Source organism: Leuresthes tenuis, unplaced genomic scaffold (genome assembly GCF_036924035.1).
Source record: "Leuresthes tenuis unplaced genomic scaffold, fLeuTen1.0.hap1 SCAF_12, whole genome shotgun sequence".
Classification (NCBI taxonomy): Eukaryota; Metazoa; Chordata; class Actinopteri; order Atheriniformes; family Atherinopsidae; genus Leuresthes; species Leuresthes tenuis.
Window position 1 is genome coordinate 32,906,815 of NW_027325366.1, and position 69,228 is coordinate 32,976,042.

General features: G+C 44.1%; 8 protein-coding genes across 8 annotated transcripts; all 8 read left to right on the top strand.

The window, feature by feature from the left end:
• The first annotated feature begins 2,709 nt into the window (after positions 1 to 2,709).
• On the top strand, positions 2,710 to 3,802 carry LOC140320005 (trace amine-associated receptor 13c-like). The gene is made up of 2 exons (XM_072397766.1): positions 2,710 to 2,873; positions 2,995 to 3,802. The coding sequence occupies exons 1-2, from the start codon at positions 2,710 to 2,712 to the stop codon at positions 3,800 to 3,802; spliced, it is 972 nt and encodes a 323-aa protein (XP_072253867.1).
• Positions 3,803 to 9,076: 5,274 nt separating this feature from the next.
• On the top strand, positions 9,077 to 10,165 carry LOC140319271 (trace amine-associated receptor 13c-like). The gene is made up of 2 exons (XM_072396860.1): positions 9,077 to 9,237; positions 9,358 to 10,165. Exons 1-2 carry the CDS (start codon positions 9,077 to 9,079, stop codon positions 10,163 to 10,165), a joined length of 969 nt encoding a protein of 322 aa, XP_072252961.1.
• A 5,113-nt stretch (positions 10,166 to 15,278) lies between these two features.
• LOC140319272 (trace amine-associated receptor 13c-like) lies at positions 15,279 to 16,367 on the top strand. The gene is made up of 2 exons (XM_072396861.1): positions 15,279 to 15,439; positions 15,560 to 16,367. Exons 1-2 carry the CDS (start codon positions 15,279 to 15,281, stop codon positions 16,365 to 16,367), a joined length of 969 nt encoding a protein of 322 aa, XP_072252962.1.
• A 1,762-nt stretch (positions 16,368 to 18,129) lies between these two features.
• On the top strand, positions 18,130 to 37,473 carry LOC140319273 (trace amine-associated receptor 13c-like). Its single transcript, XM_072396862.1, has 7 exons — positions 18,130 to 18,307; positions 25,880 to 25,958; positions 26,601 to 26,714; positions 26,835 to 26,947; positions 27,278 to 27,363; positions 36,343 to 36,542; positions 36,663 to 37,473. Exons 1-7 carry the CDS (start codon positions 18,130 to 18,132, stop codon positions 37,471 to 37,473), a joined length of 1,581 nt encoding a protein of 526 aa, XP_072252963.1.
• A 1,172-nt stretch (positions 37,474 to 38,645) lies between these two features.
• On the top strand, positions 38,646 to 44,980 carry LOC140319274 (trace amine-associated receptor 13c-like). Its single transcript, XM_072396863.1, has 8 exons — positions 38,646 to 38,778; positions 41,375 to 41,416; positions 41,469 to 41,596; positions 42,245 to 42,351; positions 43,526 to 43,535; positions 43,634 to 43,684; positions 43,863 to 44,062; positions 44,170 to 44,980. Exons 1-8 carry the CDS (start codon positions 38,646 to 38,648, stop codon positions 44,978 to 44,980), a joined length of 1,482 nt encoding a protein of 493 aa, XP_072252964.1.
• Positions 44,981 to 50,499: 5,519 nt separating this feature from the next.
• On the top strand, positions 50,500 to 51,588 carry LOC140319275 (trace amine-associated receptor 13c-like). Its single transcript, XM_072396864.1, has 2 exons — positions 50,500 to 50,660; positions 50,781 to 51,588. Exons 1-2 carry the CDS (start codon positions 50,500 to 50,502, stop codon positions 51,586 to 51,588), a joined length of 969 nt encoding a protein of 322 aa, XP_072252965.1.
• Positions 51,589 to 58,888: 7,300 nt separating this feature from the next.
• On the top strand, positions 58,889 to 59,978 carry LOC140320007 (trace amine-associated receptor 13c-like). Its single transcript, XM_072397767.1, has 2 exons — positions 58,889 to 59,049; positions 59,171 to 59,978. Exons 1-2 carry the CDS (start codon positions 58,889 to 58,891, stop codon positions 59,976 to 59,978), a joined length of 969 nt encoding a protein of 322 aa, XP_072253868.1.
• Positions 59,979 to 63,675: 3,697 nt separating this feature from the next.
• Positions 63,676 to 64,884, top strand: LOC140319277 (trace amine-associated receptor 13c-like). The gene is made up of 3 exons (XM_072396865.1): positions 63,676 to 63,717; positions 63,767 to 63,966; positions 64,074 to 64,884. The coding sequence occupies exons 1-3, from the start codon at positions 63,676 to 63,678 to the stop codon at positions 64,882 to 64,884; spliced, it is 1,053 nt and encodes a 350-aa protein (XP_072252966.1).
• The last annotated feature ends 4,344 nt before the right edge of the window (positions 64,885 to 69,228 follow it).

Sequence of the window (69,228 nt, forward strand, 5' to 3'; positions counted from 1 at the left end):
ATGCCCCAATGAGTCTGGGAGCTATGTTGCCCAGGGCTTCAAGCCCCTGGTAGGGTCACCCAAGGCTAACAGATCCTAGATGATGGACCAGACAAAGAACAGCTCAAAAGACTCCTTATGATGAAAAATAAATTTGGACAACGTCATCCCTTGCCAGGATGTGGGACACCGGGGCCATCCCCCGGAGCCAGGCCCGGGGGTGGGACCGGCAGCCGGGCCTGTGCCCATGGGGCTCGGTCAGGCATAGCCCGAACACATGACGTGAGTCCCCCTTCAGACGGGCTCACCACCCGTGGGAGGGGCCAAGGGGGTCGGGTGCCATGTGAGATGGGTAGCAGCCGAAGGCGGAGGCCTTGGCGGTCTGATCCTCGGCTACTGAAGCTAGCTCTTGGGACGTGGAATGTCACCTCTTTGTTGGGGAAGGAGCCAGAGCTGGTGTGCGAGGCTGAGCGGTTCCGGCAAGATATAGTCGGACTCAGCTCAACGCACGGCTTGGGCTCTGGAACCAGTCCTCTTGAGAGGGGTTGGACTCTCTTCCACTCTGGAGTTGCCCGTGGTGAGAGGCACAGAGCAGGTGTGGGTATACTTATTGCCCCCCGGCTGTGTGCCTGTACATTCGGGTTTACCCCAGTGGACGAGAGGGTAGCCTCCCTCCGCCTTCGGGTAGGGGGATGGGTCCTGACTGTTGTTTGTACTTATGCGCCAAACAACAGTTCAGAGTACCCACCGTTTTTGGAGTCCACGGGGCAGGCACTAGAGAATGCTTCTACCGGAGACTCCCTCGTTCTGCTTGGGGACTTCAATGCTCACGTGGGCAATGACAGTGACACCTGGAGGGGTGTGATTGGGAGGAACGGCCCCCCCAGATCTGAATCAGAGTGGTGTTATGTTGTTGGACTTCTGTGCCAGTCATGGATTTTCCATAACGAACACCATGTTCAGGCATAAGGGTGTCCATATGTGCACTTGGCACCAGGATACCCTTGGCCACAGTTCGATGATCGACTTTGTGGTTGTATCGTTGGACTTGCGGCCGTATATCCTGGACACTCGGGTGAAGAGAGGGGCGGAGCTGTCAACTGATCACCACCTGGTGGTGAGTTGGCTCCGCTGGTGGGGGAGGATGCCGATCAGACCTGGCAGGCCAAAATGTATTGTGAGGGTCTGCTGGGAACGTTTGTCGGGGTCCCCCGTCAGGAGGAGCTTTAACTCTCACCTCCAGCAAAGTTTCAACCATATCCCGGGGGAGGTGGGGGACATTGAGTCCGAATGGGCACTGGTCGGAGCTGTGGCCGTAAGGTGGTCGGTGTCTGTCGTGGCGGCAACCCCCGAACCCGCTGGTGGACACCAGTGGTGAGGGAAGCTGTCAAGCTGAAGAAGGAGTCCTATCAGGCCTTTTTGGCCAGTGAGACTCTGGAAGCAGCTGATGGGTACCGACAGGCCAAACGGGCTGCGGCTTCTGCGGTTGCTGAGGCAAAAACTCGGGCCTGGGAGGAGTTCGGTTAGACCACGGAGAACGATTTCCGGACGGCCTCGAAGAGATTCTGGTCCACCATCCGGCGTCTCGGGGGGGGAGCGGCTCACAGTCAACACTGTGTATGGTGGGGACGGGGCTTTGCTGACCTCAACAAGGGACATTGTGAGTCGGTGGGGGAATACTTCGAGGACCTCCTCAATCCTACCAACATGTGCTCGGAGGAGGCAGAGTCGGAGAGCTTGGAGACAAGGCCTCCCATTTCTGGGGCTGAGGTTGCTGAGTTGGTCAAAAAGCTCCTCGGCGGCAAGGCCCCGGGGGTGGATGAGGTCCGTCCTGAGTTTCTCAGGGCTCTGGATGTTGTAGGGCTGTCTTGGCTGACACGCCTCTGCAGCATCACGTGGACATCGGGGACAGTGCTTCTGGACTGGCAGATTTGGGGTGGTGGTCCCCCTCTTTAACAAGGGGGATCGGAGGGTGTGTTCCAACTGTAGGGGTGTCACACTCCTCAGCCTCCCTGTTAAGGTCTATTCGGGGGTACTGGAGAGGAGGATCCATCGGATAATCGAGCCTCGGATTCAGGAGGTGCAGTGTGGTTTTCGTCCTGGCCGTGGAACAGTCGGAGCCAGGGCGTTGAGGGTGTCTGATTTGGTGACCTCAGAATCGGGTCTCTTCTTTTTGCGGATGATGTGGTTCTGTTAGCCTCGTCAGGCCGTGACCTTCAGCTCTCACTGGAGCGATTCGCAGCTGAGTGTGAAGTGGCTGGGATGAGAATAAGCACCTGCAAATCCAAGACCATGGTCCTCAGCCGGAAAAGGGTGGAATGCTTCATCCCAGTCCAGAACCTTGTGGAACACCATAAATGTGCAACCACTCTCATGACCACTAGAGGTCACATGTTTTGAGTGTAATTTTATGTCAACAAATACCATAAAGAAATGTTTAAGTGAGGTAGACAGTCTCATAAAGTTTTTTTAGTTTGGATATATTTATGCAAACAACTGCAACCAAAAAGTAGTGTGTTAAGGTGAGGAAAAAGTCAAAGTTTGGGCAACATGAAAAATAACAATCGACAACCTTTAATCACACTTGACAACAATCATAGAAGTTACAGAACATCAGTTTCTATAGGGACCAAAGCCATAGTGAAAAGGTGAGAAAGAAGGAGGAAAGGAAGCATATAAAAGTGTTTCAGTCAGAGAGCAGTCAGAGTTCAGCAGCTTCTCTATCCTGTGATGATGGAGGAAACTGAACTCTGCTTTCCACAGCTCAACACCTCCTGCAGGAGGATACAGCGTCCTCACTTTGAGACCATGTTGATTTACGTTCTGCTGTCCTGTATTGCTGTGCCGACTGTGATTCTCAACATGCTCGTCATCATCTCCATCTCACACTTCAGGTAGAAACACACTATTGTTTAATGTTTTCATGTTTAACTCTGTGCTGTATCTGCTTTCTCATGAGTGATAACTGATATAAGGGACAAGAAGAGTTGAAATGTTTCTGTTGTTCCTCCACAGGAAGCTCCACACTCCCACCAACCTCCTCCTCCTCTCTCTGGCTGTGTCAGATTTATTTGTCGGCATATTTTTGCTCTTTCTTATTGTACTCATAGACGGCTGCTGGTACCTCGGTGACCTCATGTGTATTTTATATCAGTATTCAACATATATCATTGCCTCTGCATCCACAGGAAACATGGTGATCATATCTATTGATCGCTATGTGGCTATTTGTTACCCTATGCATTATTCCTCTAAAATCACACAGAAACGAATGAAGATCTGTGTCTGTGTGTGTTGGATCTGTTCATTAATATTTCATAGTCTGATTCTGATGGATAACCTGAAACAACCAGGCAGGTATAACTCCTGCATTGGAGAATGTGTCTTTGTTGTTAACTACATTGCAGGATATGCAGATCTGACTTTTTCCTTCATTGTTCCCATTGGTGTAATTATAGTTCTGTATCTCAGAGTATTTGTGGTGGCTGTGTCTCAGGCTCGGGCCATGCGCTCTCATATCACCGCCACCAATCTCAAACATTCAGTAACTGCTAAGAAATCTGAGCTGAAAGCAGCTAGGACTCTCGGTGTTGTTGTGGTTGTGTTTCTACTGTGTTTGTGCCCATATTATTGTGTTGCTCTTTCAGGCCAAGATAGCTCACTCAATTCATCTCTTGCTTTTGTAACATGTTTGTATGCCTTTAACTCCTGTCTCAACCCCATAATCTATGCCTTTTTTTACCCCTGGTTCAGGAAATCCATTCAGCTCATTGTTACACTTCAGATACTGAAGCCTGACTCCTGTGACATCAACATGATGTAAAGACACTTCATGATACTTGAGCTCAGCACAGATAATAGTATTTAGATGTGAAGATACTTTGAGTTCCTCTGTTTCCACAAACACATCATCAGTTACATCAAGTTCAAGTGTGTGGGTTTACTTTTGTTCAACCTGTGAAAAACATAATTGGCATTAAAGGAGGACGCCTATTCTGAGGGCTGTTGTGTTGAATTTAAAATGTTTCTTGAACTATGCTGATGATATTTAAATGTAGGTAAGAGGATGTTTTCTCACTTTCAGAGGAGCATATCGACACTGCAGTATTATTACTGTGACACCAGATTAATGCCTGTAATCACTGAGCTGTAACAATTCTTAAACCAGGACTAAAATTACATACAAACATCTATAAATCTTTTTAAAGTCAAACCTTTCTGTGTCAGTCTAGTTTTTATCTTCCCTGGTAATCTTTTCGAAGGCCTTTCATGAAATGTATGACTAGAGCACTTGTATAATAATCTTCCAAATGTAATGGTTGATTGAGAACAGAACAGCTATGCAGGGCTTTTTCTCTGTCACACAGATGGAGGCATTGGACACTTTGACATGTGGTCCATGAAGCTGAAAAGCAGATTTATATGCAAGTCAGATGGATTAATATACACATTCCTGTTTTTACTAAAGATTGAACTTTGGAGCATGAACAGAGTACCTAATAACATTTGTGTCTGATTGAATTTTTACATCCAGAAGGGATTCGAACCCCAAGAGGATTATCTGCAAGTGTGGGTCAGGTTTTGAGAGTCTCGATTTCATTCAGACTGACATGTGCACATTTATCTTAAAAGTCCAGTTTCGGTCAGCATTAATGACAATGATTAGTTTCTCTCCAGTGTAATGTTACTGTGCTTATTCTAACATTATGAGATATATTTTAAAAGTCCAGCTTTAGTTGTACCAACACAATAATTCTATCTTTCCTAACTCCATGTAAACATGTTATAATCACTGCTTTCAATGAACAGTTTCTCCTTTGTTTTTCTTTTGTATCACATTTATTCACAAGCATCCCAATAAACATGAGCTGTAAACAAAATGTCCTATCAGGGCTTACCTCAGGGCCATTTTTAGATCTATGAAGTTTTGCTGAAAATGATTTAAAGCTCTCCAATGAGCTGTCACCTTATCGTGGTGGGGGAGTTTGCACGCCCCAATGAGTCTGGGAGCTATGTTGCCCAGGGCTTCAAGCCCCTGGTAGGGTCACCCAAGGCTAACAGATCCTAGATGAGGGACCAGACAAAGAACAGCTCAAAAGACTCCTTATGATGAAAAATAAATTTGGACAACGTCATCCCTTGCCAGGATGTGGGACACCGGGGCCATCCCCCGGAGCCAGGCCCGGGGGTGGGACCGGCAGCCGGGCCTGTGCCCATGGGGCTCGGTCAGGCATAGCCCGAACACATGACGTGAGTCCCCCTTCAGACGGGCTCACCACCCGTGGGAGGGGCCAAGGGGGTCGGATGCCATGTGAGATGGGTAGCAGCCGAAGGCGGAGGCCTTGGCGGTCTGATCCTCGGCTACTGAAGCTAGCTCTTGGGACGTGGAATGTCACCTCTTTGTTGGGGAAGGAGCCAGAGCTGGTGCGCGAGGCTGAGCGGTTCCGGCAAGATATAGTCGGACTCAGCTCAACGCACGGCTTGGGCTCTGGAACCAGTCCTCTTGAGAGGGGTTGGACTCTCTTCCACTCTGGAGTTGCCCGTGGTGAGAGGCACAGAGCAGGTGTGGGTATACTTATTGCCCCCCGGCTGTGTGCCTGTACATTCGGGTTTACCCCAGTGGACGAGAGGGTAGCCTCCCTCCGCCTTCGGGTAGGGGGATGGGTCCTGACTGTTGTTTGTACTTATGCGCCAAAAAACAGTTCAGAGTACCCACCGTTTTTGGAGTCCATGGGGCAGGCACTAGAGAATGCTTCTACCGGAGACTCCCTCGTTCTGCTTGGGGACTTCAATGCTCACATGGGCAATGACAGTGACACCTGGAGGGGTGTGATTGGGAGGAACGGCCCCCCCAGATCTGAATCAGAGTGGTGTTATGTTGTTGGACTTCTGTGCCAGTCATGGACTTTCCATAACGAACACCATGTTCAGGCATAAGGGTGTCCATATGTGCACTTGGCACCAGGATACCCTTGGCCACAGTTCGATGATCGACTTTGTGGTTGTATCGTTGGACTTGCGGCCGTATATCCTGGACACTCGGGTGAAGAGAGGGGCGGAGCTGTCAACTGATCACCACCTGGTGGTGAGTTGGCTCCGCTGGTGGGGGAGGATGCCGATCAGACCTGGCAGGCCAAAATGTATTGTGAGGGTCTGCTGGGAATGTTTGTCGGGGTCCCCTGTCAGGAGGAGCTTTAACTCTGACCTCCAGCAGAGCTTCAACCATATCCCGGGGGAGGTGGGGGACATTGAGTCCGAATGGGCCATGTTCCGTGACTCCGTTGTTGAGGCGGCTGATCGGAGCTGTGGCCGTAAGGTGGTCGGCGTCTGTCGTTTCGGCAACCCCCGAACCCACTGGTGGACACCAGTGGTGAGGGAAGCTGTCAAGCTGAAGAAGGAGTCCATTGTGCAACTGGTATGGGAGCTGTCAGACCAGTTAGGGTAACCCTAACCCTAATGCCACAACTTCTTCCTCTGTCAACACAAACCTTCCGTTGTCCGCCATGTTTGTTGTCTTGTAAGTGACCCGCAAACACAGGAAGCAGTTGGGCTGAAAGTGTGCTACATCAGACTTGATGTGAACACAGCTGTTTCCATCCCTTTTGAATCAACCAAAACCCGGCGCTAGCGAGCGTATTTTCATTTGTGCAAATCAGGGGATTTTTATTCGACTTATGGTGTTTCCATCATAATTTTCCGATGCGATACTTCTCGATGTGCATCGAAACAGGCTGATGAAAATGCACCTAGTGTTTGGAACATAACTCAATTCTTTGTCAGCATGCATGTAGCAGCTGAAAAACTGATAAACCGTAATGAGAAATGAGCCTGATGAAGGTTCTGCCCAGCACCACTCATCCGGTTTAGCTTCAAGCAGAATGATGAAGTGACTGGAAGGACACCATCATAACGCCATTATAACAACTCATCTTTATTTTCTTTATGGAACGAAAGTAACTTTGTTAGGTTTTCCTCTGTGAGAGGGAGCTCAGCAGAGCCAATGAAATGTCAGTCATCGAATGACACACATAGTATACTCTATTCCTTTTTCCCCTTCCTCTCTTTAAAGCAAAATAACTAAGAGTACACAACATGTGTTATGCACATACTGGAGAAACCAACATAATTAGTCCTTGTCCAGTTTAAACTAGGGGAATCGTATCTCAGTTATCTAGTTCAGATGAGCAAGCAATTGTGTTACAGTGGTGTAAATGAGACTGTATGGTGCATATGTTTGAGATGTCAATGGACTAGTTATCAATCAAACAATGCACCTCATACTGACAAGTTCAATACTTGGTTATCAGCTCATGCGACATGAACAGGCCTCTGAGTAAACAACAACAATTACACAACAAAACTTCAATGCCTGAGCAGGGCAGCAATCCAACAACAACCCGATTCAGTTTCAGGTTTATTCTTCGTGCCACAAAGTAATAGTGGTTAAACCAGCCACTAAACCTGTGGTCTGTGTACCCTTTGTGGTCTCTGAAGAGATGCAGGGTACAGATGAGCAGAACCAGCAGGTTCCTCCACAGGCTGCTGAATGTCAGCTCCTCCCAGCTGAGGCTTGATAGATTCGGGGTGAAGCTGGTTGTTGATTGGCGATGAACACCCAGCTGCTGTTGCCTCTGCTTCTGAGGAGTTTTTCCACAGGTCAAGAGGACTTATGGCTGCATCCAATGTTTCGTTGTCAAGAGCTGGATGTGGCACCTTCACTGGTACAAACTGGTGAGAGTCTTTGAAAACCCAGCCGTTATCCAGTGGGGTCCTGGAGTGATAAGACTTCATCTTATCATGATAAGCAACTTTGATGCTGAACTTTGGGCCCTTCTTAATATGGTAAAAATAAGTCGTCCAGTATTCCAACGATGAAGAAGGGGCCCTCTCAGGTGGGGAGGAACTTTTGTACCTTGTTTCTCATTCCACTTGTACCTTTAAACAAGTGCCACACTGCAGCACCAACTTGATACTACACTTGGTGGATGTTCTTGTTTTATAGTCTCTTTACACGCTGAACTGATTTCCCTATAACCTCTCATGCCCACTGGTGGGAAAACTGTAGTCTCTGGCAAAGCTGCAGGATGTACAGTGGAGGGTCGTTAGTTCAGTCATTGTTTGGTGGGGGGACCTGCAACCAAGTCATCTGGTTCAGTTATTTCCCGCCCAAATGGCCTCATATTAGGCGTGATGCCAGTGGAGCCATGTTTTATTGTACAATCCACCTTGACTGCAAATGGGATCATTAGATCTCAGTCCTACTGGCAGCGCTCTGCCATAGTGACCAGAATCTTTTGGCAAAGTGGTGTTAAAAGCAGTTCACGTGTCTATCTAATTGTGGGTGGAAAGATGTGCTTTTTATCTTTTCAATCCCCAAAAGCTCACAGCAGACTTGAAATTGGTGCCCTGGTCACTGTGTGCAATGTGTGGTGCCCCGTACCAGCACAGCCACCCTGAGACAGTCTTATCTGCTACTGTTGAGGCCCTTTTGTTGGGCAGTGGGTAAGCTTCCAACCACTTGCTAAGATAATCCCGTACCACAAGAATGTATTGGTCATGTCTTTCAGTTTCATTCAGTGGTTTCATCAGCTTGACTGCTATTCTTTCCATGGGAGCACCAACCCTCACTGTGCCCAGTTGCTCATGATGTTCCCTAAAGGTAATATGTACTCAGAGATCAAAATTCATCCCAGTCCAGAACCTTGTGGAACACCATAAAAATGCAACCTCTATTGGTCACCACTCTCATGACCACTAGAGGTCACATATGTTTTGAGTGTAAAGAAGTATAAAGAAATGTTTAAGTGAGGTAGACAGTCTCATAAAGTTTTTTTTAGTTTGGATATATTTATGCAAACAACTGCAACCAAAAAGTAGTGTGTTAAGGTGAGGAAAAAGTCAAAGTTTGGGACACATGAAAAACAACAATCGACAACCTTTAATCACACTTGACAACAATCATAAAAGTTACAGAACACCAGTTTCAATAGGGACCAAAGCCGTAGTGAAAAGGTGAGAAAGAAGGAGGAAAGGAAGCATATAAAAGTGTTTCAGTCAGAGAGCTGTCAGAGTTCAGCAGCTTCTCCATCCTGTGATGATGGAGGAAACTGAACTCTGCTTTCCACAGCTCAACACCTCCTGCAGGAGGATACAGCTTCCTCACTTTGAGACCATGTCGATTTACGTTGTGCTGTCCTGTATTTCTGTGCCGACTGTGATTCTCAACATGCTCGTCATCATCTCCATCTCACACTTCAGGTAGAAACACACTATTTTTAATGTTTTCATGTTTAACTCTGTGCTGTATCTGCTTTCTTATGAATTATAACTGATATAAGGGACAAGAAGAGTTGAAATGTTTCTGTTGTTCCTCCACAGGAAGCTCCACACTCCCACCAACCTCCTCCTCCTCTCTCTGGCTGTGTCAGACTTCTTTGTCGGCATCTTTTTGCTCTTTCTTATTGTGCTCATAGACGGCTGCTGGTACCTCGGTGACCTCATGTGTATTTTATATCAGTATTCAACATATATCATTGCCTCTGCATCCACAGGAAACATGGTGATCATATCTATTGATCGCTATGTGGCTATTTGTTACCCTATGCATTACTCCTCTAAAATCACACAGAAACGAATGAAGATCTGTATCTGTGTGTGTTGGATCTGTTCATTAATATTTCAGAGTCTGATTCTGATGGATAACCTGAAACAACCAGGCAGGTATAACTCCTGCTTTGGAGAATGTGTCTTTGTTGTTAACTACATTGCAGGATATGCAGATCTGACTTTTTCCTTCATTGTTCCCATTGCTGTAATTATAGTTCTGTATCTCAGAGTATTTGTGGTGGCTGTGTCTCAGGCTCGGGCCATGCGCTCTCATATCACCGCCACCAATCTCAAACATTCAGTAACTGCTAAGAAATCTGAGCTGAAAGCAGCCAGGACTCTCGGTGTTGTTGTGGTTGTGTTTCTACTGTGTTTGTGCCCATATTATTGTGTTATTCTTTCAGGCCAAGATAGCGCTCTCAATGCATCTTCTGCTTTTGTAACATGTTTGTATGCCTTTAACTCCTGTCTAAATCCCATAATCTATGCCTTTTTTTACCCCTGGTTCAGGAAATCCATTCAGCTCATTGTTACACTTCAGATACTGAAGCCTGACTCCTGTGACATCAACATGATGTAAAGACACTTCATGATACTTGAGCTCAGCACAGATAATAGTATTTAGATGTGAAGATACTTTGAGTTCCTCTGTTTCCACAAACACATCATCAGTTACATCAAGTTCAAGTGTGTGGGTTTACTTTTGTTCAACCTGTGAAAAACATAATTGGCATTAAAGGAGGACGCCTGTTCTGAGGGCTGTTGTGTTCAATTTAACATGTTTCTTGAACTATGCCGATGATATTAAAATGTAGGTAAGAGGATGTTTTCTCACTTTCAGAGGAGCATATCGACACTGCAGTATTATTACTGTGACACCAGATTAATGCCTGTAATCACTGAGCTGTAACAATTCTTAAATCAGGACTAAAATTACATGCAAACATCTATAAATCTTTTTAAAGTCAAACCTTTCTGTGTCAGTCTAGTTTTTATCTTCCCTGGTAATCTTTTCGAAGGCCTTTCATGAAATGTATGACTAGAGCACTTGTATAATAATCTTCCAAATGTAATGGTTGATTGAGAACAGAACAGCTATGCAGGGCTTTTTCTCTGTCACACAGATGGAGGCATTGGACACTTTGACATATGGTCCTTGAAGCTGAAAAGCAGATTTATAGGCAAGTCAGATGGATTAATATACACTTTCCTGTTTTTACTAAAGATTGAACTTTGGAGCATCAACAGAGAACCTAATAACATTTGTGTCTGATTGAACGTTTACATCCAGAAGGGATTCGAACACCAAGAGGATTATCTGCAAGTGTGGGTCAGGTTTTGAGAGTCTCAATTTCATTCAGACTGACATGTGTACATTTATCTTAAAAGTCCAGTTTCGGTCAACATTTATGATAATGATTAGTTTCTCTCCAGTGTAATGTTACTGTGCTTATTCTAACATTATGAGATACATTTTAAAAGTCCAGCATTAGTTATACCAACACAATAATTCTATCTTTCCTAACTCCATGTAAACATGTTATAATCACTGCTTTCAATGAACAGTTTCTCCTTTGTTTTCCTTTTGTATCACATTTATTCACAAGCATCCCAATAAACATGAGCTGTAAACAAAATTTCCTATCAGGGCTGACCTCAGGGCCATTTTTAGATCTATGAAGTTTTGCTGAAAATGATTTAAAGCTCTCCAATGAGCTGTCACCTTATCGTGGTGGGGGAGTTTGCATGCCCCAATGAGTCTGGGAGCTATGTTGCCCAGGGCTTCAAGCCCCTGGTAGGGTCACCCAAGGCTAACAGATCCTAGATGAGGGACCAGACAAAGAACAGCTCAAAAGACTCCTTATGATGAAAAATAAATTTGGACAACGTCATCCCTTGCCAGGATGTGGGACACCGAGGCCATCCCCCGGAGCCAGGCCCGGGTGTACCCACCGTTTTTGGAGTCCATGGGGCAGGCACTAGAGAATGCTTCTACCGGAGACTCCCTCGTTCTGCTTGGGGACTTCAATGCTCACGTGGGCAATGACAGTGACACCTGGAGGGGTGTGATTGGGAGGAACGGCCCCCCCAGATCTGAATCAGAGTGGTGTTATGTTGTTGGACTTCTGTGCCAGTCATGGACTTTCCATAACGAACACCATGTTCAGGCATAAGGGTGTCCATATGTGCACTTTGCACCAGGATACCCTTGGCCACAGTTCGATGATCAACTTTGTGGTTGTATCGTTGGACTTGCGGCCGTATATCCTGGACACTTGGGTGAAGAGAGGGGCGGAGCTGTCAACTGATCACCACCTGGTGGTGAGTTGGCTCCGCTGGTGGGGGAGGATGCCGATCAGACCTGGCAGGCCAAAATGTATTGTGAGGGTCTGCTGGGAACGTTTGTCGGGGTCCCCCGTCAGGAGGAGCTTTAACTTTCACCTCCAGCAGAGCTTCAACCATATCCCGGGGGAGGTGGGGGACATTGAGTCCGAATGGGCCATATTCCGTGACTCCATTGTTGAGGCGGCTGATCGGAGCTGTGGCCGTAAAGTGGTCGGTGTCTGTCGTGGCGGCAACCCCCGAACCCACTGGTGGACACCAGTGGTGAGGGAAGCCGTCAAGTTGAAGAAGGAGTTCTATCGGGCCTTTTTGGCCAATGAGACTCCGGAAGCAGCTGATGGGTACCGACAGGCCAAACGGGCTGCGGCTTCTGCGGTTGCTGAGGCAAAAACTCGGGCCTGGGAGGAGTTCGGTGAGACCACGGAGAACGACTTCCGGACGGCCTCGAAGAGATTCTGGTCCACCATCGGAACTCGGGGGGGGAGTTGCTCACAGTCAACACTGTGTATGGTGGGGACGGGGCTTTGCTGACCTCAACAAGGGACGTTGTGAGTCGGTGGGGGCAATACTTCGAGGACCTCCTCAATCCTACTAACATGTGCACAGAGGAGGCAGAGTCAGAGCTTGGAGACAAGGCCTCCCATTTCTGGGGCTGAGGTTGCCGAGGTGGTCAAAAAGCTCCTCTGCAGCAAGGCCCCGGGAGTGGATGAGGTCCATCCTGAGTTTCTCAGGGCTGTAGATGTTGTAGGGCTGTCTTGGCTGACACGCCTCTGCAGCATCGCTTTGACATCGGGGACAGTGCTTCTGGACTGGCAGATTTGGGGTTGTGGTCCCCCTCTTTAAAAAGGGGGACCGGAGGGTGTGTTCCAACTATAGGGGGATCACACTCCTCAGCCTCCCTGGTAAGGTCTATTGGGGGGTACTGGAGAGGAGGATCCGTCGGACAGTCAAGCCACATTCCCCAAGTGGAGGAGTTCAAGTATCTCGGGGTCTTGTTCACGAGTGAGATACGAATGGAACGTGAAATTGACGGGCGGATCGGTGCAGCGTCTGCAGTGTTGCGGGCGCTGTACCGACCCGTCGTTGTGAAGAAGGAGCTGAGCCAGAAGGCGAAGCTCTCTATTTACTGGTCAATTCACATTCCCATCCTCACCTATGGTCACGAGTTGTGGGTAGAGACCGAAAGAAGGAGATCGCAAAAACAAGCGGCCGAAATGGGTTTCCTCCGCAGGGTGTCTGGGCTCTCCCTTAGAGATAGGGTGAGAAGCTCGGTCATCCGGGAGGGGCTCGGAGTAGAACCGCTGCTCCTCTGCATCGAGAGGAGCCAGGTGAAGTGGCTCGGGCATCTGGTTAGGATGCCTCCTGGACGCCTCCCTGGTGAGGTGTTCCGGGCCCGTCCCACTGGGAGGAGACCCCGGGGAAGACCCAGGACACATTGGAGAGACTATGTCTCTCGGCTGGACTGGGAACGCCTCGGGGTCCCCCCGGAAGAGCTGGAGGAAGTGGCCGGGGACAGGGACGTCTGGGTTTCTCTGTTAAAGCTGCTGCCCCCGCGACCCGACCCCCGGATAAGCGGTAGATGATGGATGGATGGATGGATGATTTAAAGATGACTGCAATTACAATGGAATGAAAATTAGCCGCCAGTCATGTTTCCATCCAAAAGTGATTTGAATCATTAGGAAATGTGCCTGTAAAGAAATTCGACTCCTGTGTGTTTCCATCAAAAGTACGGACTTTGGTGAAAACTACTGATTCGCGTGAGTTTTCTGAAGGTTGGCAAGACAACCAGCCTCTAAACATTTTACCGGCTTCCCGACCCGGAGTGTATCACCACGGAGAAAGGACTTGAACCTTTATTGAGAATCGTGCAAGTGGTATTGGAGCTGTCAGACCAGTTAGGGTAACCCTAACCCTAATGCCACAACTTCTTCCTCTGTCAACACAAACCTTCCGTTGTCCGCCATGTTTGTTGTCTTGTAAGTGACCCGCAAACACAGGAAGCAGTTGGGCTGAAAGTGTGCTACATCAGACTTGATGCAAACACAGCTGTTTCCATCCCTTTTGAATCAACCAAAACCCGGCGCTAGCGAGCGTATTTTCATTTGTGCAAATCAGGGGATTTTTATTCGACTTATGGTGTTTCCATCATAATTTTCCGATGCGATACTTCTCGATGTGCATCGAAACAGGCTGATGAAAATGCACCTAGTGTTTGGAACATAACTCAATTCTTTGTCAGCATGCATGTAGCAGCTGAAAAACTGATAAACCGTAATGAGAAATGAGCCTGATGAAGGTTCTGCCCAGCACCACTCATCCGGTTTAGCTTCAAGCAGAATGATGAAGTGACTGGAAGGACACCATCATAACGCCATTATAACAACTCTTCTTTATTTTCTTTATGGAACGAAAGTAACTTTGTTAGGTTTTCCTCTGTGAGAGGGAGCTCAGCAGAGCCAATGAAATGTCAGTCATCGAATGACACACATAGTATACTCTATTCCTTTTTCCCCTTCCTCTCTTTAAAGCAAAATAACTAAGAGTACACAACATGTGTTATGCACATACTGGAGAAACCAACATAATTAGTCCTTGTCCAGTTTAAACTAGGGGAATCGTATCTCAGTTATCTAGTTCAGATGAGCAAGCAATTGTGTTACAGTGGTGTAAATGAGACTGTATGGTGCATATGTTTGAGATGTCAATGGACCAGTTATCAATCAAACAATGCACCTCATACTGACAAGTTCAATACTTGGTTATCAGCTCATGCGACATGAACAGGCCTCTGAGTAAACAACAACAATTACACAACAAAACTTCAATGCCTGAGCAGGGCAGCAATCCAACAACAACCTGGTTCAGTTTCAGGTTTATTCTTCGTGCCACAAAGCAATAGTGGCTAAACCAGCCACTAAACCTGTGGTGTGTGTCAAAATTCATCCCAGTCCAGAACCTTGTGGAACACCATAAATATGCAACCTCTATTGGTCACCACTCTCATGACCACTAGAGGTCACATATGTTTTGAGTGTAATTTTATGTCAACAAATACCACAAAGAAATGTTTAAGTGAGGTAGACAGTCTCACTGAGTTTTTTTAGTTTGGATATATTTATGCAAACAACTGCAACCAAAAGGTAGTGTGTTAAGGTGAGAAAAATAAAGTTTGGGCAACATGAAAAACAACAGTCAACAACCTTTAATCACACTTGACAACAATCATAGAAGTTTCTATAGGGACCAAAGCCGTAGTGAAAAGGTGAGAAAGAAGGAGGAGAGGAAGCATATAAAAGTGTTTCAGTCAGAGAGCTGTCAGAGTTCAGCAGCTTCTCCATCCTGTGATGATGGAGGAAACTGAACTCTGCTTTCCACAGCTCAACACCTCCTGCAGGAGGATACAGCTTCCTCACTTTGAGACCATGTTGATTTACGTTGTGCTGTCCTGTATTTCTGTGCCGACTGTGATTCTCAACCTGCTCGTCATCATCTCCATCTCACACTTCAGGTAGAAACACACTATTTTTAATGTTTTCATGTTTAACTCTGTGCTGTATCCGCTTTCTTATGAATGATAACTGATATAAGGGACAAGAAGAGTTGAAATGTTTCTGTTGTTCCTCCACAGGAAGCTCCACACTCCCACCAACCTCCTCCTCCTCTCTCTGGCTGTGTCAGATTTATTTGTCGGCATATTTTTGCTCTTTCTTATTGTGCTCATAGATGGCTGCTGGTACCTCGGTGACATCATGTGTATTTTATATCAGTATTCAATATATATCATTGCCTCTGCATCCACAGGAAACATGGTGATCATATCTATTGATCGCTATGTGGCTATTTGTTACCCTATGCATTACTCCTCCAAAATCACACAGAAACGAATGAACATCTGTGTCTGTGTGTGTTGGATCGGTTCATTAATATTTCATAGTCTGATTCTGATGGATAACCTGAAACAACCAGGCAGGTATAACTCCTGCATTGGAGAATGTGCCTTTGTTGTTAACTACATTGCAGGATATGCAGATCTGACTTTTTCCTTCATCGTTCCCATTGGTGTAATTATAGTTCTGTATCTCAGAGTATTTGTGGTGGCTGTGTCTCAGGCTCGGGCCATGCGCTCTCATATCACCGCCACCAATCTCAAGCATTCAGTAACTGCTAAGAAATCTGAGCTGAAAGCAGCCAGGACTCTCGGTGTTGTTGTGGTTGTGTTTCTACTGTGTTTGTGCCCATATTATTGTGTTATTCTTTCAGGCCAAGTTAGCGCTCTCAATGTATCTGCTGCTTTTGTAGCATGTTTGTACGCCTTTAACTCCTGTCTAAATCCCATAATCTATGCCTTTTTTTACCCCTGGTTCAGGAAATCCATTCAGCTCATTGTTACACTTCAGATACTGAAGCCTGACTCCTGTGACATCAGCATGATGTAAAGACACTTCATGACTCTTGAGCTCAGCACAGATAATAGTATTTAGATGTAAAGATACTTTTAGTTCCTCTGTTTCCACAAACACATCATCAGTTACATCAAGTTCAAGTGTATGGGTTTACTTTTGTTCAACCTGTGAAAAATATAATTGGCATTAAAGGAGGACGCCTGTTCTGAGGGCTGTTGTGTTCAATTTAAGATGTTTCTTGAACTATGCCGATGATATTAAAATGTAGGTAAGAGGATGTTTTCTCACTTTCAGAGGAGCATATAAACACTGAAGTATTATTACTGTGACACCAGATTAATGCCTGTAATCACTGAGGTGTAACAATTCTGAAATCAGGACTAAAATTACATGCAAAAATCTATAAATCTTTTTCAAGTTCCACCTTTCTGTGTCAGTCTAGTTTGTATCTTTGCTGGTAATCTTTTCAAAGGCCTCACATGAAATTTATGACTTGAGCACTTCTATAATTGATACAATTACATATAATACATATAAGTAATACAACTGTGTAATTGTGATAAAATGATTGCCAACTTTCACCTGGGAGACATGGGTTCAAATTCCCTACATGAAAGGTACTACCTTTAAGTTGCTTTGGATAAAAGGGTAAATAATGCAAATGCATGAATAGAAACATAAACATAATAACCTTCCAAATGTAATGGTTGATTGAGTACAGAACAGCTATGCAGGGTTTTTTCTCTTTCATACACAGATGGAGGCATTGGAGACTTTGACATGTGGTTCATGAAGCTGGAAAGTAGCTTCAATAATAATAATAATATCATTAATTAATAATTATTAATAATTGGAATAATATACAATTTCCTGTTTTTACTAAAAGATGGAACTTTGAAACATAAACAGAGCACAGAGTGTTTACATCCAGGAGGAATTCAAACCCCAAGAGGATTATTTGCAAGTGTTGGTCCGGTTTTGAGAAGCTCGATTTCATCCAATTTCATTCAGACTGACATGTGTACATGTATTTTCAAAGTCTAGTTTCAGTCAGTATTAATGATAATGATTAGTTTCTCTGCAGTGTAATGTTACTTTGCTTATTCTAACATTATGAGATATATTTTAGGCAAGGCAAGTTCATTTGTAGAGCACAATTTGTAGACAAGGCAATTGAAAGTGCTTTACAGCTACTTAAAATCACAAGTAGGCAAAATGTTCCATTAATGTCCATTAATGAATTAAATTAAAAGCGAAGAGTGCAAATAAAATACTTTCAGTTCTTTAAAAGTCCAGTTTTTGTTGGACAAACACAATAATAACTAAACACCAAGAAGGTTAATGGTCAACAGCTGGAGAGACTATCCAATAGAACGGGCCTCACTGTTCAATGTTTACATGGAGGCTTATATGGCCCATGTAAGGTCTTACAGTGTGGCTCTTTCCCAGAACAGGTCTGAGTACCACTCCACCCTAAGCAAAGACCAACAGCACCAAAACAAAGAAACTGTTCTCCACCATCAATTGGCTACTCCGCCCGCTCAACTCCCCTCATCATCCAGGAGCCAAGAATAGCTCCAAGTTTGTGAAATTCTTTCAGGCCAAAGTGGATTCTATTCACCAGTAGCTTCTAGCACCTCCTTCATCTGCATGACACAAAGCCCAGGCCCCATGTGTTGCTGCTCCTGCCATACCCCCCATTGCACCCCACCTTGCCGCCTTCCCCCCTATGGACACTATCCAGATCGCTAAACTACTTGCCAAGGAAAAGATGTCCACCTGATCATTGGACCTCATGCCCACAGCATTGGTCAAAGCAGCTCTACCCACCGTTTCCTCCATCATGGTAGACATGCTGAACTCCTCCCCAATCAGCTTCAAAACTGCCTCAGTCACTCCAATTCTCAAAAAACCTGGTTTGGACCCAGAGGAACTAAATAACTACCAGCCAATCTCCAACCTTCCCTTCCTCAGTAAAATCCTTGACAGGGCTATTGCCAACCAACCTCACCAACACATGCCCATCCATGAACTCTATGATCCCTTTCGCTGAACAATTTCTCCTCTGTTTTCCCAGTGTATCACATTTAATCACAAGCATCCCAATAAACATGAGCTGTAAACAAAATTTCCTATCAGAGCTGAATATCTTAGGAAAAAGAGAACGAAGAAAGAATATGTTAGGATTGCGTTTTACAGGGATCCATTCAAGTTTGTTAAAGGGTTGTTTAACCAGGAAAAGGGAGGGCAGCTTAAAGCAACAAAGTCAGAGGTGGAAGAGTATCTAAGAAATATATATTCAGATCTTGAGCAGTGTGGAGTTGTAGGCCTTACACCGGACATGCCACCATTAGGAGCGATAGCCCATAAGATGGATGTTAGACCACCTAGGTGTAAAGAGATTGAGGAGGTAGTCAGGTGTGAAAAGGCTTCGTCGGCCCAAGGCCAAATGGAGTCACCTACCGGGTTTATAAAAGTGCACCTGATAGCCTAAAGTTTATGTGGAGGCAATTAAGAATAGTTTAGGAGAAACAGTTTATTTCTAGAGCATGGTGTAGAGCAGGTGTTCCTATCCCAAAGGAGAAAGAGTCCTCGGACCTGAGTCAGTTCTGGGTGGTCTCTCTCCTAAATGTAGAGGGGAAGATTTTCTTCAGCGTAGTTGCACTGATATTAGCTATTTATTTAGAAAGGAATAGCTTAATAGATACTACTGTGCATAAGGCAGGAAAAACAGGTTTCGCAGGGTGTTTAGAGCACACTAGCATGATTTGGCATCAGATTCAGACAACCAAGATTCAGAAAAAAGACTTGCATGTTATATTTCTGGATTTAGCAAATGCATTTGGCTCAGTGCCACATAGCCTTATTTGGAAACCATTTGATTATTTTAGAGTGTTTTAATAGTTGTTAAGTTAGTAAGAGCATATTTTCAGGATATTAGACTGTGCCTAAGTACAGCAGGTTTCACAATAGGTTGGCAGAGGCTAGAAATAGGCATTATGGCAGGGTGTATGATTTCACCATGAGCATTTACAATGGGTCTACATGGATGATATGATGTTGGTGACTACAACAGTGCTATTTATGAAGAGAATACTTGACAGACTTAATAAAAATGTGAAGTGAACTGGTATGAAAATCAAACCAACGAAGTCTAGAAGTATCTCAATAAGTAGAGGGAAATTAAGTTATAGAACGTTTGTAATAGATTAAGAAAAAATTCCAATAATTAGAGAAAACACAGTAAAGAGTTTAGTTATGTGGTACCAGGCCGACTTAAATGATGGAGAGCAGGCAGTGCAGTTTCGGAAAGATGTTGCTGAGTGACTGGATAGAATAGATAAATCAGGGCTTCTAGGAAAGTTGAAGCTGTGGTGTCTGCAGTGTATTGTTTCCTTGGTTGATGTGGCCACTGTCAGTGTATGAGATTCCATTATTTGTTGCAGAAAAAATGGAAAGATTAGTTAGCTTTTGCATTAGGAAGTTGCTAGGTGTTCCTAGATACTTAAGTACTGTGGCACTGTATGGGAAAGGCATACTCCAGCTTCCAGTATCCAGTCTAGTAAAGGAGTTTAAATGTGCTAAAGTTAGGACAGAGCTCCTGTTAGCTGGGAGTAAATATGTGGTAGTTAGTAAGGTGGTTCAAAACCCAACCAAGGGAAGGAAATAGAATCCAAGAATAGCAGCTCAGGAGGCACAAGCAATCCTAGACATACAGAGATTGTGGTAATGTTCAAATAGGCCAGAGAGGCCTGAGGTTTGGCTCAGGCAAACTGGTGTGGAGTAGAGCAGGTCCCAGGGAAAAGAGAAAGCTAGTTGTTCGTTGTAGGTTCGTAGAGAGGAGGAAATGTTAAGGGGTACAAAGGCAGTGGCTCAGGCTAAGCAGGGACAGTGTTTGGATTTGGAAGGTGTAGAGAATAAAAAGCATAGTTGGAAAGAGCTATGGAATATGGAGGAAAGGAGTATTAGATTTTCGATAGGAGCAACATGTGATGTATTTCCAACTCCCCAGAACCTAAAACTCTGGGTGAATGGAGACCCGTTATGATCGTTATGCTCAAGTACTGCAACTCTAAAGAATATTTTGTCAGGTTGTAAGGTTAGTCTGTGACAAGGCCGATATACGTGGCAACATAAACAAGTATTAAGAATCTTAGCTGCATATATTGAAGATAAACGAAGGCATGTGAATTTAGGAGAGTTTAAGGTGAAGAGAGTGACAATTCAGTTTGTTCAAGAGGGGGAGAAAGTTGATAAGATAATAAGGAGGCAATGCAGGTAGCTTTAGGAGGAAAGCTTGTTGTTCCCCAGGAAATAGCCTCTACGAATCTAAGGCCTGATATAGTCTTGTGGTCAAAGAGTAGAATGAGAGTCTATTTCATAGAGCTGACTGTTCCTTGGGAGGAATTAATAGCAGAAGCATATGAAAGGAAAAAGCTTAGGTATGTGGAGTTGGGAGCGCAAGAAGAGCAGCGAGGATGGAAAGTTAGGATATGACAGTGGGAGTAGGATGTAGAGGATTTTTTGCAAAGTCTGTTGTCTCATTGTTGTGGGAGTTGGGTGTAAATGGACAGAGTGTGAGGAAAATAATGAAGGAACTGTCAGATGACACAGTAAAGTCCAGTCAGTGGATTTGGAATATAAGAAGCAATAGTAGCTGGGGGCCCAGCAGGGGGAGCACTTAGGGCAAACAGACTCGTGGAAAAAGCAAGGAAGAAATCGAGGATATATTTAAGTGGAAGGTGTGGCCCATGTGAGCCTTTTGAAACCAGGAGTCCATTTTAGGTAAGTTGGCCTGTAAGGTCTGGTTTTTGCTGATTTCCCCGTTTAGGTGAGTTTGTCTGCTGAATCTACCTCCACCTCTGGCACCCTCTATATAACCCTCCACCCGACAACCCCCCCATTCATTTTGGGCCACTTCTCGGTCATTTTGGGGCACTTTGACAGAAAATCACAGCGGCCACTCTCCTTCCACTTTTGGGTACTTTTCAGTCATCTTGGGGCACATTGGGAGCCTGGCTCTGGGTCCGGCTGGGGGGGCCTGGAGCCTGGTTCTTTTATAAAGTACCAGGGGGCTTGGACGGAAGTGTGTGCCTGAGGCGGAATGCCTAAGTATGGATGAGTTTTCCAGGCCTGGGACCCTAGCCCCCAAAGTGAAGCAAATAAGAATGGGGCACTTTTAACTGATAAAAGTTCCCCAAAGTGAAGCAAGTAAATATGGCACACTTTTCATCATTAAGAAGTGTTCCAAAATGAAGTAACTATGGGGCTCCCTTAATCGATAAGAGCCCCAAAGTGAAGAAAGTAAATATGCCAGACTTTTTATCAGTTAAAAAGGGTTAGAAAATTCAGCATGTAAATAAATGGTCTACTTTGGCACACTTTTGTCATTGAAAAAGTGTGCCGAATTGGAGTCATTATAGCTGATGGTCCAATTATAGACCAGATGGGAACCAGAGCTCCAGCGGCTGGTGACGGTATTGTGTGCCCAAGGAGGAGTGCTCAATTGCGGGTGAGGTTGCCAGGTCAGGGGGCCTTGAGCCTGGTTGTTTTACAAAGTACCAGGGGGCTTGGACAGAAGTGTGTGCCTGAGGCGGAATGCCTAAGTATGGCTGAGTTTTCCAGGCCTGGCACCCTAGCCCCCAAAGTGAAGCAAATAAGAATGGGGCACTTTTAACTGATAAAAGTTCCCCAAAGTGAAGCAAGTAAATATGGCACACTTTTCATCATTAAAAAGTGTTCCAAAATTAAGTAACTATGGGGCTCCCTTAACCGATAAGAGCCCCAAAGTGAAGAAAGTAAATATGCCACACTTTTTATCAGTTAAAAAGGGTTCGAAAATGCAGCATGTAAACAAATGGTCTACTCTAAAGTGTGCCAAATCGGACTCATTTTGGCTGATGGTCCAATTATAGACCAGATGGGAACCAGAGCTACAGCGGCTGGTGATGGTAGTGTGTGCCCGAGGAGGAGTGCTTATCTGCTTGTAGAGGTTGCCAGGTCAGGGGACCTGGAGCCTGGTTGTTTTACAAAGTACCAGGACGGAAGTGTGTGCCTGAGGATGAGGGCTTAAGTGTGGCTGAGTGTTCCAGGCCTCGGACCCTAGCCCCAAAAGTAAAGCAAGTAAAAGTGGGGCACTTTTAACTGATAAAATGCATTTTAAAAGGCGAGAGCTTAAAAATACCTAATTAGGGTTTAAAAATATCCATGGTTATTGGCAACACATTTTGCTATTCATGGTTAGGGGCTCCCAACATGTCATATAGATGCTGCCCCTTAACAACAGTCCAGTCAGTGGATTTGGAATATAAGAAGAAATAGTAGTTGGGAGCCCAGCAGGGGGAGCACTAAGCGCAAACAGACTCGTGGAACAAGCAAGGAAGAAATCCAGGATATATTTACGTGGAAGGTGTGGCCCATGTGAGCCTTTTGAAACCAGGAGTCCATTTTAGGTAAGTTGGCCTGTATGGTCTGGTTTTTGCTGATTTCACCATTTAGGTGAGTTTGTCTGCTGAATCTGCTAGTGTGTCTTCTCCTACCTCCACCTCTGGCACCCTCTATATAACCCTCCACCCGAAAACCCCTCATTCATTTTGGGCCACTTTTTGGTCATTTTGGGGCACTTTTTGGTCATTTTGGGGCACTTTTTGGTCATTTTGGGGCACTTTGACAGAAAATCACAGGGCCCACTCTCCTTCCATTTTGAGGTACTTTTCAGTCATGTTGGGACACTTTGGCTGAAAGTCACATATACCACTCCTCCCCAACTTTGGGGAACTTTTCGGTCATTTTGGGGCACTTTGACAGAAAATCACAGCGGCCCCTCTCCTTCCACTTTGGGGTACTTTTCAGTCATCTTCGGGCACATGGGGAGCCTGGCTCTGGTTCCGGCTGGGGGAGCCTGGAGCCTGGTTCTTTTATAAAGTAACAGGGCGCTCGGAAGGGACTGTGTGCCTGAGGAGGGGTGCTCAATTGCGGGTGAGGTTGCCAGGTCAGGGGGCCTTGAGCCTTTTTTTTTTTACAAAGTACCAGGGGGCTTGGACAGAAGTATGTGCCTGAGGCGGAATGCCTAAGTATGGCTGAGTTTTCCAGGCCTGGGACCCTAGCCCCCAAAGTGAAGCAAATAATAATGGGGCACTTTTAACTGATAAAAGTTCCCCAAAGTGAAGCAAGTAAATATGGCACACTTTTCATCATTAAGAAGTGTTCCAAAATGAAGTAACTATGGGGCTCCCTTAATCGATAAGAGCCCCAAAGTGAAGAAAGTAAATATGCCAGACTTTTTATCAGTTAAAAAGGGTTCGAAAATTCAGCATGTAAATAAATGGTCTACTTTGGCACACAAAAAGTGTGCCGAATTGATGGTCCAATTATAGACCAGATGGGAACCAGAGCTCCAGCGGCTGGTGACTGTAGTGTGTGCCCGAGGAGGAGTGCTTATCTGCTTGTAGAGGTTGCCAGGTCAGGGGCCTTGAGCCTGGTTCTTTTGTAAAGTACCATTAAAACCCAGGGGGCTTGGAAATGTTAAATGTTGGGGGCTCGACACCAAATGTGATGTGCAGCATATATGCAAGACATATAGCAACAAACCAAGGGTTTTCTAAGTACTTTCTCCTTGGCTATGAGCAAAGGGCAACAATGGGTGTGCTTTGGAATATTTCCCTGACTGAAATAGTGTCCCAAATTTGGGCCTGGCTCCTCGAGGTAGGGTGAGGCATTGGATGGGAACCGGAGCTCCAGCGGGTGCCAAACGGAGTGTGTGCCCAAGGTGGACTGCTTATCTGCGAGTAGAGGTTGCCAGGTCAGGAGGCCTGGACTTTTTCCAAAGGACCATGAAGTACCGGGGGCTCTGATGGGACAGTGTGCCCGCGGAGGGGCTTGGACGGAAGTGTGTGTCTGAGGATGAGTGCTTAAGTGTGGCTGAGTGTTCCAGGCCTCGGACCCTAGCCCCAAAAGTAAAGCAAGTAAAAGTGGGGCACTTTTAACTGATAAAATGCATTTTAAAAGGCAAGAGCTTAAAAATACCTAATTAGGGTTGAAAAATATCCATGGTTATTGGCAACACATTTTGCTATTCGTGGTTAGGGGCTCCCAACATGTCATATAGATGCTGCCCCTTAACAACAGTCTAAAGACACATTCCACAATCCTTAAACATGAATTGAGACAATACTGGGTATTATGCAGATGTAGAGTTATAGTTATAGATTATAGGTATATCCGTAACTATTGAACATTTTCTCGTGAGATTTGGCTCACCTTATCCAGCACGTGCCTCATCAAAGACCTCTGCCAAACTTCTACCTACTTTTTAGCTTGCTACCACTGCCGAGGACCTCTCAGCTGACACAAAGCTGTGGTTAACTGTTTGTGTTTCTGGTTCTCGGTCTGTTTTGCTTCCTGCCCTGGGCTCTAAAGTCGATCTCACCAACTTTAAGTTTTTGAATCCTTAGGAGTCCCGGCTTTACCTGCCTCTAGACCAAGTCCCAGAATGTGCCACATTTCCCTTGCTTTGCAGGCCTCCAGCCTGGCACCCGCAGGGATTCATGCTTTACAGCTCTTCTGCTCAGAGCTTAATGAAGTCCTACTTCCATCGCTGAACCCATTTGTCTCCATAGTGGCCTCCTCTGTCTTCTTGGCACACTATTGTAGCCATGTTTGAAGATTGGCTCTATACGTTTAGAAATATCTACTTTTTGATCAACAACTTTGGTCTAGAGTGAATAGACATCAACAGTGGGTGGTACCTTGAAACTTTATACAAACAATAGGCTCTTGTCAAGATGATCCCACGTCACTTCATCCCACTTCATGTGATTTTTACCTCTTGAACCATCAGCAGGCTGAAGAAATATCTTCTCAACACCTGGACAGACTGCTAAGGCATTTGTTACAGTCAACCATGTATCTTAACTCTGTTTGGCCACCAGCTGGTCAAAATGTCATGTATACTGTAAAAACAAATGCATTTCTTTTTGAATAAGCTTTCACTGGTCATGACGACTTGACATTGAGGATTGTCATAATAAAAGTGAGTTCCTCTTTCATCTAATCCAGGGATGTCCACATCCGGTCAAGTGCCACACTGCAGCACCAACTTGATACTAAACTTGGTGGATGTTCTTGTTTTATTGTCTCTTTACACACTGCACTGATTTCCCTTTAACCTCTCTGGTCTACTGGTGGGAAAGCTGTAGTCTCTGGCAAAGTCGCAGGATGTACAGTGGAGAGTCATCATTGTTTGGTGGGGGGATCTGCAACCAGGTCAACTGGTTAAATTATTTCCCACCCAAACAGCATCATATTAGGTGTGATGCCACTGGAGCCATGTCTTGTTGTACAATACACCATGACTGCAAATAGGATTTTTAGATCTCAGTCCTACTGGCAGCGCTCTGCCATAGTGACCAGAATCTTTTGGCAATGTGGTGTTAAAGCAGTTCACGTGTCTATCTAATTGTGGGTGGAAAGATGTGCTTTTTATCTTTTCAATCCCCAAAAGCTCACAGCAGACTTGAAATTGGTGCCCTGGTCACTGTGTGCAGTGTGTGGTGCCCCGTACCAGCACAGCCACCCTGAGACAGTCTTGTCTGCTACTGTTGAGGCCTTTTTGTTGGGCAGTGGGTAAGCTTCCAACCACTTGCTAAGATAATCCTGTAACAGAAGAATGTATTGGTCATGTCTTTCAGTTTCATCCAGTGGTTTCATCATCTTGACTGCTATTCTTTCCATGGGAGCACCAACCCTCACTATGCCCAGTTGCTCATGATGTTCCCTAAAGGTAACATGTACTCAGAGATAAGAATTCATCCCAGTCCAGAACCTTGTGGAACACTATAAATATGCAACCTCTATTGGTCACCACTCTCATGACCACTAGAGGTCACATATGTTTTGAGTGTAAAGAAGTATAAAGAAATGTTTAAGTGAGGTAGACAGTCTCATAAAGTTTTTTTTAGTTTGGGTATATTTATGCAAACAACTGCAACCAAAAAGTAGTGTGTTAAGGTGAGGAAAAAGTCAAAGTTTGGGACACATGAAAAACAACAATCCACAACCTTTAATCACACTTGACAACAATCATAGAAGTTACAGAACACCAGTTTCTATAGGGACCAAAGCCGTAGTGAAAAGGTGAGAAAGAAGGAGGAAAGGAAGCATATAAAAGTGTTTCAGTCAGAGAGCAGTCAGAGTTCAGCAGCTTCTCCATCCTGTGATGATGGAGGAAACTGAACTCTGCTTTCCACAGCTCAACACCTCCTGCAGGAGGATACAGCTTCCTCACTTTGAGACCATGTTGATTTACGTTCTGCTGTCCTGTATCTCTGTGCTGTCTGCTGTTCTCAACCTGCTCGTCATCATCTCCATCTCACACTTCAGGTAGAAACACACTATTTTTAATGTTTTCGTGTTTAACTCTGTGCTGTATCTGCTTTCTTATGAATGATAACTGATATAAGGGACAAGAAGAGTTGAAATGTTTCTGTTGTTCCTCCACAGGAAGCTCCACACTCCCACCAACCTCCTCCTCCTCTCTCTGGCTGTGTCAGACTTCTTTGTCAGCATCTTGTTGTTCTTTGATATTGTGGTCATAGACGGCTGCTGGTTCCTCGGTGACCTCATGTGTATTTTTTATCAATATTTAGCATATGTCATCACTTCTGCATCCACAGGAAACATGGTGATCATATCTATTGATCGCTATGTGGCTATTTGTTACCCTATGCATTATACCTCCAAAATCACACAGAAACGAATGAAGATCTGTGTCTGTGTGTGTTGGATCTGTTCATTAACATTTCATAGTCTGATTCTGATGGATAACCTGAAACAACCAGGCAGGTATAACTCCTGCGTTGGAGAATGCGTCTTTGTTATGAACGGCATTGCAGGATATACAGATCTGACTTTTTCCTTCATTGTTCCCATTGGTGTAATTATAGTTCTGTATCTCAGAGTATTTGTGGTGGCTGTGTCTCAGGCTCGGGCCATGCGCTCTCATATCACCGCCACCAATCTCAAACATTCAGTAACTGCTAAGAAATCTGAGCTGAAAGCAGCCAGGACTCTCGGTGTTGTTGTGGTTGTGTTTCTACTGTGTTTGTGCCCATATTATTGTGTTGCTCTCTCAGGCCAAGATAGCTCACTCAATTCATCTCTTGCTTTTGTAGCATGTTTGTACGCCTTTAACTCCTGCCTCAATCCCATAATCTATGCCTTTTTTTACCCCTGGTTCAGGAATGCCATTCAGCTCATCGTTACACTTCAGATACTGAAGCCTGACTCCTGCGACATCAACATGATGTAAAGACACTTCATGATACTTGAGCTCAGCACAGATAAAAGTATTTAGATGTGAAGATACTTTGAATTCCTCTGTTTCCACAAACACACCATCAGTTACATCAAGTTCAAGTGTGTGGGTTTACTTTTGTTAAACCTGTGAAATACATAATTGGCATTAAAGGAGGACGCCTGTTCTGAGGGCTATTGTGTTCAATTTAACATGTTTCTTCAACCATTTCGATCATATTTAAATGTAGGTAAGAGGATGTTTTCTCACTTTCAGAGGAGCATATCAACACTGCAGTATTATTACTGTGACACCAGATTAATGCCTGTAATCACTAAGGTGTAACAATTCTTAAATTAGGACTAAAATTACATGCAAACATGTATAAATCTTTTTAAAGTTACATCTCTCTGTGTCAGTTCAGTTTGTATCTTCCCTGGTCATCTTTTCAAAGGCCTCACATGAAATGTTTACATGTACAGGAATCAGCTTATTAACTTAAGCTTTTCAGACACGACAGCGTTGTGGAACGTGTGAGAAAAGGTTGGAGATATTCTGCTGCTTCTTGCCTCTTCTGTGGGAGATCCTGGTCCCTGTAAGTACAGCTGAATTCACTGCACAGAGGTTGTCTATAAGTCACTTGAACGGTGATTATGTTAGATGAGGCTTTGGTTTTAAAATCAGGATTTTATTAGAGCAGAACGACAGTCTGGAAAAGTGAGCTGACAGTAGTCTTTAAGGGCTGATTTTCAGTCCCAGTTTCTGTTAATCAAACAGAAAATGATGTGAATGAGGAGAGTTTTATTGGGAATTCAACTGGTTTAATATACATTTTACTGTTTTTTTTTTTCTAAAAGATGGAGCATTAACAGATCACCTAATAACATTCGTGTCTGGGTGAGTGTTTACATCCAGTAATAGTAATAGAACTGAACCGGACCGGGGGACAAGGAAAGAAGAGGAAACAGAACAAAAATAGAAACAAAAACCAGACAACCAGCTGCTACACCTGTAAAAACAAAACAGACGACAATCCATGGCCTCTGAGGGGAATCCAGCCTTAGCGCCTCCAGGAGCACCTGAAAGCAGACAAGCAGAGAAAAAAACAAACAAAAACAAGCACAAGAAGCGGCAATCACATACAACACAGCTGTGGATATAGATGACCTGAGATGACATGATAATACATCAACTGCTTAGCGACCATGCTACTGGGCTAATGAATGTGTGTGTGTGTGAGAACATTCACAGGACCTACATGATAACCGTGCTTAGTTATGAGTGTATAAGCGTACAGAGCCACAATTCACAGCCGCCCCCAGCAATCAGAAGCAGGCAGAGAGGGCCACAAGACCCAGGCCACCAGCAGCCCCCACGGAGCACAGAACCCAGGAAGCCTACCGCAGGGACAACCAGGCATCCACCCAGAAGACTGCAGAGGAAGCCCCCAGAAAGAGCCCCCATAAGCATAGGGCAGAGGCCCTCCAGGAGCCAGGGGCAACAGCCCACCGACCCCGCCAAGCCCCAACCGCCCAGACATGGGCCATGCACTAGACCCGGGTCCTAGGTGCCCTAGGCCTCACCAAAAACCCAGGAGGGCCAAGCGCCCCAGACAGCCACACAGTGGGTCAGCGCCCTCCCCAGCGCCCCTGGCCAAGTGCCCTGGGAGTTAAGACGTGCCCACAGGTGGGTGAAGTCGCGAGCAGCGGGGAGAGGCAACGCCGCCCCCCCATCGGGAGAAGCACAGGCAGGCCAGGCGACAGCAAGTCCCAGATCCAGGCCCAATCATTACCACACACACTTTCATGTCCCATACATCCACACGTCCTCCCTCCCTCGACTCTGCTGGGGTGTAGTGCAGCGGGCACACCAGGGGGCCCGCAGCCACCACAGACCCCGAACCAGCAGAACAATTAATTAATCCTCTTGGCCCCTCCCGCTCCGAGCAGCAACCAGGAAGCAGGGGTGTGGGAAGAAGACACCTCCCCTCACCCTTCTGGCTCTTCAATATTTTCTAATAGTGAGCGATTAAAATTGAGGGGCAGCCAAACTTGTAGAACTAGGAGCGCGGCCCTCTGGGCAGCCTACATACCCAAAGAGCCCCGCCCACCAGATGCCACTCAGTGTAACCACCCCCCAAGACCTAATGTGTGTGTGTGAGTGTGTTTGATAAGTAGTAATGTCTAAGATGTAATTAAAACAGGGGCGGGGAACTGCAGAGTGCAACGAAAGGGGACCACCTACGTGGCCCCATCCACTACACCCCACCGAACACACACACGCCCCCAAAACCCTTCATGTGTGAGTGTGTGCTGTGTACAAGAGCCAGAAGGGAGAGGGGTATGGGGATATACACCGGGGGAGCTACTCTCCCCCGGGGAGGGCAGCCAGGGACTGGCTGCAATAGGCACCCCCGCTACCTGGGAGCCAACACAGGGCAGGAGGGCCTGATGTCCACCAGGCTCGGGGCCTGCAGCGACCATATTCCGGGAGCTACTGTACCCCCAGAAGGTACCCATCCCGCCCCACCCCACTCAACCCAACCCCGCCCCAGAGGACCTCTACAAAAAACAAACAAGCGACAACAAAAAACAAACAAACAAACCACCCGGTCACACCAGTTGCAGCAGCCCGGGCCTGAGACCCACCATCACCCAGGCCCCCCCCCAACAGGGGAAAAGCACCGCCCCCACCCACCGCACGCCCCAACACCCTGAAAAAAAACAACCATCTGCGGACACCTTGGAGGTCCCAGAGCAACAAGCCCGGCACCAGGACCTGCTACAACCCACCCAGATGTGGCGCGTCCAGGGCAACCCAGCCCCTCCAGGCACAGGCAGGGCCCCCCCCCCGGGCGCAAGGCAGCGCCCAGCCACCAGGGCCCAGGCCCAGCACCACCACCCACGCCAGAGCAGCCCGGCCACCCGGCATAGAGCCAGCAGCCACCACCCCAAGGCCCCTAAGGGACCCCGCCCCACACCGCAAGACAGCCCCACCCGCAAGCCCCCAAAACTGCCCTCCAAGCCCGACACACAGTCCCCCCCAGCACACACCCAACCGCCCAGAGCGACGGGACAGCAACCCACCACCACCACTATGTGATAAAGCTAATCAGAGGGGACCAGAGAGAATGAAATTCAGCCAATTGATGTTTTGAGGAGGCAGACATTGTTTCCATGCTAATATAATCTAAAAGAAAATTTCTAAACTGGTTAATACACAGATTGTTCTTCGCTTTCCAGTTCAAGAGAATAGTTTTCTTTGCGATACATAACACTGTGAGAACCATGTGTGCTGAGTTAATTTCCATGTTGATGTTGTCTGAGTCACCCAGTATGCACAGTGTGGGGCATGCAGGGATGCTACACTTTAGCCATGTTGAAAGGTCCTCACAGACCTCAAGCCAGAACTTCTGGACAGGCGCACAAAACCACAAAGCGTGTGCATAATCATCAGGTGTGTTATCTGTGCAATGTGAGCAAATGTTTGAGTGTGTTAGACCCATCCTGAACATTCTTTGTCCTGTATAGTGTGTTCTATGAAGGATTTTGTATTGTATGAGCTGTAAATTAGGATTCCGAGTCATTCTGAAGGTGTTCAAACATATTTGTGGCCAGAAGGACTAGAACTGATGGATAAATCTGCCTCCCATTTTGAGGATGGAAGAGACATTGTGTCATCTATTTTAGACAATAATTTATATATTTTTGATAGTAGTTTTGGGGTGCAGATGCTTAGAAATTCTGCTACCCTAGTTGGGAGTTGTAAGTCTGGTTGGTGGAGGATATATTTCTTTGTTATTATAGACTTAAGTTGTTGATATTCTAGGAATCTATTGCTGCCTATCTGATGTTGTGATATGAGCTCATCAAATGAAATAAAATTTCCATTTTGGATTATATGTTCCAGATGTTTAATTCCTTTGATCTTCCACAGAGTAAAGTTTTAGCATTTTTTTGTTTTGCAGTATGTCAGGATTGTTTCAGATGGGTGTAAGCTTACATGGGACAAGTGAAGACTTTGTTATTTTAAGAAATTCCCACCAGGCTGTCAGAGAGGTGCTGATGTTAATGCTTTTGAAACATTTGTGATTTTTTACGTTTTGACTAATAAGTGAAAGGTCAGAGATTTCCAGATTATCACACAATGCTTGTTCTATATTTATCCATGGTTCATCTATTGGGCTAGGTTTAAACCATTTTGATATATACTGTAACCTATTGGCTAAGGAATAGTGCTGAAAATTAGGGCAATCTAATCCACCACAGTCTTTATACGTGGTGGTTTGTTTTTCCACAGAAATTTGGAGATGCATGAATCTAGTGACTTAAACCAAGTAGCAGATGGTTTTATTGGGATCATTGAGAACAAATAATTAACTTTTGGTAGTATCATCATTTTAATAGTTGTAACTCTCCCCATAAGTGATATAGGGAAGGACTTCCAACGAGAGAGATCGTCCTCTACTGTCTTTAATAATTGCACATAATTTAGCTTTGTTAGCTCTGAGAGCCTGGAGGAAACGTTTATGCCTAAATATCTAATATTTCCTGACTGTAAAGTGATCGCAGGTATATTCTGGACTCTACAGTTAATGGGCAGAACTGTGGTCTTAGACCAATTGATAGAGTAGTCAGAAAGTGCTGAGAATTTATTTATGAGTGTGATCGTGTGAGTGAGAGACGTTTGAGAGTTCTGAAGGAAAAGTAAAACATCATCAGCATAAAGACTTATTTTATGCTCAATATTTTGGGGTTGGATGCCTTTAATATTTCTATCTTGTCTGATAGCAGCTGCTAAAGGTTCGATGAAAATAGCAAAAAGTGAGGGAGAAAGTGGGCAACCCTGTCTTGTACCTCTCTGCAGACTGAAGCTTGGAGAGGTTTGATCATTTGTCCTGACACTTGCATTTGGGGAGCTATATAATATCCTTATCCAGTTGATGAAGTGTGACCCAAATCCAAATTTGTTTAATGCTGCGAATAAAAATTTCCAGTTCACTCGATCAAATGCTTTTTCTGCATCTAGAGAGACTATTGTGGTTTCCAGGTTGTTGATGGTAGAATAGTCTATGAGATTAATTAGCCTGCGAGTGTTAGTGGATGAGTGTCTACCCTTTATAAAACCTGTCTGGTCAGGATGTATTATAAGTGGAGTTATTTTTTCCATTCTTTTGGCAAGGGCTTTACAAATTATTTTGAGGTCTGCATTTATTAGAGATATTGGGCGGTAGCTGGATGGAAGTATGGGGTCTTTTCCTGGTTTCTGTAGCAAGATAATGTTAGCAGAGTTCATGTGTGGGGATAATCTGCCATTCTGCTTAACTTGTAATACCATTTTGTGAAATGCAGGTGCCAAAACAGTCCAAAATTCTTTGTAGAACTCTGCTGGAAAACCATCTGGTCCCGGGGCTTTGTTACTAGGCATATGTTGAAGGGCTTCATGGAGTTCTCCTATTGAAAGAGGTGAATCCAGAGCCATTGCCTGTTCGGTTTGTAATTTTGGAAGGTTGATATTACTAAGAAACTGATCTATGTTACTGTCTGATGGATCATTTTGTGATGAATATAAGGTTTTATAGAAGTTCCTAAAAGCATTGTTGATTACATCGGGGTCATGGGTGACATTTCCTTTTGAGTCTTTAACAGAAGTGATAGTTGTTTTCTCTTTGTTTCTCTTTAGTTGGTTAGCTAGGAACCTTCCAGATTTATTCCCGTGCTCAAAGTTCTCCAAGCGAAGTCTTTGTATCAGAAACTGTGTTTGTTTATCAATAATTTTGTTTAATTCAAGTTTAGCTTTTCTTAGTTCATTCACTATGTGTTCCTCTTTGGAGGTACTGTAGACAATTTCTAATGATTTAATCCTGAGTTCTAAATCTGATATCCTTGAACTTTCCCTCTTTTTCTTATTTGATGAAAAAGAGATTATTTTGCCTCTCATAACTGCTTTTCTGGCTTCCCAGAGAGTACAAGCTGTCATTCCTGGCAGGTCATTATTTTCTAAATATACAGACCATTGCCTTTTGAAATAATTAATAAAATCAGGGTCTTTTAGTAATGATGTATTAAATCTCCAATTCCTAGCTGGTGGTGTAACTCTGTTATTCTTCAGTGTGATAGAAACTGGAGCGTGATCACTGATAGTGATGGGGTGGATTTTTGTGTCTGAAATATCCTTCATCAAGGAACTGCTAACTAAGAAATAATCTATTCTTGAATATGAGTGGTGTACCGGTAAGAAGAAGGTGTATTCTCTGAGAGTGGGGTGATGGGAGCGCCAAGCATCACAAAGACCAAAATCTTTCATATACTGTTTAACAATATTCGTGGACTGCCAGTTCCGCTGACTTCCTGAAGTACTGAGTCTGTCTACTCCTGAGTCTAATACCATGTTAAAGTCCCCTCCTATGATGAGTGTGTTATCTGAGTGATCAGAGAGTGAAATGAAAAAGGAGTGAAAAAATGAGGGGTCATCCACATTTGGACCATATATATTTGCAATGCATAAATTCATATTTTGAATAGATAAATTAACTATTAGAAATCTACCTTCTGGATCTATAACTGTTGTTTACGGTGAAATTTACTCTTCTATTTATCAGAATGGCTACACCTCTTTGTCTGGAGTTGTAACAGGCTGAGTACACATGAGGAAACTGTGCTGTGGTGAGAACATCAGCTGCAGTCTCTGATAAATGAATCTCCTGTAATAAAACAATGTCCGCCTGTAAATCCTTCAATTTATTGGAGATTTTTAATCTCTTCTCCCTGGACCCAGCTCCATGCACATTCCATGAGATAAACCTCAGCGTGGACATGCTCAGACTAACGCAGTGAGTGCTGGATGCTTGCTAAAAGCATCCCGTGCGTGTGTGTGCATATATGCTTCCATGAACATGCCATAGGTGGTGTTTCAGTTGTCAGTATGAGCTTGCTACAATATGTACTTGGGCTGTCGATGCTGTGTGGAACTTGATTATGTGCTCTGCTCAAAACTCTATGTGCGCCGTGCTTGTTAACATTATTTATTAAGGTGAAAATGCAGCGGGTTGGGGAAGAAAGACAGAATAGAAAAACAGTGCAAAAGAGTGGAAGTGTGAGATAGAAAAAACTAAAACAAAAAAACATACCCAAATAAACAAATATGAACTGCATATATCCTATGCTGGTGAGACTGGCAGTGAGCTATATATTTTGCCTTGATAGATAACTGTGAATTGGATAGATTATTTCATCTTACTTATGTCATCTACAGTGAAATGATTCATACAAGTTAACGAATACAGATCACCTGGAGTTTAGAAGAGCCAAGGAGTGGTTTCCTGGTCGCGGTACAGCTGCCCGTTGATGAATAACTTATCCACCGCAATGACAGCTCGGGAGCCTCCTTCCATGAACTTTCTCCGGATGGGGAACAGAACCCTGCGTCTTTCCAGGATTTCTTTGGGAAACTGGTCGTTGACGCTGAAGTCCGTTCCTCTCAGCTCCCTGCCGCGGCCCCTCACCTGGACCTTCTGTTGGAAATGCTCGAACTTGGCCACAATCGGTCTCGGTCGGCGGGCATCAGGTCTCTTCCCTCCCAGGCGGTGGACTCGGTGAAAAGTAATGTTTTTCACTACATCTACTGGAAGTTTCAGTTGATTTTGGATGAAGTTTTTCACTGCGAGTTCAGGATCCTTGTCTGCCTGCTCCGGGATTCCAGAAAACACCAGATTGTCCCTCATACTACGAGCCTGGAGATCAATAATTGATTCTTTCATCCTCTTGTTCTCATCAGAGATACGGCTCATTCCTTCGGTGAGTGATTTCACCGATCCTCTGAGGGCTGCGTTTTCTGCAGCCAGCGTCTGCACCTGTTGCTGAACTCCAACGACTCCCGTAATGCCTGGAACTCTCTGTGTAGAATTTCTAACAGAAACATACGGGCGTCGAAGCTGGATAATTTGTTATCGATCGATGTTAAAATGTCCGTCGAATCATTACCAGCTGGAGACGTCGCTCCGGGTGACTCTTCATTACGACTTCTCTTTGAGGTTGAAGCCTTGCTGCTAGCAGATGGGGTTTGGTTAGTTTTCCCCATGACGATCCTGTCAAAACACTCGTCGATGAAATCCGTGAGGCTCTCCAGGCTTTCTTCACTGTACTCCAGTGTTTTGTTTTTGTTTCACCCGATAATATATTTATTTAAACAGTAGTTATTGGCGTAATTATAATCTTACTATATTGTTTGCTCTATTTGAGGCGCGCCTTGTTTGAATCTGCCGATAGTCTCACACAATCTCGCGACACTACAGCATCACTCCCGACCCTCCCGAAGTCATGAGCAAAATATGACAGGAACACACTTAAATTTCATGTGGAAACTAAACGCGCAACAGACACAAAAACAAAGACTGGCATGCAAAAAGGAAGTCAGGGAGCGTTTATTCAGATGGGGCTAAATACTGCAGGTATGTTAATTTAAAAACTAGGGCCAGGTATGTGGGAGTAGTCGAAACCAAGATTAATTGAGAAAAATTAGGGAACTAAAGCAAAGTCACATGACAACAGAAGCAAAACATAGACTAAAAATAAATTATGGAAGAAACTGTGAATGCAGGACATTGAAATCTGAGTTAGAGAAACATGAGCACAGAAAGATCAGTTTACGAGTCTCAGTGGAGGACGGAGAGGTGGGTGGAGATAAATTCACTGAGTTACAAAAACATTCTCTCAGAGAGCTGTCAGAGTTCAGCAGCTTCTCCATCCTGTGATGAAGGAGGAAACTGAACTCTGCTTTCCACAGCTCAACACCTCCTGCAGGAGGATACAGCGTCCTCACTTTGAGGTCATGCTGACTTATATTACACTGTCCTCCATCTCTGTGCTGACTGCTGTTCTCAACCTGCTTGTCATCATCTCCATCTCACACTTCAGGTAGAAACACATTATTTTTAATGTTTTCACGTTTAACTCTGTGCTGTATCTGCTTTCTTATGAGTGATAACTGATATAAGGGACAAGAAGAGTTGAAATGTTTCTGTTGTTCCTCCACAGGAAGCTCCGCACCCCCACCAACCTCCTCCTCCTCTCTCTGGCTGTGTCAGACTTCTCTGTCGGCCTCTTGTTGTTCTTTCAGATTATGGTCATAGACGGCTGCTGGTTCCTCGGTGACCTCATGTGTACTCTATATCAGTATTTAGCATATATAATCCTCTCTGCATCCATAGGAACCATGATGATCATATCTATTGATCGCTATGTGGCTATTTGTTACCCTATGCATTACACCTCCAAAATCACACAGAAACGGATGAAGATCTGTGTCTGTGTGTGTTGGATCTGTTCATTAATATTTCAGAGTCTGATTCTTATGGATAACCTGAAACAACCAGGCAGGTATAACTCCTGCGTTGGAGAATGTATCATTGTTGTTAACTACATTGCAGGATATGCAGATCTGACTTTTTCCTTCATTGTTCCCATTGGTGTAATTATAGTTCTGTATCTCAGAGTATTTGTGGTGGCTGTGTCTCAGGCTCGGGCCATGCGCTCTCATATCACCGCCACCAATCTCAAACATTCAGTAACTGCTAAGAAATCTGAGCTGAAAGCAGCCAGGACTCTCGGTGTTGTTGTGGTTGTGTTTCTGCTGTGTATGTGCCCATTTTATTGTGTTACTCTCTCAGGCCAAGATAGCACTCTCAATGCTTCATCTGCTGCTTTTGTAATATGTTTGTTCCTCTTTAATTCCTGTCTCAACCCCATAATCTATGCCTTTTTTTACCCCTGGTTCAGGAAAGCCATTCAGCTCATTGTTACACTTCAGATACTGAAGCCTGACTCCTGTGACATCAACATGATGTAAAGACACTTCGTGATACTTGAGCTCAGCACAGATAATAGTATTTAGATGTGAAGATACTTTGAGTTCCTCTGTTTCCACAAACACATCATCAGTTACATCAAGTTCAAGTGTGTGGGTTTACTTTTGTTAAACCTGTGAAATACATAATTGGCATTAAAGGAGGACGCCTGTTCTGAGGGCTGTTGTGTTCAATTTAACATGTTTCTTAAACTATGCTGATGATAATTAAATGTAGGTAAGAGGATGTTTTCTCACTTTCAGAGGAGCATGTCAACACTGCAGTAGTATTACTAATCTGGTGCATTAATCTGGTGTAATCTTTTACACCAGATTAATGCCTGTAATCACTGAGGTGTAACAATTCTGATATTGGGACTAAAATTACATGCAAACATCCACAAATCTTTTTAAAGTTCCACCTTTCTTTGTCAGTCTAGTTTGTATCTTCCCTGGTAATCTTTTCAAAGGCCTCACATGAAATGTATGACTAGAGCACTTGGATAATAACCTTCCAAATGTAATTATTGATAGAGTACAGAACAGCTATGCAGGGCTTTTCTGTTCGTGCTTTTCTTTCTCTGTCACACACAGATGGAGGAATTGGACACTTCACCTTTCGATAGGCACATGACTGCTCTTCCTCCTCAGCTACAGTCATGATAGGTGACAAACTGTATGTCCCATTTCAGCTTATTAGTAGATAACTCTGTATATTCCATTTGTGCTGTTGGGTTTACTGTTTACTATCCTTTGTTGTTGGAACATCTGAGTCTAGTTGAGTACAGGAGCGATTTGATCTCTAACTGTATTTTCTGAATGTGTTTATTAGGCTGACTAAAACAATCTGTTTTTATTCTAGTGCCGTGTAAATGTCCTGAGTGTTCCCAAGGGAGATATCAGCTGTATTGCAGGTAACATATTGGACCAGGGAGATGGTCGTCCATGCATCAACTCATGCGGCATATGTGCACGCTGGCAGATTTAGACTGTAATGATGTTCAGAGAATGTGTTACTAGTGGTCATAAGTGGGGCTGGAGCCTATCCCAGATGTCATTGGTTTAGAGGTTGAGTAGTCCCTAGATGGGGTCGGCAGTTCATCACAGCGCCACACAGAGACACGCTTACACTCACTGCAAGGGCCAATTCAGAAACACCAATTAACTTAACATCCATGTTTTTGGACGGTTGGAAGAAACTGGAGTACCTGGAGCAAACCCATGCATGCATGGGGACAACATGCAAATTCCACCAAGAAAGGCCCAAGCTGGGAACTGAACCAGGAACCCTCTTGCTGAAAGAAAACGGTGCTAACCAGTGTCTGAATATAACAGAAATAAAAAATATCCCTAACTGAATGGAATGCTTTTACTCAGCTATACTATAAGAAGGGTGTGTGGATGTAAGACTAAGTTGGTCATAACAACTCAAGTCGACTATAGGAAAGCTGCGACGTAAACAGACCATCTATGGTACTTTGGACAGAGTAAACAAGTCCATCTGACTGACCTGAGAGCAGGAGATGAACATGAAAGCCTTTAATTTATCTTCCACATCTACACAACCTGTCCTGTCAATGACATGAAGTGTGTATGATTTTAGCCTCAGTCCTGGCTTGGGGCGGTTGCAAAAATGATTACACAAAGCCTGTTAAATCTGAGATTAGAGATGTGTCAAAGAAATGGCTTCGCAGAACCATCCAGACAACCAATATTCTCTTTGGATAGGATGTAATGATACCTGCAGTACTCACATAGAGCTGATGTTGGCATCCCAACTTAGCAAGGTTGGTTTTGAATGCGATTTAAGAGTCACTGTTTGTTTGCCGCCATTCCAAATAAATCCAACAACAACATATAAAACTGGCAGCTATAGGTTTTAGGTATGAGTGTGACATGTATTTCTATAAGGTGTCTTTAGGTGGAAAATGTGTTTTTATTCTTTTCCCAACTGGCTTTGACAAGGGTTTGGCTTACTAAATCCAAATATCAGGTAGTCTGGGTTTCTCTGCTAAAGCTGCTGCCCCCGTGATCCGACCCCCGGAGAAGCAAATATCAAACCTAAACCATGAACCTTCAATATGTGGAAGGTTTGAAGAGTTACACTGACCATTAGGCTGCCTGAGATATCATTTACTTCTCAATTCTATAAGGGGCTTGATGCTTGAGGGAGAAGTTATTTTAATGTAGCAGTGAGGAGGGAGCAAAGGTGCCAAATATTACCCAGACAAAATGAAGGGGTCAACAACGCCACCCTGGGAATTTCACCCAGAGAATCACTAGAACAGACACAAGGCACACGGTTCCGTTTGCTCAAGAAGGCATGAGATGTGGTTCCAAGTTTACAATATAAATTTTATTACAAAATTATCTATCCATCCATTTTCTGGACCCGCTTAATCCGTCGGTTGGTCGCAGGGGTTTGGAGCCTTTCCCAGAGGTCATTGGGCGAGAGGCAGGGTACACTCTGGACAGGTCGCCAGTCCATCACAGGGCCACACAGAGACAAACGAGACAAACAACCACATACGCTCACACTCACTCCCAAGCACAATTTAGAGTCACCAATTAACCTAACACGCATGTTTTTGGACGGTGGGAGGAAGCCGGAGTACCCGCAGAGAACCCACACATACAAGGGGAGAACATGAAGACTCCACACAGAAAGGCCCTAGCCGGGAGTTGAACCTGGAACTCTGTTGCTGTGAAGCAGCGGTTTACAAAATTGTACCATTAAAAATTCCTGTAAAAACTCATTGACATAAAGAAACAAAACAAAACTAATAGCTGGGGCCTAGTGGATAAACAGAAGCTACTGCAGGAGTGGGATCCCCCCAAAAAAAGAAATTAACTTAAATCACCTGACGCACATGTCAGACACACACTCTGTGAAATAACCTTACTTCCCAAGGACACAGCAAGACAAGACAGGAAGACGCCACCACCGGCCTCCAGCAACTATCAAGGAAAATAAAGGTTACTGTGGTCAAAAAATATAAATAAAACGAAAGAACTCAATTAAAATAATTTCCCCACCAACAATAACGTAACGTACACTTCCACATACTCATTCACCCAAAGTGACAGAATGTCCCCGCAGCTGCCAACAAACAATTGTCATACACCACAGTGCTTTGACCAAGCAGTGCAGCATGTATTGGGATGAAGGTACACTGTACACAAGACTGCAGTATGACGCTGTGAAGATGAGCCGCAAAAACATGCGTCAGAAGCCGTGGAACAACCAGCAAATGCAGTGGAGACAAAGCAGCAGAAGCCCAATTAAGGTGGATACAGTAATATTTTTTTAGCAGCAACAGACACACAGATTTACGAGGAGGGAGGAAGAAAGGACCCGGCATCTACCACAGCCAAACAACCACAGCCCACGTACGGGGAGGAGGGGAGGGGAGGAGGGGAGGGGGGTGAGGAAACGGAGCCAGACACACAGTTGTCCTGTCAGGCCAAACAACCTCTGACCAGGAAGTGACGCAGGTAACGACGGGAGCACCGAGGAGGAACCGGCATAAGGATGGGCATTTCATTCCCGTCCACCTGAATGATTAACCACTTGCAGCAAATAGATCAACTTAAGCTGCTTATTTATCAGAACCCAATGACGTGAGACTGAACCTGCCTGTTGGACTTAACTGTTTCTTGAGATTGAGTTTCCATAAGGAGGGTGGGTGGTCTCGCCTCTGAGTGCCTGGTAGCCGAGCCTTGACTCCTGGGCCTCAGTTGGGCCAGGCCCAAAGAAGAAACAGGAAGCCACTTCCAAGTGGGCCCACCACTCACAGGGAGGAAATTTAGGGTTGGGAGTGCTATGTGAGATGGGCAACAACATGTGAAAGTGGGGGCCTGAAAGATGCCGATCCCCAGTGTTGCAAACTTGCTCTTGGGACAGGAAATGTCACTTCGCTGGTGGGGAAAGAGCTTGAGTTTGCATGTGAGGTGGTGTGGTACTAAGTATGTATATTTGGGTTGACTTCCACACATAGCGTTGGGTGTGGAACCAAAGTCCTCGAGAGGGCTGGACTCTCATACTCTGGAGTTGTTTATGGAGAGCGGCAGATGTGGGGATACTCACAAGCCCATGGCTGAACACCTCGGCGTTGAAATCACCCCAGTGAGCAAGATGATTGTCTCACCGTGGCTGCAAGTCGCAGGAGGGAAGATTCTGACTGTTGTTTGAGTGGGTGCACCAAACAAAAGCTCAGATTACCTGGCCTTCTTAGAGTCAAAGAAGATGAAGATTCCATTGTTCTACCGGGGAACTTCAAGCCCTTGTCAGTAATGATGGAGTGACCTGGAGAAGCATGATTGGGAGGAATAGCCGCCCTGATCTGAATGTGCGCTGTTTTTTTTTTTTGTCCATTCCATATTCAAGCATAATGTGATTCATAATTGTACCTGGTATCAGGCCACCTAAGACCAAAGGGCAATGGTTGACTGTGTAGCCGTGTCATCAGACCTGCAGCCTATGACTTGGATACGTGGGTGAAGAGGGACAAAGCTGTCAACTGATCACCACCTGGTCGTGAGTTGGCTCCATTGGTGGGCAAGACTGCCAGACAGACCTGGAAAGCCCAAATGCGTAGTAAGGGGGAACTTGGAACTGGTGGAGGCCCCTCCCCCTGTCTTCAATTCGTACTTCTGGGAGAAATTTTCTCACATAACTGGGGATGGAATCTTAATGAATCATTTTCAGGACCTTCATTGCAGCTGCAGCTTCTAAGAACTGTGGCCTGAAGGTTTTTGGTGCCTGTTGTGGCAGTTACGAGAGGACCTGCTGGTGGACGCCAGCCGTGAGAAAAGCCCTCAAGCTGAAGAAGGAGGCCTTTATGCTAGGTTGTCCTGGGGGTCACCTGAAGCAGCTGACAGGTACTGAGTGGCTAAAAGGGTTGCAGCATTGGTGGCTGCTGAAACTAGAAGTCAGGTGTGGGAAGAATTCAGTGAGGCCATGGAGAAGGAATTTCGGTTGGCCTCAAAGATCTTCTGACAAACCATTAGCCAACTCAGAGAGGGAGAGCAGGGTCTAGCCCAGATTGTGCTTGACCTTGGTGGATAACTGCTGAGGCAAACTAAAGACATTTTTGGGCAGTGGAAGAAGCACTTTGAGGTTCTCCTAAATCTAGCATGTCCTTCTTTGAGAAGGTAGAATCTGAGGACTTGGGGTAAGACTCATGCATAACCTTGACTGAAGTCACTAGGATAGTCAAAAAGATTCCCAACAGTAAAGTGCCAGGGATGGACGAGATTCGCCCTGAGATGCTAAACTCTATGGACACGGTGGGGTTATCTTGGCTAACATGCCGCTTCAATGCTGCATTGAAGTCTGGGTCAACACCTGTGAAGTGGCAAACCGAGGTGTTGGTTCCCATTTTTAAGAAAGGGGACCAGATAGTGAATTTCAGCGACAAGGGGGATCACACTGCTCGGCCTTCGCGGGAAAGTTTACTCCAGGGTGTTGGAGAGGAGTCTCCGACTGATTAAATTCAGGAGGAGCAGTGTTGCTTTCACCCAGGTTGTGGAACAGTGGACCAGATCTATAGCCTTGAAGAGTAACTGAGGGGATCATGGGAGCTTGAATATCCAGTCTTCAAGTGTTTTGTAGACTCAGAAAAGGCTCACAATTGTGTTCCCTGAGGGATTCAGTGGAAGGCATATGCTGAGGGAGTATGGAGTACCGGAATCGCTTTTGCGAGGTATTCGCAAAAGTATAGCCAAAGGAAGAGCTGTGTCAGCATTCTTGGCACTAGGTCAAACTCATTTACAGTGCATGTTGCACTCCACCAGGGCTGCCCTTTGTCCCTGATCCTGTTTGTGATTTTCATGGACAGGCTCTTGAGGTGTAGATGTGGAGAGTAGGGCGTCTGATTTTGGGAACCCCAGGGTCGCATCTCTGCTTGATTTGATGTAGTTCTGTTTGCTTCCTCAAGCCATGACCTTCAGCTGCACTGGAGTGGTTCACAGTGTCAAGTGGCTGGAATGAGAAGAATGAGAGTCAGCTCTTCCTTGGCCTCGTGTCATTATTGGTGCCCTCTTGCCCTGCAAGTTGCAGAACTGTGAGTGACCAACCAATTTTGTTTCAGCCAACTCATTAAATCACTATTGATTATAAAATCATTGTCCTTCTCGTGAGATTTGACACTAACTGTGTTAGAGAGGACCCAACTGGAGGTTCAAGCTCCAGAAGCGAGAACAAAAACTGCAGGTGCTGCAATGGCAAAACGTAGACAGAAAAACTAAAATTATGGAAGAAACTGCGAATGCAGGACAGGGAAATCTGAGTTAGAGAAACCTGAGCACAGAAAGATCAGTTTACAAGTCTCAGTGGAGGACGGAGAGGTGGGTGGAGATAAATTCACTGAGTGACAAAAACATTCTCTCAGAGAGCTGTCAGAGTTCAGCAGCTTCTCCATCCTGTGATGATGGAGGAAACTGAACTCTGCTTTCCACAGCTCAACACCTCCTGCAGGAGGATACAGCGTCCTCACTTTGAGGTCATGCTGACTTATATCATACTGTCCTCCATCTCTGTGCTGACTGCTGTTCTCAACGTGCTGGTTATCATCTCCATCTCACACTTCAGGTTTTTAATGTTTTCATGTTTAACTCTGTGCTGTATCTGTTTTCTTATGAATGATAACTGATATAAGGCACAAGAAGAGTTGAAATGTTTCTGTTGTTCCTCCACAGGAAGCTCCACACTCCCACCAACCTCCTCCTCCTCTCTCTGGCTGTGTCAGACTTCTTTGTCGGCCTCTTTTTGTTCTTTCAGATTGTACTCATAGACGGCTGCTGGTACCTCGGTGACCTCATGTGTACTCTATATCAGTATTTAGCATATATCATCACCTCTGCATCCATAGGAACCATGGTGATCATATCTATTGATCGCTATGTGGCTATTTGTTACCCTATGCATTACACCTCCAAAATCACACAGAAACGAATGAAGATCTGTGTCTGTGTGTGTTGGATCTGTTCATTAATATTTCAGAGTCTGATTCTTATGGATAACCTGAAACAACCAGGCAGGTATAACTCCTGCTTTGGAGAATGTGCCTTTGTTATTAACTACATTGCAGGATATGCAGATCTGACTTTTTCCTTCATCGTTCCCATTGCTGTAATTATAGTTCTGTATCTCAGAGTATTTGTGGTGGCTGTGTCTCAGGCTCGGGCCATGCGCTCTCATATCACCGCCACCAATCTCAAACATTCAGTAACTGCTAAGAAATCTGAGCTGAAAGCAGCCAGGACTCTCGGTGTTGTTGTGGTTGTGTTTCTACTGTGTATGTGCCCATTTTATTGTGTTGCTCTCTCAGGCCAAGATAGCTCTCTCAGTGCTTCATCTGCAACTTTTGTCATTTGTCTTGTGTACTTTAACTCCTGTCTCAATCCCATAATCTATGTCTTTTTTTACCCCTGGTTCAGGAAAGCCATTCAGCTCATTGTTACACTTCAGATACTGAAGCCTGACTCCTGTGACATCAACATGATGTAAAGACACTTCATGACTCTTGAGGTCAGCACAGATAATAGTATTTAGATTTATTTATCTATAATCTATTTATCATTTAAAAGTGAAGATATTTTGAATTCCTCTGTTTCCACAAACACATCATCAGTTATATCAAGTTCAAGTGTGTGGGTTTACTTTTGTTAAAACTGTGAAATACATAATTGGCGTTAAAGGAGGACGCCTGTTCTGAGGGCTGTTGTGTTCAATTTAACATGTTTCTTAAATTATGTTGAGAATTTGTTGATGATGCAAACATCCATGAATCTTTTTAAATAATCTGTGTATCATTTGTTTTTCCAAATAAAACAAAAAATAAGAAAACAAAAAAACAACAAAAAAAGATTTAGCAGCGTAGAAATCCTCAATCCTCAAGGCCATTATGTTGTCCCAGCCACTTCTGGGTCATGGTCATTTCCAGCTAGGTTGAACTTGCTTCAGATCAAATTTGGATGAAAAGGGAAACGCTTTTTATTTGTTTTTTCCATAATTCATTTGAGCATAAAATCGAAAGCTGAAAAATCAGTTTTCTCATTTTAGTTTTGGAAATGAATATTGAGAAAAATTGTTGTTTTTTCATTTTCTTATTCCTGGTTTTATTTGGAAAATTCATCTTTCATCAAGGCCTCACATGAAATGTTTGACTAGAACGCTTATATAATAATGGTTGATATTATAGACTAGCTCAGTCTATATAGTTAACAGGCTATGCAGGGCTTTTTCTAGAGAACTTGTATAATAACTTTCCACATGTAATGGTTGATAGAGAACAGAACAGCTATGCAGGGCTTTTCTGTTCGTGCTTTTTTTTCTCTGTCACACACAGATGGAGGCATTGGACACTTCACCTTTCGATAGGCACACAACTGCTCTTCCTCCTCAGCTACAGTCACGATAAGTGACAAACTAATAAATGTAAACATGTAGAAGTCGAGCAACAGTTACAGCTTGACTTGTCCATTTAACTGGACCACCGTCCATGTAAATGGACATACAAAAAAATGTATGGGAGTGGAATAATTTTCTTGACTACAGGTTATCAGACACTGCAGCGTTGTGGACTGTATGAGAAAAGGTTCAAGATATTCTGCTGCTTCTAACCTCCTCTGTGAGAGATCCTGGTCCATGTAAATACAGCTGAATTCACTGCACGGTTGTCTTTAAGTTACTTGAATGGTGATTCTGTTAGATGAGGCTTTGGTTATAAAATCAAGATTTTATTAGAGCAGAGCGACAGTCTGGAAATGTTTTTATTATTATTATTGGGAATTCAGATGGATTAATATACACTTTACAGTTTTTACTAGAAGAAACTTTGGAGCTTTGGAACTTTGGAGCATGAACAGAGAACCTAATAACATTTGTGTCACTTTACTGTTGGGAAGCAGTACACATGTACACATGGAGAATACAATTTAAGATACATGTACACATGTCAGACTGACAAAAATCCAGTTTCGGTCAGCATTAATGACATTGATTAGTTTCTCTCCAGTGTAATGTTACTGTGCTTATTTTAACATTATTCAATATATTTTTAAAGTCCAGCTTTAGTTGGACCAACACAATAATTCTGTTTTTCCTAACATCATGTAAACATGTTATAATGACTGCTTTCACTGCGGGCAGCTGTTGGGCAACTGAAGGGGGACTTAGTCTAAGTGACTACCCTATAAAAAATTGCTACTTTACTGTTTTCTCTGTATAGCAAATAAATGCATAAAGTAAGTGTTTTCTTCTCTTGTGTCTCTAACTATAAAAAGTGTAATGAAATTAATTTATATCAGGGGTATACATTAGATGAGGTATTTTAGTCCTCTTTCACCCAATGTGACTCTCATTGAGCTTGACCCCACAGATTGAACCTCTGAGCGCAGAGAGGCACACTCCAGCTCCCATACTTTGCTATTATAAACAGGCCGAGCCATGAAATCAGTGTGAAAGACTCATTTTAAGACTGCCATAAAAAACGAGCCACACACAGGAGCAGAATAAAAACTAGAAAATTTCTGAAGAAATTTTGATGGGTGCCCAGCTGCTGCCCGTCTTCTGCCCGTCCACACACAGACACAGAGAGGCAGAGAGGCTGGTAGTTGCCAGTCAAGCATTATATGATCATAATCCAGTCTTAAATATGAGATTCTGGCTTTTTCTGGTGAAATCTGCCTGCTTTAGACACATAAGGCCCGGTTGATCTGTTCAGAATAATGGAAATTTATGAGTAAGTGCGCGCTATCGCGCGCATTTGTCTCATCAGGGGCTGGCATGAACCTGTTAATCTGTTCTGAATAATGGAAAACATGAGTTAGTGCGCGCTATCGCGCGTATTTGTCTCATCAGGGGCTGGCATGAACCTGTTAATCTCTTCTGAATAATGGAAAACATGAGTTAGTGCGCGCTATCGCGCGCATTTGTCTCATCAGGGGCTGGCATGAACCTGTTAATCTGTTCAGATTAATGGAAATTTATGAGTTAGTGCGCGCTATCGCACGCATTTGTCTCATCAGGGGCTGGCATGAACCTGTTAATCTGTTCTGAATAATGGAAAACATGAGTTAGTGCGCGCTATCGCGCGTATTTGTCTCATCAGGGGCTGGCATGAACCTGTTAATCTGTTCAGATTAATGGAAATTTATGAGTTAGTGCGCGCTATCGCACGCATTTGTCTCATCAGGGGCTGGCATGAACCTGTTAATCTGTTCTGAATAATGGAAAACATGAGTTAGTGCGCGCTATCGCACGCATTTGTCTCATCAGGGGCTGGCATGAACCTGTTAATCTCTTCTGAATAATGGAAATTTATGAGTTAGTGCGCGCTATCGCGCGCATTTGTCTCATCAGGGGCTGGCATGAACCTGTTAATCTGTTCAGATTAATGGAAATTTATGAGTTAGTGCGCGCTATCGCACGCATTTGTCTCATCAGGGGCTGGCATGAACCTGTTAATCTCTTCTGAATAATGGAAATTTATGAGTAAGTGCGCGCTATCGCGCGCATTTGTCTCATCAGGCGCTGGCATGAACCTGTTAATCTGTTCTGAATAATGGAAAACATGAGTTAAAGGCAGAATTTATGAGCCCTTCTGCTGCCCTGCTCCTGCCCTGCTCCTGCCCTGCTCCTGCCCTGCTCCTCTGACCTCATCAGCCATCTTGGCTCTGCCGTCATCCGCCATCTTGGCTCTGGCTTCATCAGCTGTGATAGAACAGGGCAGCCATCTTGGGTGTGGGCAGCATTAGTTGCTATGGGCAACAGCTGTGCCTGCCAACTTCCAACTGCCAAATCTGCACCTCACTTTGTCCCCTTAAAATCATGGGGTTTTCATATTGAGGCAGAAATCTGGATAAAAACGCTCGCTGTTCGAAAAGTAGAAGTCGGATCCGAATAATTCTTACACCATGAGCGCCAGAAGGGACGGGGGAAGCCAGCGGTGTCATTTTTATTCTTCTACCCCCCGTGGCTCCTTTATTATGGCAGTTTTAAAATGAGTTTTCCGACTGATTTCAGGGCTTGGCCGTTTTATAATGGGATGGAATGTTCCCTCTCTTCGCTCACAGGTGATTTGTGAGAAATCTGTGAGGCCAAGCTCAATGACAGTCACATTGGGTGAAAGACAACTAAAATACCTACGTTTTGATGTATAATTTATCAAGATCAGGCAGATATTTTGGACGTGAGAGGAATTTGTTCGAGAAATGTTCTTTTAAAGATTTTTAGAGTGACAGTTACAGTGTAACTGACATGAGACGACCTCCTCTGGACACCTAAAACGTAAACTGCCGTTGTGTCAAAGCTGTATAAGCGATTAACAAGCCCTTTACCACAGTTAAAGCTGAGTCTTTCCTGTCACACACAAATTTTGAATGATGTGTGTGTGACGCTGTATGGCTGAGTTCAGAGGCCTCCAATGTGAGGCAGTTCGAGCCCCAAACTGCCTCTTTTTGGCGTTCTCCATTAATTTTTCCATTGACAATTTGCCCGCTTTTTCCCATTTATCCGCTATTCCGGTCGAGTATTGAGAGAGAAAAATACAAGCACACCTCTCCCCATCGGCGCGCACGCAGCCATGTATTTTTTATTTTAGTCGGCCCTTCGCTGCGGGACGAGTAGCGCGCCGAAAAACGTGACGGAAGCGGGAGAATAATAAGTATGAGCAATAGTAATATGTGTGCCCTGCCTTTGGCATGGGGCACCCATAATAAAACCGCTGGCTTCCCCCGTCCCTTCTGGCACTCACAGTTCACGAATTATTCGGATACGACTTCTACTTTTCGAAAAGCGGCCGTTTGTTCCAGAGTTGTGCTTCATTATTAAACCCCATGATTTTAAGGGGACAAAGTGAGGTGCAGATTTGACAGTTGGCACGCGCAGCTGTTGCCCATAGCAACTAATGAGGGGCCAGACCCAAGATGGCTGCCCTGTTCTAATACAGCTGATGAGGGGCCAGAGCTAACATGGCTGCCCTATTCTAATACAGCTGATGAGGGCAGAGCCAACATGGCTGGCCTATTGTAACAGCTTTATGCCAGCCTGTTTTTATCTCTGCTCCTAATACAAAATCACATGACAGCCTCGGTCTCTTAGACATCCCATCACACAATACTATTATAAAGAGGCCCTCCTTTTCTCCTTTATACTCCTTTATACATATATGTATATATTTATAACCAATACAACTTAGTTTACATCAACACAACTTTGTCTGTCTATATTCTATTCTGTTTATACTATTACACCTGTGCAATTCTTGTAAATACCTGTGTCAATTCTGGAAATTTTTTACTTTTACTATCTCACTAATTATTTTTATACTTTGTTTGTTTTAACTCTAAATGAGTCGAGCACCATTTAATTGTAACTTTGCAAAAGTGACAATGACAATAAAGTCTTGTCTTATCTTACCTGAACAGGCCTCTGATTAAACAACAATTACAAAACAAAACTTCAACACAACAATGCCTGAGCAGGGCAGCGATCCACCAACACCCTGACTCAGTTTCAGGTTTCTTTTTAGTGCCACCAACCCTCACTACTCCCAGTCGCTCATGATGTTCCCTGAAGGTAACAACCAAGAGATCAAAATTCATCCCAGTGCAGAACCTTGTGGAACACCATAAATATACGACCTCTCTTGGTCACCACTCTCATGACCAGTAGAGGTCACGTATGTTTTGAGTGTAATTTTATGTCAACAAATACCACAAAGAAATGTTTAAGTGAGGTAGACAGTCTCACTGAGTTTTTTTAGTTTGGATATATTTATGCAAACAACTGCAACCAAAAAGTAGTTTGTTAAGGTGAGAAAAATATATAGTTTGGGCAACATGAAAAACAACAATCGACAACCTTTAATCACACTTGACAACAATCATAGAAGTTACACAACATTAGTTTCTATAGGGACCAAAGCCATAGTGAAAAGGTGAGAAAGAAGGAGGAAAGGAAGCATATAAAAGTGTTTCAGTCAGAGAGCTGTCAGAGTTCAGCAGCTTCTCCATCCTGTGATGATGGAGGAAACTGAACTCTGCTTTCCACAGCTCAACACCTCCTGCAGGAGGATACAGCGTCCTCACTTTGAGACCATGTTGATTTACGTTGTGCTGTCCTGTATTTCTGTGCCGACTGTGATTCTCAACACGCTCGTCATCATCTCCATCTCACATTTCAGGTAGAAACACACTATTTTTAACGTTTTCATGTTTAACTCTGTGCTGTATCTGCTTTCTTATGAATGATAACTGATATAAGGGACAAAAAGAGTTTAAATGTTTCTGTTGTTCCTCCACAGGAAGCTCCACACTCCCACCAACCTCCTTCTCCTCTCTCTGGCTGTGTCAGACTTATTTGTCGGCATATTTTTGTTCTTTGATATTGAGCTCATAGACGGCTGCTGGTTCCTCGGTGACCTCATGTGTATTCTATATCAGTATTTAGCATATGTCATTACCTCTGCGTCCACAGGAAACATGGTGATCATATCTATTGATCGCTATGTGGCTATTTGTTACCCTATGCATTACACCTCCAAAATCACACAGAAACGAATGAAGATCTGTGTCTGTGTGTGTTGGATCTGTTCATTAATATTTCAAAGTCTGATTCTGATGGATAACCTGAAACAACCAGGCAGTTATAACTCCTGCTTTGGAGAATGTGCCTTTGTTATGAACGACATTGCAGGATATGCAGATCTGACTTTTTCCTTCATCGTTCCCATTGGTGTAATTATAGTTCTGTATCTCAGAGTATTTGTGGTGGCTGTGTCTCAGGCTCGGGCCATGCGCTCTCATATCACCGCCACCAATCTCAAACATTCAGTAACTGCTAAGAAATCTGAGCTGAAAGCAGCCAGGACTCTCGGTGTTATTGTGGTTGTGTTTCTACTGTGTTTGTGCCCATTTTATTGTGTTGTTCTCTCAGGCCAAGATAGCTCACTCAATTCATCTCTTGCTTTTGTAGCATGTTTGTACGCCTTTAACTCCTGCCTCAATCCCATAATCTATGCCTTTTTTTACCCCTGGTTCAGGAAAGCCATTCAGCTCATTGTTACACTTCAGATACTGAAGCCAGACTCCTGTGACATCAGCATGATGTAAAGACACTTCTTGACTCTTGAGCTCAGCACAGATAATAGTATTGAGATGTAAAGATACTTTTAGTTCCTCTGTTTCCACAAACACATCATCAGTTACATCAAGTTCAAGTGTGTGGGTTTACTTTTGTTAAACCTGTGAAAAACATAATTGGCATTAAAGGAGGACGCCTGTTCTGAAGGCTGTTGTGTTCAATTTAACATGTTTCTTGAACTATGCGATGATATTTAAATGTAGGTAAGAGGATGTTTTCTCACTTTCAGAGGAGCATATCGACACTGCAGTATTATTACTGTGACACCAGATTAATGCCTGTAACCACTGAGGTGTAACAATTCTGAAATCAGGACTAAAATTACATGCAAAAATCTATAAATCCTTTTAAAGTTCCACCTTTCTGTGTCAGTCTAGTTTGTATATTTGCTGGTAATCTTTTCAAAGGCCTCACATGAAATATATGACTTGAGCACTTGTATAATTGATACAATTACATATAATACATATAAGTAATACAACTGTGTAATTGTGATAAAATGATTGCCAACTTTCACCTGGAAGACATGGGTTCAAATTTCCTGCATGAAAGGTACTACCTTTAAGTCGCTTTGGATAAAAGGGTAAATAATGCAAATGCATAAATAGAAACATAAACATAATAACCTTCCAAATGTAATGGTTGATTGAGTACAGAGACAGAAACTTTGACATGTGGTTCATGAAGCTGGAAAGTAGCTTCAAATTCAAATCGAATAATATACACTTTTATACACTGTTTTTACTAAAAGATGGAACTTTGAAGCATAAACAGAGCACAGTGTTTACATCCAGGAGGGATTCGAACCCCAAGAGGATTATTTGCAAGAGTTGGTCCATGTATTTTAGCAGTCCAGTTTTGGTCAGCATTAATGATAATGATTAGTTTCTCTGCAGTGTAATGTTACTTTGCTTATTCTAACATTATGAGATATATTTTAGGCAAGGCAAGTTCATTTGTAGAGCACAATTTGTAGACAAGGCAATTGAAAGTGCTTTACAGCTACTTAAAATCACAAGTAGGCAAAATGTTCCATTAATGTCCATTAATGAATTAAATTAAAAGCGAAGAGTGCAAATAAAATACTTTCAGTTCTTTAAAAGTCCAGTTTTTGTTGGACAAACACAATAATAACTAAACACCAAGAAGGTTAATGGTCAACAGCTGGAGAGACTATCCAATAGAACGGGCCTCACTGTTCAATGTTTACATGGAGGCTTATATGGCCCATGTAAGGTCTTACAGTGTGGCTCTTTCCCAGAACAGGTCTGAGTACCACTCCACCCTAAGCAAAGACCAACAGCACCAAAACAAAGAAACAACAATTGGCTACTCCGCCCGCTCAACTCCCCTCATCATCCAGGAGCCAAGAATAGCTCCAAGTTTGTGAAATTCTTTCAGGCCAAAGTGGATTCTATTCACCAGTAGCTTCTAGCACCTCCTTCATCTGCATGACACAAAGCCCAGGCCCCATGTGTTGCTGCTCCTGCCATACCCCCCATTGCACCCCACCTTGCCGCCTTCCCCCCTATGGACACTATCCAGATCGCTAAACTACTTGCCAAGAAAAGATGTCCACCTGATCATTGGACCTCATGCCCACAGCATTGGTCAAAGCAGCTCTACCCACCGTTTCCTCCATCATGGTAGACATGCTGAACTCCTCCCCAATCAGCTTCAAAACTGCCTCAGTCACTCCAATTCTCAAAAAACCTGGTTTGGACCCAGAGGAACTAAATAACTACCAGCCAATCTCCAACCTTCCCTTCCTCAGTAAAATCCTTGACAGGGCTATTGCCAACCAACCTCACCAACACATGCCCATCCATGAACTCTATGATCCCTTTCGCTGAACAATTTCTCCTCTGTTTTCCCAGTGTATCACATTTAATCACAAGCATCCCAATAAACATGAGCTGTAAACAAAATTTCCTATCAGAGCTGAATATCTTAGGAAAAAGAGAACGAAGAAAGAATATGTTAGGATTGCTTTTTACAGGGATCCATTCAAGTTTGTTAAAGGGTTGTTTAACCAGGAAAAGGGAGGGCAGCTTAAAGCAACAAAGTCAGAGGTGGAAGAGTATCTAAGAAATACATATTCAGATCTTGAGCAGTGTGGAGTTGTAGGCCTTACATCGGACATGCCACCATTAGGAGCGATAGCCCATAAGATGGATGTTAGACCACCTAGGTGTAAAGAGATTGAGGAGGTAGTCAGGTGTGAAAAGGCTTCGCCGGCCCAAGGCCAAATGGAGTCACCTACCGGGTTTATAAAAGTGCACCTGATAGCCTAAAGTTTATGTGGAGGCAATTAAGAATAGTTTAGGAGAAACAGTTTATTTCTAGAGCATGGCGTAGAGCAGGTGTTCCTATCCCAAAGGAGAAAGAGTCCTCGGACCTGAGTCAGTTCTGGGTGGTCTCTCTCCTAAATGTAGAGGGGAAGATTTTCTTCAGCGTAGTTGCACTGATATTAGCTATTTATTTAGAAAAGAATAGCTTAATAGATACTACTGTGCATAAGGCAGGAAAAACAGGTTTCGCAGGGTGTTTAGAGCACACTATTTGGCATCAGATTCAGACAGCCAAGATTCAGAAAAAAGACTTGCATGTTATATTTCTGGATTTAGCAAATGCATTTGGCTCAGTGCCACATAGCCTTATTTGGAAAGCATTTGATTATTTTAGAGTGTTTTAATAGTTGTTAAGTTAGTAAGAGCATATTTTCAGGATATTAGACTGTGCCTAAGTACAGCAGGTTTCACAATAGGTTGGCAGAGGCTAGAAATAGGCATTATGGCAGGGTGTATGATTTCACCATGAGCATTTACAATGGGTCTACATGGATGATATGATGTTGGCGACTACAACAGTGCTATTTATGAAGAGAATACTTGGCAAACCGGTGTGGAGTAGAGCAGGTCCCAGGGAAAAGAGAAAGCTAGTTGTTCGTTGCAGGTTCGTAGACAGGAGGAAATGTTAAGGGGTACAAAGGCAGTGGCTCAGGCTAAGCAGGGACAGTGTTGGGATTTGGAAGGTGTAGAGAATAAAAAGCATAGTTGGAAAGAGCTATGGAATATGGAGGAAAGGAGTATTAGATTTTTGATAGGGGCAACATGTGATGTATTTCCAACTCCCCAGAACCTAAAACTCTGGGTAAATGGAGACCCGTTATGATCGTTATGCTCAGGTACTGCAACTCTAAAGAATATTTTGTCAGGTTGTAAGGTTAGTCTGTGACAAGGCCGATATACGTGGCAACATAAACAAGTATTAAGAATCTTAGCTGCATATATTGAAGATAAACGAAGGCATGTGAATTTAGGAGAGTTTAAGGTGAAGAGAGTGACAATTCAGTTTGTTCAAGAGGGGGAGTAAGTTGATAAGATAATAAGGAGGCAATGAAGGTAGCTTTAGGAGGAAAGCTTGTTGTTCCCCAGGAAATAGCCTCTACGAATCTAAGGCCTGATATAGTCTTGTCGTCAAAGAGTAGAATGAGAGTCTATTTCATAGAGCTGACTGTTCCTTGGGAGGAATTAATAGCAGAAGCATATGAAAGGAAAAAGTAAGTAAGTAGTTGGGTGTAAATGGACAGAGTGTGAGGAAAATAATGAACTGTCAGATGACACAGTAAAGTCTAGTCAGTGGATTTGGAATAGAAGAAGCAATAGTAGCTGGGGGCCCAGCAGGGGGGGCACTTAGGGCAAACAGACTCGTGGAACAAGCAAGGAAGAAATCGAGGATATATTTAAGTGGAAGGTGTGGCTCATGTGAGCCTTTTGAAACCAGGAGTCCATTTTAGGTAAGTTGGCCTGTAAGGTCTGTTTTTTGCTGATTTCACCATTTAGGTGAGTTTGTCTGCTGAATCTACCTCCACCTCTGGCACCCTCTATATAACCCTCCACCCAACAACCCCACATTCATTTTGGGCCACTTTTTGGTCATTTTGGGGCACTTTGACAGAAAATCACAGGGCCCACTCTCCTTCCATTTTGAGGTACTTTTTGGTCATGTTGGGATACTTTGGCTGAAAGTCACATATACCACTCCTCCCCAACTTTGGGGCACTTTTCGGTCATTTTTGGGCACTTTGACAGAAAATCACAGGGCCCACTCTCCTTCCATTTTGAGGTATTTTTTGGTCATGTTGGGACACTTTGGCTGAAAGTCACATATGCCACTCCTCCCCAACTTTGGGGCACGTTTCGGTCATTTTGGGGCACTTTGACAGAAAATCACAGCGGCCACTTTCCTTCCACTTTTGGGATTCTTTTCAGTCATCTTGGGGCACATGCGGAGCCTGGCTCTGGGTCCGGCTGGGGGGGCCTGGAGCCTGGTTCTTTTATAAAGTAACAGGGCGCTCGGAAGGGACTGTGTGCCCGAGGAGGGGTGCTCAATTGCGGGTGACCTCGCCAGGTCAGGGGGCCTTGAGCCTTTTTTTTTTTACAAAGTACCAGGGGTCTTGGATGGAAGTGTGAGCCTGAGGCGGAATGCCGAAGTATGGCTGAGATTTCCCGGCCTAGCACCCTAGCCCCCAAAGTGAAGCAAATAATAATGGGGCACTTTTAACTGATAAAAGTTCCCCAAAGTGAAGCAAGTAAATATGGCACACTTTTCATCATTTAAAAATGTTCCAAAATTAAGTAACTATGGGGCTCCCTTAACCGATAAGAGCCCCAAAGTGAAGAAAGTAAATATGCCACACTTTTTATCAGTTAAAAAGGGTTAAAAAATGCAGCATGTAAACAAATGGTCTACTCTAAAGTGTGCCGAATTGGACTCATTTTGGCTGACGGTCCAACTATAGACCAGATGGGAACCAGAGCTCCAGCGGCTGGTGACGGTAGTGTGTGCCCGAGGAGGAGTGCTTATCTGCTTGTAGAGGTTGCCAGGTCAGGGGCCTTGAGCCTGGTTCTTTTTTAAAGTACCATTAAAGCCCAGGGGGCTTGGACGGGAGTGTGTGCCTGAGGAGCAGTCCTAATGTGTGGCTGAGGGGGTCTGGAGCCTTAAATGTTGGGGGCTCTGCACCAAATGTGATGTGCAGCATATGTGCAAGACATATAGCAACAAAACAAGGGTTTTCTAAGTACTTTCTCCTTGGCTATGAGCAAAGGGCAACAATGGGTGTTCTTTGGAATATTTCCCTGACTGAAATAGTGTCCCAAATTTGGGCCTGGCTCCTGGAGGTAGGGTGAGGCATTGGATGGGAACCGGAGCTCCAGCGGGTGCCGACGGGAGTGTGTGCCCGAGGATGAGGGCTTAAGTGTGGCTGAGTGTTCCAGGCCTCAGACCCTAGCCCCAAAAGTAAAGCAAGTAAAAGTGGGGCACTTTTAACAGATAAAATGCATTTAAAAGATGAGAGCTTAAAAATACCTAATTAGGGTTGAAAAATATCCATGGTTATTGGCAACACATTTTGCTATTCGTGGTTAGGGGCTCCCAACATGTCATATAGATGCTGCCCCTTAACAACAGTCTAAAGACACATTCCACAATCCTTAAACATGAATTGAGACAATACTGGGCATTATGCAGATATAGAGTTATAGTGATAGATTATAGGTATATCCGTAACTATTGAACATTTTCTCGTGAGATTTGGCTCACCTTATCCAGCACGTGCCTCATCAAAGACCTCTGCCAAACTTCTACCTACTTTTTAGCTTGCTACCACTGCCGAGGACCTCTCAGCTGACACAAAGCTGTGGTTAACTGTTTGTGTTTCTGGTTCTCGGTCTGTTTTGCTTCCTGCCCTGGGCTCTAAAGTCGATCTCACCAACTTTAAGTTTTTGAATCCTTAGGAGTCCCGGCTTTACCTGCCTCTAGACCAAGTCCCAGAATGTGCCACATTTCCCTTTCTTTGCAGGCCTCCAGCCTGGCACCCGCAGGGATTCATGCTTTACAGCTCTTCTGCTCAGAGCTTAATGAAGTCCTACTTCCATCGCTGAACCCATTTGTCTCCATAGTGGCCTCCTCTGTCTTCTTGGCGCACTATTGTAGCCATGATTGAAGATTGGGTCTATACGTTTAGAAATATCTACTTTTTGATCGACAACTTTGGTCTAGAGTGAATAGACATCAACAGTGGGTGGTACCTTGAAACTTTATACAAACAACAGGCTCTTGTCAAGATGATCCCACGTCACTTCATCCCACTTCATGTGATTTTTACCTCTTGAACTATCAGCAGGCTGAAGAAATAACTTCTCAACACCTGGACAGACTGCTAAGGCATTTGTTACAGTCAACCATGGATTTTAACTCTGTTTGGCCACTAGCTGGTCAAAATGTCATGTATACTGTAAAAACATAATGCATTTCTTTTTGAATAAGCTTTCACTGGTCATGACGACTTGATATTGAGGATTGTCATAATAAAAGTGAGTTCCTCTTTCATCTAATCCAGGGATGTCCACATCCGGTCAAGTGCCACACTGCAGCACCAACTTGATACTAAACTTGGTGGATGTTCTTGTTTTATTGTCTCTTTACACACTGCACTGATTTCCCTTGAACCTCTCTGGTCTACTGGTGGGAAAGCTGTAGTCTCTGGCAAAGTCGCAGGATGTACAGTGGAGAGTCATCCTTGTTTGGTGGGGGGATCTGCAACCAGGTCAACTGGTTAAATTATTTCCCACCCAAACAGCATCATATTAGGTGTGATGCCACTGGAGCCATGTTTTGTTGTACAGTACACCTTGACTGCAAATAGGATTATTAGATCTCAGTCCTACTGGCAGCGCTCTGCCATAGTGACCAGAATCTTTTGTCAATGTGGTGCTAAAGCAGTTCACGTGTCTAATTGTGGGTGGAAAAATGTGCTTTTGGCTTTTTCAATCCCCAAAAGCTCACAGCAGACTTGAAATTCATCCCAGTCCAGAACCTTGTGGAACACCATAAATGTGCAATGACTACTAGAGGTCACATATGTTTTGAGTGTAATTTTATGTCAACAAATACCATAAAAAATGTTTAAGTGAGGTAGACAGTCTCATAAAGTTTTTTTTTTTAGTTTGGATATATTTATGCAAACAACTGCAACCAAAAAGTAGTGTGTTAAGGTGAGGAAAAAGTCAAAGTTTGGGCAACATGAAAAACAACAATCCACAACCTTTAATCACACTTGACAACAATCATAGAAGTTACAGAACATCAGTTTCTATAGGGACCAAAGCCGTAGTGAAAAGGTGAGAAAGAAGGAGGAAAGGAAGCATATAAAAGTGTTTCAGTCAGAGAGCTGTCAGAGTTCAGCAGCTTCTCCATCCTGTGATGATGGAGGAAACTGAACTCTGCTTTCCACAGCTCAACACCTCCTGCAGGAGGATACAGCTTCCTCACTTTGAGACCATGTTGATTTACGTTCTGCTGTCCTGTATCTCTGTGCTGTCTGCTGTTCTCAACCTGCTCGTCATCATCTCCATCTCACATTTCAGGTAGCAACACACTATATTTTAATGTTTTCATGTTTAACTCTGTGCTGTATCTGCTTTCTCATGAGTGATAACTGATATAAGGGACAAAAAGAGTTGAAATGTTTCTGTTGTTCCTCCACAGGAAGCTCCACACTCCCACCAACCTCCTCCTCCTCTCTCTGGCTGTGTCAGACTTCTCTGTCAGCATCTTGTTGTTCTTTGATATCGTGCTCATAGACGGCTGCTGGTTCCTCGGTGACCTCATGTGTATTTTTTATCAGTATTTAGCATATGTCATCACTTCTGCATCCACAGGAAACATGGTGATCATATCTATTGATCGCTATGTGGCTATTTGTTACCCTATGCATTACACCTCCAAAATCACACAGAAACGAATGAAGATCTGTGTCTGTGTGTGTTGGATCTGTTCATTAATATTTCAGAGTCTGATTCTGATGGATAACCTGAAACAACCAGGCAGGTATAACTCCTGCGTTGGAGAATGTGCCTTTGTTATGAACGGCATTGCAGGATATGCAGATCTGACTTTTTCCTTCATCGTTCCCATTGCTGTAATTATAGTTCTGTATCTCAGAGTATTTGTGGTGGCTGTGTCTCAGGCTCGGGCCATGCGCTCTCATATCACCGCCACCAATCTCAAACATTCAGTAACTGCTAAGAAATCTGAGCTGAAAGCAGCCAGGACTCTCGGTGTTGTTGTGGTTGTGTTTCTACTGTGTTTGTGCCCATTTTATTGTGTTGCTCTCTCAGGCCAAGATAGCTCTCTCAGTGCATCTGCCGCTTTTGTAGCATGTTTGTATGCCTTTAACTCCTGTCTAAATCCCATAATCTATGCCTTTTTTTACCCCTGGTTCAGGAAATCCATTCAGCTCATTGTTACACTTCAGATACTGAAGCCTGACTCCTGTGACATCAACATGATGTAAAGATACTTCATGATACTTGAGCTCAGCACAGATAATAGTATTTAGATGTGAAGATACTTTGAGTTCTTCTGTTTCCACAAACACATCATCAGTTACATCAAGTTCAAGTGTGTGGGTTTACTTTTGTTAAAACTGTGCAATACATAATTGGCATTAAAGGAGGATGCCTGTTCTGAGGGCTGTTGTGTTAAATTTAACATGTTTCTTCAACCATTTCGATTATATTTAAATGTAGGTAAGAGGATGTTTTCTCACTTTCAGAGGAGCATATCAACACTGCAGTATTATTACTGTGACACCAGATTAATGCCTGTAATCACTGACGTGTAACAATTCTTAAATTAGGACTAAAATTACATGCAAACATGTATAAATCTTTTTAAAGTTATCTCTAAGGGAGGCCCAGACACCCTGCGGAGGAAACCCATTTCGGCCGCTTGTATCTGCGATCTCGTTCTTTCGTCACTACCCACAACTCGTGACCATAGGTGAGGATGGGAACATAGACTGACCAGGAAATCGAGAGCTTCCCGTTCTGACTCAGTTTCTTCTTCACATCGACGGGTGCAGAGCCTGCAACACTGCAGACGCTGCACCGATCTGCCCGTCAATATCCCGCTCCATTCGTCCCTCACTGTGAACAAGACCCTGAGATACTTGAACTCCTCCACTGGGGGAAGGATCTAATTTTTGTTAGACAATGCACATCTGTGTTGTAAAATTCTGAGAAAAAAAAAACTTTAATATATTCTGTTATCTGAAAATCGGTTTAATAAACATATTATTAAAGGCATTTACACAAATTTAAGAGGTCGAGTTTGTGTTATTTAAAATTTTGACGCCAATCTATCAGGATAGATTATGCCAGCTCAGCTACGTCCAACTTCATCAGGCACCTGGAACGCACACAGTCAGTATATATGTTTATGTTTATGTATTTAGCAGACGCTTTTTTCCAAAGCGACTTACAAATCCATATATAACAAGCTATACAAAAAGCTAACAATAAACTCCATAGAAGGAACCCAGGAGTCCGACTCTGTCAGAGGGGACAGAGTAGAGATAGGGTGCAGGCATAAAAGGAAGTGCAGAAAGATAAAGTGCAGAGATAGAGGGGGTAGGGAAGTACAAGGTAAGTGCTAGGATAGGAGATGCTCTCTGAAGAGCTGGGTTTTCAGGAGCTTCTTGAAGATAGACAGGGACGCCCCTGTTCTGTTAGCGCTCGGTAGGTCATTCCACCATCGTGGGACGACACATGAAAAGAGCTTGGATTGTCTTAAGCGTGGTATAGGAGCTGCTAGACGACAATCTTGGGACCAACGGAGGGACCCAGTTGTGACATAAGCCTTTGCAAGAGCATTCAAGTAGATGGGAGCCGTTCCATTAAGCTCTTTGTAGCTAACATCAGTGACTTGAATTTGATGCGGGCAGCTAAGGGCAGCCAGTGGAGTTCAATGAACAGAGGGGTGACGTGTTCTTTTAGGCTGATCCAAGACCAGACGCACCGCCGCGTTCTGGACCATCTGCAGAGGTTTCATAGTACAGGCTGGGAGACCAGTTAGGAGAGCATTGCAGTAGTCAAGGCGGGAGATGACCATGGCCTACACCAGGAGTCGGGTGGCATGTTGGGTTAGGTATGGTCTGATCTTTCTGATCAGTCTAGTAAAGGAGTTTAAATGTACTAAAGTTAGGACAGCGCTCCTGTTAGCTGGGAGTAAAGATGTGGTAGTTAGTAAGGTGGTTCCAAACCCAACCAAGGGGAGGAAATAGAATCCAAGAATGGCAGCTCAGGAGGCAGAAGCAACTCCTAGACATACAGAAATTTTGGTAACGTTCAAATAGGCTGGGGAGGCTTGAGGTTTTACCCAGGCAAGCCAGTGTGGAGTATTAAGTATTAAGAAGCTTAGCTGAAGGTATTGAAGATAACCAAAGGCAGGTGAATTTAGGAGGGTCTAAGACAAAGAGAGTGGCAATTCAGTTTGTTTAGGAGGGGGAGAAAGTTAATAAGATAATTAGGAGGCAATGCAGCTTAGAGGATGCTTGTGATTGGGAGATGCAGGTAGATTTAGGAGGAAAGCTTGTTGTTCCCCGGGAAATACAAATCTAAGGCCTGATATAGTCTTGTGGTCAAAGAGTAGAATGAGATTCTATTTCATAGAGCTGACTCTTCCTTGGGAGGAATTCATAGCAGAAGCATATGATAGGAAAAAGCTTAGGTACGTAGAGTTGGGAGCAGAAGCAGAGCAGCGAGGATGGAAAGTTAGGATCTGTCCAGTGGGAGTAGGATGTAGACTGTAGTCTGTTGTCTCATTGTTGAGGGAGTTGGGTGTAAATGGACAGAGTGTGAAGAAAATAGTGAAGGAAGTGTCAGATGACGCAGTAAAGTCCAGTCAGTGGATTTGGATTAGAAGAAGCAATAGCAGCTGGGGGCCCAGCAGGGGGAGCACTTAGGGTAAACAGACTCGTGGAATAAGCAAGGAAGAAATCCAGGATATATTTAAGTGGAAGGTGTGGCCCATGTGAGCCTTTTGAAACCAGGAGTCCATTTTCGGTGAGTTGGCCTGTATGGCCTTGTTTTTGCTGGCATTTTTAGTGATTTAGGACCGTTTAGGTGAGTTTGTCTGCTGATTCTGCAAGTGTGTCTTCTCCTGCCTCCACCTCTGGCACCTCTGTACTTTCATTACCTCCTACCCAACCCAGGGTTTGAATCCCATTCCTATTTATCTTTACCTCTTCTATTTGTACCCCCTACCTGAGACTCAGATACTCAGACCCCTAGTTTAGGGGTCTGAGTATCTTGGGATCTTTTTCACGAGTGTTGTCGTGTTGGAGAAACCCAGAACTCCCTGGAGAGATTGTATTTGCCTTATGGCCTGGAAATGCCTTGGGGTGTCCCAGAAGGAGCTGGAGAGTCTTGTTGGGGAGAGGGTTTCTCTCCTGAACCTTTTTGCCTCCGCATACCAACCTCGGATAAGTGGACAGCAATGGATGTATGGACTGTTCGATCGAGATAGAAATCATCCATTCAATGTCATTTGCAAAACAATATCACAACTGCAACAAAATGGAAGATAAAAGAAAGCTTCTTGACCTTGTGTCATTATAAGTTTAGAAGTTGTATGTAAGAAGGACCAAACTATTTTTCAGCCAACTCACGAAATTCATTGTAAAGTCATTGTACTTTTCTTCAGATTTAAAGCGGTTATTTTATGACATTAAAAAAACACGGTGACACACAATTGTAAAAAGGGGTGTTCGTGAGGACCCAACTGGAGGCTCAAGCTCCAAAAGCAAGAACGTTGAAGAAATAAACTTTTTCGAACAAAAACTGCAGGTGCTGCAATGGCAGAAAGTCAAAAACACAAGAAGTCCACACGTATGTCTAAAGTCATGAGCAAAATATGACAGGAACACATTTAAATTTCATGTGGAAACTAAACGCGCAACGGACACACAAAAAAGACTGGCATGCAAAAAGGAAGTCAGGGAGCGTTTATTCAGATGGGGCTAAATACTGCAGGTATGATAATTAAGAACTAGGGCCATGTATGTGGGAGTAGTCGAAACCAAGATTAATTGAGAAAAATTAGGGAACTAAAGCAAAGTCGCATGACAACAGAAGCAGAACGTAGACAGAAAAACTAAAATTTTGGAAGAAACTGTGAATGCAGGACATTGACAACTGAGTTAGAGAAACATGAGCACAGAAAGATCAGTTTACAAGTCTCAGTGGAGGACGGTGAGGTGGGTGGAGATAAATTCACTGAGTGACAAAAACATTCTCTCAGAGAGCTGTCAGAGTTCAGCAGCTTCTCCATCCTGTGATGATTGAGGAAACTGAACTCTGCTTTCCACAGCTCAACACCTCCTGCAGGAGGATACAGCGTCCTCACTTTGAGGTCATGCTGACTTATATTATACTGTCCTCCAGCTCTGTGCTGACTGCTGTTCTCAACCTGCTGGTTATCATCTCCATCTCACACTTCAGGTTTTTAATGTTTTCATGTTTAACTCTGTGCTGTATCTGATTTCTCATGAATGATAACTGATATAAGGCACAAGAAGAGTTGAAATGTTTCTGTTGTTCCTCCACAGGAAGCTCCACACTCCCACCAACCTCCTCCTCCTCTCTCTGGCTGTGTCAGACTTCTTTGTCGGCCTCTTTTTGTTCTTTCTTATTTTGCTCATAGACGGCTGCTGGTTTTTCGGTGACCTCATGTGTATTCTATATCAGTATTTAGCATATATCATCACCTCTGCATCCATAGGAAACATGGTGATCATATCTATTGATCGCTATGTGGCAATTTGTTACCCTCTGCATTACTCCTCCAAAATCACACAGAAACGAATGAAGATCTGTGTCTGTGTGTGTTGGATCTGTTCATTAACATTTCATAGTCTGATTCTGATAGATAACCTGAAACAACCAGGCAGGTATAACTCCTGCTTTGGAGAATGTATCATTGTTATTAATTACATTGCAGGATATGCCGATATGACTTTTTCCTTCATTGTTCCCATTGCTGTAATTATAGTTCTGTATCTCAGAGTATTTGTGGTGGCTGTGTCTCAGGCTCGGGCCATGCGCTCTCATATCACCGCCACCAATCTCAAACATTCAGTAACTGCTAAGAAATCTGAGCTGAAAGCAGCCAGGACTCTCGGTGTTGTTGTGGTTGTGTTTCTACTGTGTTTGTGCCCATTTTATTGTGTTGTTCTCTCAGGCCAAGATAGCTCTCTCGGTGCTTCATCTGCAACTTTTGTCATTTGTCTTGTGTACTTTAACTCCTGTCTAAATCCCATAATCTATGCCTTTTTTTACCCCTGGTTCAGGAAATCCATTCAGCTCATTGTTACACTTCAGATACTGAAGCCTGACTCCTGTGACATCAACATGATGTAAAGGCACTTCTTGACTCTTGAGCTCAGCACAGATAATAGTATTTAGATTTGAAGATACTTTGAGTTCCTCTGTTTCCACAAACACATCATCAGTTACATCAAGTTCAAGTGTGTGGGTTTACTTTTGTTAAACCTGTGAAATACATAATTGGCATTAAAGGGGACGCCTGTTCTGAAGGCTGTCATGATAAGTGACAAACTGTATGCCCCATTTCAGGTTATTAGTATCAGGACATCTGTATAACTCTGTATATTCCATGTGTGCTGTTGGGTTTACTGTTTACTATCCTTTGTTGTTATTCTCAGTTGTTGCCACCACCTTCTATGTTTTTGCTTCTTTTATAAGTCAAAGCCTCGGTCTGTAACTGTAGAAGATAGACTAAACACCAAGGCCAGTCTGAGCGCTTTTAAATGTATACATGTAGAAGTCGAGCAACAGTTACAGCTTGACTTGACCATTGAACTGGACCACCGTCCATGTAAATGTTTACATGTACAGGAGTGGAATCAGGTTATTGGCTAAAGTTAAAGACACTGTAACACTGTGGACTGTATGAGAAAAGGTTCAAGATATTCTGCCGCTTCTAACCTCCTCTGTGAGAGATCCTGGTCCATGTAAATATAGGCTGCGGTTATAAAATCAAGATTTTATTAGAGCAGAGCGACAGTCTGGAAATGTTTTTATTATTGTTATTGGGAATTCAGATGGATTAATATACACTTTACAGTTTTTACTAGAAGATGGAACTTTGGAGCATGAATTGAGAACCTAATAATATTTGTGTCACTTTACTGTTGGGAAGCAGTACACATGTACACATGGAGAATACAATTTAAGATACATGTACACATGTCAGACTGACAAAAATCCAGTTTCAGTCAGCATTAATGACAATGATTAGTTTCTCTCCAGTCTAATGTTACTGTGCTTATTTTAACATTATTCAATATATTTTTAAAGTCCAGCTTTAGTTGGACCAACACAATAATTCTGTTTTTCCTAACATCATGTAAACATGTTATAATGACTGCTTTGACTGTGGGCAGCTGTTGGGCAACTGAAGGGGGACTTAGTCTATGTGACTACCCTATCAAAAATTGCTACTTTATGGTTTTCTCTGTATAGCAAATAAATGTATAAAGTAAGTGTTTTCTTCTCTTGTGTGTCTAACTATAAAAAGTGTAATGAAATTAATTTATATCAGGGGTAGCATATTTTGATAGTTCAATAACATCCTATCAAGTAATGCTACTTCACAAAGGTGCTCCAGCTACATGCCATCTATCTTAAATAAGCCAAAAGCGCGAAGAAAGGGGGTTTTGAGGATGTTCCTTACCGTGCTTCTACATATCGAAAACGAACTACAGATAATATAGTAACATCGTAAACGTAGTAACAGTTAACAGCGTGGACTGATGAGCCGCAACTAGCTGCAACACAGGGTCTTAAAAAAAATTATGGGCGTGCCAAGTCTACAACCAGGGGGGAAAAAACATTGAACAAGTTGTAAACAAACATCAGACAGGCCTACGGGGCTAAACCCCTAGCAGACCTCAACCAGTCTGATCACATGTCCCTGCTTCTGATCCCTGCATACTAGGGGTGCAACGATACGGTCCGTACCTTGATTTTTGGGCCACAGATTTGGTTCAGTTTAGTTTTTGTGCGTAAAGACAACAAATCATATGGTGTTGAAGCATGCAGTGGAGTGGGGAGGTGCTTTTCCCCTGTTAGGGGAGGCCTGGGTGATGATGGGTCTCAGGCCTGGGCTGCTGCAACTGGTGTGACTGCGTGGTTTGTTTGTTTGTTTTTTCTCTTTTCTTTATTTGTAGTGGTCCTCTGGGGTGGGATGGGGTGGGTGGGTGCCTTCTGGTGGCACAGTAGCTCCCTGAATACGGTCGCTGCAGGCCTCGAACCTGGTGGATATCAGGCCCTCCTGCCCTGTGGCAGGTCAAAGGAAACAGGGGTGCCTATTGCAACCAGTCTCTAGCTGCCCTCTCCGGGGGATCTATATCCCATACCCCTCTCCCTTCTAGCTCTTGTACACAGCACACACTTACACGTGTAGGGTTTTGGGGGCGTGTGTGTTTTGTGGGGTGTAGTGGATGAGGCCATGTAGCTGGTCCCCTTTACTACACTCTGTAGTTCCCCGCCCCTGTTTTAATTACACCTTAGATATTACCACTCATCAATCACACACACACACATTAGGTCTTGGGGGATGGTTGCACTGAGTGGCATCTGGTGGGTGGGGCTCTTTGGGTATGTAGGCTGCCCAGAGGGCCGCGCTCCCAATTCTACAAGGTGGGCTGCCCCTCAATTTTAATCGCTCACTATTAGAAAATATTGAAGAGCCTCTCCCCGCTGCTCGCGGCTTCACTCACCTGTGGGCACGTCTTGACTCCTGGGGCATTTGGCAAGGCGCACTGGCCCACTGTGCTTGGCTGTTTGGGGGGCTTGGCCCTCTAGGTTATTGGGTGGGGCCTCTGCCAGGGGGTTTGGGGGCGTTTGGGCTCCTTGGGCTCCTTCGGGCTCCTGGGACCCGGGTCCAGTGCATGGCCCATGTCTGGGCGGTTGGGGCCTGGCGGGGTCGGTGGGCTGTTGCCCCTAGCTCCAAGAGGGCCTCTGTCCTATGCTTATGGGGGCTCTTTCTGGGGGCTTCCTCTGCAGTCCTCTGGGTGGATGCATGGTTGTTCCTGCGGTGGGCTTCCTGGTTTATGTGCTCCGTTGGGGCTGCTGGTGGCCTGGGTCTTGTGGCCCTCTCTGCCTGCTTCTGATTGCTGGGGGCGGCTGTGGATTGTGGCTCTGTACACTTATACACTCATAACTAAGGACGGTTAGAATGTAGGTCCTGTGCCATGGGTATTGCATGTTCACGCACACACACATTCATTAGCCCATTAGCATGCTCGCTAAGCAGTTGATGTGTTATCCTGTGGTTTCAGGTCATCTATATCCACAGTTGTGTTGTATGTGATTGTGATTGTGCTTGTTTTTCTCTGCTTGTCTGCTTTCAGGTGCTCCTGGAGGCGCTAAGGCTGGATTCCCCTCAGAGGCCGTGGATTGTCGTCTGCTTTGTTTTTACAGGTGTAGCAGCTGGTTGTCTGGTTTTTCTTTCTATTTTTGTTCTGTTTCTTCTTCTTTGCTCTTCTTCTTTCCCTGTCCCCCGGTCTGGTTTGGCTCTATTACATGTGAAATATTGTAAAAAAAAATAAAAAAAATAAATGGGCAGTTGATGACCCCGCCTTTCGCCCAATGACTGCTGGGATAGGCTCCAGCCCACCCGCTACCCGATTGACGGATTGACGGTGTATAGAAAATGGATGGATGGATGAATGGGCAGTTGATGGACATCAAGGGGAGCTTTATAAAGCTTCCCTTGGCAAAGCAAATCTGTTTGGCATAAAAGTTAATCAGATTACAATTCTGCTGCCGTAATGCTGGACAAGACAAGGGGAAGAAAAATAGACTCAACTTTAACTGTGGTAAAGGGCTTGTTTATAGCTTATACAGCTTTGACACAACGGCAGCTACGTTTTAGGTAGCCAGAGGACCTCATCTCATGTCTCTCACCCTCTAACTCCCACTGTAAAATGCTTAAAAAAAACTTCCTCAAACAAATTCCTCTCACGTCCAAAATATCTGCCTGATCTAGACCAATTTTACCTCAAAACGTAGGTATTTTAGTCCTCTTTCACCTCTTTCATCAAATGTGACTCTCATTGAGCTTGTCCTCACAGATTTCTCACAGATCACCTCTGAGCGCAGAGAGGTGCACTCCAGCTCCCATACTTTGCTATTATAAACAGGCCGAGCCATGAAATCAGTGTGAAAGACTCATTTTAAGACTGCCATAAAAAACGAGCCACACACAGGAGCAGAATAAAAATAAAACCGTTGGCTTCCCCTGTCCCTTCTGGCGCTCACAGTTTAAGAATTATTCGGATACGACTTCCACTTTTCGAACAGCAACCATTTGTTCCAGACTTGTGCTTCATTATTAAACCCCATGATTTTAAGGGGACAAAGTGAGGTGCAGATTTGACAGTTGGCAGGTGCAGCTGTTGCCCATAGCAACTAATGAGGGGCCAGACCCAAGATGGCTGCCCTGTTCTAATACAGCTGATGAGGGGCCAGAGCTAACATGGCTGCCCTGTTCGAATACAGCTGGTGAGGGCAGAGCCAACATGGCTGGCCTATTGTAACAGCTTTATGCCAGCCTGTTTTATCTCTGCTCCTAATACAAAATAACATGACAGCCTCGGTCTCTTAGACATCCCATCACACAATACCATTATAAAGAGGCCCTCCTTTTCTCCTTTATACATATATGTATATATTTAT

Bases quoted from the DNA above. Each gene is read 5' to 3' on its own strand.
- LOC140320005 (XM_072397766.1), top strand. From the start codon at position 2,710: ATGATGGAGGAAACTGAACTCTGCTTTCCACAGCTCAACACCTCCTGC. The intron at 2,874-2,994 runs GTAGAAACACAC...GTTCCTCCACAG, and splicing joins ATCTCCATCTCACACTTCAG to GAAGCTCCACACTCCCACCA.
- LOC140319271 (XM_072396860.1), top strand. From the start codon at position 9,077: ATGGAGGAAACTGAACTCTGCTTTCCACAGCTCAACACCTCCTGCAGG. The intron at 9,238-9,357 runs GTAGAAACACAC...GTTCCTCCACAG, and splicing joins ATCTCCATCTCACACTTCAG to GAAGCTCCACACTCCCACCA.
- LOC140319272 (XM_072396861.1), top strand. From the start codon at position 15,279: ATGGAGGAAACTGAACTCTGCTTTCCACAGCTCAACACCTCCTGCAGG. The intron at 15,440-15,559 runs GTAGAAACACAC...GTTCCTCCACAG, and splicing joins ATCTCCATCTCACACTTCAG to GAAGCTCCACACTCCCACCA.
- LOC140319273 (XM_072396862.1), top strand. From the start codon at position 18,130: ATGCCCACAGCATTGGTCAAAGCAGCTCTACCCACCGTTTCCTCCATC. The intron at 26,715-26,834 runs GTAGAAACACAC...GTTCCTCCACAG, and splicing joins ATCTCCATCTCACACTTCAG to GAAGCTCCACACTCCCACCA. The intron at 27,364-36,342 runs GTAACTGCTAAG...ACATTCTCTCAG, and splicing joins CCACCAATCTCAAACATTCA to AGAGCTGTCAGAGTTCAGCA.
- LOC140319274 (XM_072396863.1), top strand. From the start codon at position 38,646: ATGTTTTTGGACGGTTGGAAGAAACTGGAGTACCTGGAGCAAACCCAT. The intron at 38,779-41,374 runs GTGCTAACCAGT...CTCTTGGGACAG, and splicing joins CCTCTTGCTGAAAGAAAACG to GAAATGTCACTTCGCTGGTG. The intron at 41,597-42,244 runs GTGAGCAAGATG...CTGTTGTGGCAG, and splicing joins TCGGCGTTGAAATCACCCCA to TTACGAGAGGACCTGCTGGT.
- LOC140319275 (XM_072396864.1), top strand. From the start codon at position 50,500: ATGGAGGAAACTGAACTCTGCTTTCCACAGCTCAACACCTCCTGCAGG. The intron at 50,661-50,780 runs GTAGAAACACAC...GTTCCTCCACAG, and splicing joins ATCTCCATCTCACATTTCAG to GAAGCTCCACACTCCCACCA.
- LOC140320007 (XM_072397767.1), top strand. From the start codon at position 58,889: ATGGAGGAAACTGAACTCTGCTTTCCACAGCTCAACACCTCCTGCAGG. The intron at 59,050-59,170 runs GTAGCAACACAC...GTTCCTCCACAG, and splicing joins ATCTCCATCTCACATTTCAG to GAAGCTCCACACTCCCACCA.
- LOC140319277 (XM_072396865.1), top strand. From the start codon at position 63,676: ATGAGCACAGAAAGATCAGTTTACAAGTCTCAGTGGAGGACG. The intron at 63,718-63,766 runs GTGAGGTGGGTG...ACATTCTCTCAG, and splicing joins ACAAGTCTCAGTGGAGGACG to AGAGCTGTCAGAGTTCAGCA. The intron at 63,967-64,073 runs GTTTTTAATGTT...GTTCCTCCACAG, and splicing joins ATCTCCATCTCACACTTCAG to GAAGCTCCACACTCCCACCA.